Source organism: Urocitellus parryii, chromosome 5, assembly GCF_045843805.1.
Source record: "Urocitellus parryii isolate mUroPar1 chromosome 5, mUroPar1.hap1, whole genome shotgun sequence".
Lineage (NCBI taxonomy): Eukaryota > Metazoa > Chordata > Mammalia > Rodentia > Sciuridae > Urocitellus > Urocitellus parryii.
In genome coordinates, this window is record NC_135535.1 from 166,740,573 (window position 1) to 166,812,661 (window position 72,089).

At 38.5% G+C, this 72,089-nt stretch overlaps 1 pseudogene; it reads left to right on the plus strand.

The window, feature by feature from the left end:
* Window positions 1-17,058: 17,058 nt before the first annotated feature.
* Window positions 17,059-47,195, plus strand: LOC144255079 (neurofilament light polypeptide pseudogene; annotated as a pseudogene).
* The last annotated feature ends 24,894 nt before the right edge of the window (window positions 47,196-72,089 follow it).

Here is a 72,089-nt window from a genome sequence, read left to right on the forward strand (position 1 = left end):
GGCTTGGGTGGGGCCGAGTCCGCTGTCCTTGGGCCCCTGTTCCAGGCGGGCTGTGTCAGTCAGGGGCGGTTCCTCAAGGGCGTGTCTGGGGTGAGTTGTATTAATAGATGCTGCTCCAGAGTTCCTTGCTTTACCCCTGAGCACGCCTGAGGAGTAGAGTTCCACATGGCTTCCAAGGGTGAGTTTCTTTGGGGAGGACTGAGATGTGTCTTTCTGTGGCAGCCTGTGGGCTGGGTGCACTAGGTTTGGTAGTGGGGCTATTGGAGCCTTCATCTCTTGCAGGCTCAGGTTTGGGGGCCAGCGACAGCCCCTGTCACCGATGGAACTGTTTATGGCTGCTGCACAATGCAATTGGGGACCAGGGCTTTTCCAAAGGCTCTTATATTTAAAAGTAAGCCCGTGGTTACACGCAAAGAGATTCCTTATATTTTAGAGCTATAGGGAGATATTTTCAGGCCAAACCATATGTCTGACTTTCCAATGTGAGGAGGAGTATGAAGCAGCACTTCAAAAAGATGAGCCGCATGGTTGGTTGGATCCAATAAAATTGGCCAGGTACTGCTCTGGGTTGAGGTCGAGGGATAAGCTCTTTATGTTCTTGTACCTTTTCTTCTTTCCTGTGATTTAAAGAGTTTGTCAAGCTTGGTGGCCTGTGCCTGTAATACCAGCTACTCAGGAGGGAGGCTGAGACACGAGGATCAGGAGTTCAAAGCCAGCCTCAGCAAAAGCAAGGCACTAAGCAACTTGTTGAGACCCTTTCTCTAAATAAAATACAAAATAGGGTTGGGGATATGGCTCTGTGGTCCAGTGCCTCTGAGTTCAATACCAGGCATCCCCACACCCCCCCCCAAAAAAAAATAAAAAAAAAAAAACAAGAGTTAATGGGGCAGAGGCAGTAAAGGGCTGGGGGGAAAATTAAAATAAAATAAATAAAAATCAGAAGCATAGGCTTGGGTGTTGCTCAGTAGTAGAGGGCTTGGCTAGTATACCAGAGCCCCACATGTGGAAGTCAGGCATGGCCAGGACAGGCGTCCTTCATGACGCCCTGGGTCGTATCTGGCTACCTCCCCCACCAAATAAACAAAAAGGAAAGAAAGGCATGGGTATCCTTTAATGGTAGGGTACTTGCCCAGCATGCCCCATGTCCTGGAATAGATTTCTAGAATCCCAGGGTTGGGGAGGGCCAAGAAAGTATACTGGCAGAATTAAATGAGTGATCCTGGGGATTGTTTTTTGAATTCACAAGTGATGTTTATTTGTTTGTTTTTTGTATTTTTTTTTAAATTCTGTGAAGTTCAGAAGTAAACTGAAAAATTTCAAATTTTGCATGCATGATTTTTGATGAGATAGACTTGCAAGACTCTTGTTTCTGGCTGATTTATTTTTCTAGAGGAGCCCTAGTTAAGAGGAAAAGGTTGTGGGATCAGCTTCTGCTGCCTTGCAACTTATAAATGACCTTCTTCCCAACCATTTGTAGTGGACCTAGGCACATGGCCTCAGAGGCAATAATGTGCAGGAAAATTGTCCCCAAACAGTGATGGCTCAACTGCAGTCCATTTGGGAAGCAAAAAGCTCCACAAAGCTGCCATGATCTCAGGTAATCAGTTGACAGAGACCTGCTTATAACCATGGGGCTAGAATAATCCAAAGGATTTGTCTGTTTGGGTGCTGTTTTTTTTATACTGAGCTTTTATTTGAAAAACCTTACCTCTTTAGAATTTTGAAGCATGTGTATTTTCTTTTCAGAAATATTGGAAACATTTTTTTATTGAGGTATGGGGTGGGGAATGGGAGCAACAGACCAGAATCTCCCTGGAACCTTGGCTGTCCTCAGCTGGCCACCCTATTTTTGCTGTGATTTTGCTGTGAATAGAGTGCTTTATTTTTATTTATTTATTTTTTAAAGCCCCCTTTATGTGTTGTTTCCAAACATTGGGTGAAATTGCAGTCTCATGGTTAGTATCTCATGCTGCACATCTTTGACAGTTCTCTAGGACAGGAGATAGAAAAGTGATGCTGCTTATGAAATGGGGTTCTGCTATTGAAAGCACTTCTTCCTTTACTCTTCTCAGCAGCCTCTCTGAGGCAGGGAAAAGGCTCAAATGCACTCTCCAGAGCTCACTGTCATGACTAATACTATGTTAAATTTTTATGTAAATGAGATTATTATTATTGCTCCATAAGATAGAACTCACTATGCCTGTATTTTAGGGAAAATTATATTTCTCTTATTAAAAAATCAAGTCAAAAAAGATGAAAAATGATTTCAATTAGACCAATTGTTTAATGACGGGGATTGGTTCTGAGAAATGTACTAGGTGATTTTTGATGTGTGGACATCATAGTGTGAATTTACATAAACTAAGATAACTCTGATGTCACTACTAACTCTATGATATAATCTGTGGCAACACCATCATGTATCCAGTCCATCCTTGACCACAATATTGTTACTTGGTACATGACTGAGAGTAAAATAACTCTGGACTCACTCCAACTGGAATGAAGTCAATGTTGAACCCTCTGAAGTTCCTGTGTGAAAAAATTAACCCCAATGGAACAGTATTGAGAGGTGTGGTTTAAGGTCAGGCGGCTCAACTGAATTAAATCTATTTTGTGGCTATGTCATTTCTCCTGAAGTGGCTTTGTTATAAAAGTGAACTGTGTTCATCTAAAGTGTATAGATTCATGTCTTGTCTTTTGGGATAATTTCCTTGAGTTTTTATTTTATTTTATTAAACTTCATGTAAAATTTACCCTCACCACCATTTTTAAATGTGCACGTCAGTGGTATCACCTATATTACATTGTCCTCTAAGCATTACCACCAACTTTCCATAGCTCTTTTCATCTTTTAAAACTTATACTTTGTAACCATTAAAACACAATTCCCCATTCCCCATCCCCTCCTGATTTCATGGAGATATCATGTACACTTTGTCTCTATGAGTTTGACTACTCTAGGTTCCTCATGCAAGTGAAATTGGATGATAGAGTCATTGAAAATTGTGTTTTGAGAAACTGCCGTATTGTTTTCCATAGTAGCTATACCATTTTTTCTTCCCACCGACAAACAGTGCATCAGGGGTTCCAATGTCTACGCTCTTTATCTACAGTTGTATTGTTTTGGTCCTTTGGCTTTTGGATAGTAGCCACCCTAATGAGACTGAGGTGTTAACTCCCTGTGCATTTGATTTAGCTTCCTCAGTGATTCATGATGTTGAACAACTTTTCACATGCTTAATGACAATTTGTTTTTCTTGTTTGAACAAATGTCTATTTAAATTTTTTGCCCATTTTAATTTAGAGTTGTATGTGAGTTGTGGTTCTTTATGTCTTGATATCAACCCATTTACAGATATGATTTTTCAAAGAGGTTCTCCTATTCTACAGGTTTCTTTTCATTTTGTTCATATTGTCCTTTGATGCACAATTCTTTATTTGGATGTTATATAATTCTTTTTGTTGTTGTTTGTGCTTTTGGTGACCTATCTATGAAATCAATGTCAATCAATATTGAATTGCCTAATTCAATATCATAAAATTTCCCCCTTAAGTTTTCTTGCAGGAGGTTTTATACATTCTTTTAGCTTTTATTTTTCCATAATGAGTTGATTTTTGCCTATGGGTAAAGCATCCAACACTTTACTCGATTTTTCTGATTCTTTGCATGTGGATATCCAGTTTTCCCAGCACCATTTGTAAATGTTTCATTTTTGTTTTCTGTGGAAGATTTGATGGCTTACAAGTGGATTAGATCCCCCAGAGAAAAGGAGAGGACAGAAAGAGGGCAAGAGTATCAATCAAACATATTTTAATACATGTATGAGCTTGTCACCAAGAATCCCATTATTTTGTAGAATTAATAATGCACAAGTAGTGGGCAACTTGGGTGCATGCCTGTGATTGCAGTGCCTCCTTTAGCCTGAGGGAGGGGGACCTTAAGTTTGAGGCCACTTTGTAGGACCCTGTCTCAAAATGAAAAACAGCTGGGATAAAGCTCTGTGGTAAAGCCAGTGGGACAGCTGCTAGTTTTATTCCCTGCTCTTGGAAAAAATACCAAAAAACCAAGCCACTGGAGGGAGAGAGAAGGGTGAGGAGGAGAGAAGAGTGCTACTACTGCCATTTTTCTTGTTTGGTTTGTCTTACTCCTGTGTGTGTGTTTCTTCCTTCTTTGTTCTTATTGCTTTGATTTGGTTTCTTTCTTTCTTTCTTTCTTTCTTTCTTTCTTTCTTTCTTTCTTTCTTTCTTTCTTTTTGGAAGTGGCATGTTTTGACTTTTTTTCATTTCCTTTTGTGCTATTCTGTAGCTATTCTTCTTTCAGAAAAACAAATTAATGTTTAAAACATTTTATTTTAATGTTAATACTCCCTTAACTTCAATCTCATAAAATCTCTATTCCTGTACAGTTCTACCCCAACTTTATGTTTTTGTTGTTGTTGTGCTGGGGATTGAAGCCAGAGGAGCTCTACCACTAAGCTACATCAACAGCCTTTTTGCTTTTTCTATTTTGAGTGTGACCCAGTGGTAGAGGGTTTGCCTTGCATGCCTGAGGCCCTGGTCAATCATCACTACCACGAAACAACAACAAGAACAAATACCCCCCCACACACACACACACACAATCTTTGATGCTCTATGTCTAGTGTTTTAAGACTGCCATTATATTGGACAGGTGTTAGGAAAGGATCATGTAAACATGCTCCAAAAATTTCAGGGATCCTTTATTTGAATGCTATGTTTCCTGATAAGTTCACTTTGAACTTCATAGTATAGATCAAAAAACAAAGTGGCCATAATAATCAATACTTGTCTGATCCCAATGCTCCCTCCCTATTTTATTCAATCTTATTCATCCCCTACTCTTCCACCAACCATTTAAAGTGTTGGTTATCAGATAGATGTGAGATGGTTGATTTGTACTTCTTCAATTACTATCTTGGCTAGGCATTTTTTTTGGGGGGTGTCTCTTTTTATATATTTTAAATTTCTGTTAGCCTAAAATCCTTTCCTACCCTAGATATCATAATCTCCCATTTTCCTCAGATTTTTAGGATCAGCCATTAATCCATTGTTGGTTCTATTATTATGAATAAGTTGTGAGGCACATCTCCATGTTGTAAAAATCTTGGTGAACAAATAATATGTTTTTCTCTGGATGCTACTGGCAAACCTCAATCTTTTTTTTCTGTTTCTATACTTTTAGCATCTTCAGATGAAGATAGTCCTAAGGAAGTAGGAGAAACAAAACAGGAAAGAGGAAAAGGAAAACCACGGCACAAATTTACAAAACATGACTTGGAGATTCTTAATCGATCATTTGAACAGAATTCATACCCAGAATTTAGCGTCCGGCAAGAGCTGGCCAAGCAAATGAATTGCCAAATATCTGAAGTCAATGTAAGTCAAAAGTCCAAAAATTGCATGAACATATCTTTGTAGATGATACAGACAATACAAAATAAAAATTTTGAAAAAAAATTCATGTCATTTCTTCACACAGGACATTGTTGATCCTTGTTACATATTCATTTCAGTGTGGATGTGAATGTATCATTTTAGATTTATGGAAAAATTCAACTATTGTGTGGCAGGATTATTGTGAGGAGTAGGCACCAATTAAGATGCTCTGTAATTATCCAGAATAGGACCCCTGCTGGACCGTGATCATGGTGCTGGCTATGGAATTATACAGAACTAGGAAGATTGAATATTTTAAAGGTAGAACTGATAGTTTGCAGAAATGTTGGATATTCCATGAGAGGAGTTAAGGATGGCTGTGCAATTTGTCCTGATCAGTTTTTTGGCAGAGACATTAGGTGTTTTTACTTGAGATCTCTTAACTTTGGTATACCAATTAAACTGCAAAGAGGTGATCACCTAGGGTGCAGGACAAAGGACTTGGTTCAATTATGTCCCACATGTGGCACCTCACAGCATGAGTAGGTACTTTGTAGCCATTTGGTACATGAGCCAATATTTTGTTTTGGAAATTTCTGATGATTTTTGTGAATTATTGTTAAAGCTGCACAAAGTTTTGCTATATTAGGATGGCCCTGATATACACTCAAGCAGTTTTCCATATATCTTGATTCTGTAATTATCCATGTATCAATAAAAATATTAGTTGTTTGAGACTAGGAGGACATTTTCTTAGAGGAAATATGAAAGGGGGATATAAGAACAGTGTTGCAAAATAATAGAAAATTCTCTGTAAGCTAAGAAGTTATTGATTATACAAATTCCATGAACTGGAAACATTTCACAGGTTCTGCAAATCAATGATTTTATACAAATAAGTAGAAAATCTGAACAAGAAAATGACTGGGAGAGAAATTTGTTTGAAAAGCAGTGCAACTGTTTAGAATGGGCCCATGTGATGCAGAAGCAAGGATGGTCAGGGAGAGGATCCTTGGAGGTCTGGATATGAGAAAAGGACAACCTGACTTTTGAATTCATCATTTGTAACTGACCTGCTAACTGCTCTGTATCTGTTGACAAATTAAGGACACTCGCACCTTATTTCTTCATGTCTAATTATAAGAGAAAATGAGAGCATGTGTTTAGAGGTACCAGTTTTGTTATGTATAGTTACAATTTTAACCATCCTAAGTGTGTATCAAATATTCTTCTAGATATTAACCTAAATTCATTCTGAATTTGGAGATGGGTTCCAGTTCTGATCAAATATCAAAAGGCTTCCAAATATTCTTGCCTGTGCCCCTCTCCACCCCTAGATAATTGGGTTTCATTATCTGTAAAGCATTTTGTTATTTTTAAACACCCACCTCAAAGCTTTAGGGACTATGCCTGGCATTGCAATTATCCTGAATTGATGCAGGAGAAAAAGACATAAACTAGAGTTCTGTGCAATTATTAGGATCACTTGTAAAATGCACTGTGTAGTTTTCAGAGATTTTGTTTGTCCTGTTTGTGGCTTTTCAGTACAAGAAACTTAAGAATAATCTTACAGTACATGGAGTCATGAATATGTGCTGATGGGACAGCTTGGGAAAAATCAAGAAGCTTTGGGAACGTGCATAGGGCATCTGGGGTTCTACTCAGTCTAATTGAAGAGGTTGCAGAGAGGTTGCTGAGAGACTTTGAAAATCTGGGTTCACATGAAGATAATTCTGAGGACAGATGTGAGTTTGAAATTGTGCACCATTCATAACCTGTACAATAACCTCCATGATTCATCCGAGGATGGATTGTCTTTTTTTTGTCTACTTCAGATCAAGAAGCAAATCATGGATAATGCTGAAATTAAGCTTACCTATAAAATATTTGATTGAATATGATTTCTTTCTTTTTAGATTTGGTTTCAAAATAAAAGATTCAGACTAAGACGCACAAAGAAAGAAAGAATGTTTGTCACCAGGAGACATGGGTTCCCTGTCCAAGATCATCATCATGTTTTAGGTCACCAGGACTCCCAGATGCAATATGACAACAGTACCACTACACAGCGCTCTTTCTCCCATCAGGCTCCACCAGAAGAAACTGCCTATTTTCCTATGAAGACATGTGGACTTCTCAGTGAAGAGGATGGCTCATGTATCTCGGTGTTCCCAGGCATGAGAAAGAAACCAAGTTGTACTTCACTGGGTCAAGGGGCCAGAGGAAGTGAATCTTCTCCCAGCTTTGCTCCAGCCACCTATAGTCACCCTGCTTCATCTTTGCAACATTTTGAGAAGGCCACTTTCATGACAGAGGAAAGCCAACAGAGAAGGCCCTTGCCCTTGTTCAATGTTAACAGTGTGCACGGAAAGATGAAGCAGCAGCAGGACCAGCAGATCTCTGGCCTGTGTGGAGGACAGCAACAGAGTGACTGGGTGTATTATAATCCACAGCTGCAACAGCTCCAAGATGCAAGTTGGCAAAAGAATGGACAGGACTCAAGTTCTCAGATTCAGTACACATCTACTCCACAAATGGAGTTGAGTTTTTCTCCAGAGCCTTTTGGGTTAGATGGACACCAGCTTGCTAGAGAGCAGCCCAGGTCCCCAAACCAGCAGGTCTGGGGTGAGGGGTATGAACTATTTGACTTGCCTTTGCCCTGTGTCGATAGTGTGCAGGGAAAGATGCAGCAGCAGCAGGAAATGGACCTCTTTGATCTGTGGGGAGGACAGCAGGAGAGCGACTGAGTTTATTATAATCCACAGCTTCAAGAGCCCCAGAGTTACCAAGAAAAGCTGCCAGTTCAGGACCCACTTCTGTGGGAGACTAACCTTGCAAGTGACTGAGTCACATTCTCTGGCTGGGTGCTGAGGCACTCAGTCACAGAAATGTGGCAGAGATCTCCCCACCCTTCTTGGGTTTGAGGGTTGGTGTCTTGTGCATGGGTGTGTCTTGCTACAGCCCCATGGTTGAAGCAATGCTCACCTGTTCCTTTGTAATATAACCCCTTGCCCTATTTAGGATAGAATCTTCCATGAAGTGCCTTGTGTGTGTCCCCTTCTCTTACTGTGCCCTTGGGTGTGGCCTACCCAGGTGTCAGTCAACCTGCTGACAGTGGACATCATGAAGATAGGCTCAGCCCCCTGAAACTTGACCCCTTGCCTCATTTGAATAGCTTCTCCTCAATAAAAATGGTCAGTGCATGCTCTGGCTCTCTCTCTTTCTGTGACTCTTAAGGTCACAGGAGCCATCACAGTGACCACAAATGAAAAGATATTTGTGTCTCTTGTGTGGTTATTTTGCACAGCCCAGTTAGCCCAGATCAACTGGAGTGACCCCTGAGCCTTTTAGTCAAGATCAGAAACCCAGCACACTTCTAATGTCTCAGAAGCATGATGACTTAGGGCAGCAGTTGCCCTTGCTTCAACAAGAGCAGGATGCAGGTTGGCAAAAGAATGGAAAGGACTCAAGTTCTCAGATTCAGTGCACATCTCCTCCACACATAGAGATGAGCTTTGTTCCAGAGTCTTTTGTGTTATATGTACAGCAAGGTGCTAGAGAGCAGCCCAGGTCCAACCAAGCAGGAATGCGGGTTATGAAGAAGTTGATGACCTGGCCAAAATTATAAATGAAGTACTTTGCAATCAGTTTTAGAGAGTTATAGTCAGAAGTCATTCAATAATCATCCACTTAGTATCAGGGTTAAATCTCTGTTTAATCTGCACATAAAGATGTTCAGCTCAATAAAGTTTTATGAACAAAAATATTTTTTAAAAAAGATAAAACAAAAATTTTTTTAAAATACCCCCGAATCCTTCATAGATCCCCCTTCACCCCAGCTAGTGCAGAGAGAGAGACAGAGATTTCTAAAAGATCGGTGTCTTTTGGTGGAGTATCAGTACCCAACAGTGGTAGATCCCTGACTATGCATCCTCCAGTGTTCTGGAGAAAGTTTGACTTATGCAGCCACTACCACAGCAACAGGCACAAAGACAGAATTGCCAAACTTAAACCAATGTTTGCTTTAGGTAGACACTTCTTGCACAGCCCTGTCTAACAAATATCTCCGCATTGGATGTAAGATCCCCTAAGCGGCCTTTCTATGGAGGGGTCTTTAGAATGCTGCTCTCCTCCCTGGACCAGGACAGCATCTTCAGGACATCATAGCCTGCCAGGACAGCCTGGACCCTCTGAAATTTTACAGTGTCATTGGCATCACAATTGATTTTTATATATGTCAACCCTCACAAAGAAACAAAAACCAAGCTAGGACATTTTGAAGGAAACCATCTCAGCCAGGATTGCTTGACAGGAATTCACAAGATTCTGTGGGAATTCAGTCATTCAGAAGAGATTTCTGCAAGGATGTCTGCTCAGCAACTGTCTGTTTAACTTTGGGCTCACATTTCTCTTGGTGTTTTTCACAGTTTCCAGGACTTATTGTTTGGAAATATGTATTGTAGTTTTTTTTTTACTTTTACCTTTAATAATCTCCCCCAGCCCTCAACTCTCCCACTGTGCTCACAGTGAATGTACCTGGGGTGTACTGTGGTAGGCATGAGCCTGTTGCTGTGTCATTCTATTTCCAATTCACATTCTTGGCAGAATCTTTCTCTGACCATAATTTAGATCAACACCTCCATCCACCTAAAATGGCCTACCTGAGTTTTGCCACTGAAAGCCGAATTTACTGAGGTCACATCTTCAGCTACTGCAATCCTAAGGACCCTGAAGGCTTCTGCACTGAAGTGAGAGCCCCTGTTTGAGAATCCATAGTGTTCTGACAGTCACCTGGGCATGTAGATCAATGATACCAGGGAAACCTTTGGATATTGTTGATCTGAGGCTTTGAGGCAAAACTGCAAAGATGGCAATATGATGGAATCTCCCACTTTGGAACCATTTTCACAATTTTGGGCTTTAGGATATAGAACTGCTTGAAGTCTTCCAGAGAGTTTCTTGTCTCCTACAGGTCCTGCCAACACCAGCTCTGCAGGCCACATCCCTCAGACCACTAGGGGGCACCATTCATGCAGTGTCAGTGGAGGAGTGGAGGTGCTCTTCCTGAATTCCCAGTTGACTCCTGGGATGTTTCGTGCAAAAGGAGACCAAGGCTAGAGAACACTTTTTCAGCTCTTACATTTTGCTGTCATAATATTTAATCATGAAACAGTATGTACGAGTTACGGTCATTTAAGCAATACTAGGAATAGTGAAGAAATCTTGCACTTATGGTTTATTACACTTTGCCCACCCTCTTGGAACCCTTGTGATGAGTTCTCATGCTATGTTTGTCATGTGTCTCATATTTATTTAAGTGTGAAATTATGAAAAAATATTAAATTGTACAATAAAGCATGTTTTGTATGAATTTATAAGGTGTGAAATATTCAAATCTTCATTCTGTAAATATCTTTTCTCGCAAAATGAGACAGAGAACCTGTAAGGAAATAGCAACTCTTCATTAGAGGAAATGTGGTATTTGCATAATCACTTTGGACAGTCACTTGGAATGTTGATTGAAGTTGCAGATGCCTAGCAATTCTGTTACTAAATGTTTCCAAAAGAAAATGCTATGCTTTCTTACAGAACACTTAATCTCCAGACAAGAAGGCCCAGTTTCTACCACTACACCTAATACCTGTGATAAGGGTCATTTTGACTTTTTTTTTTTTTTTTTTTTGGTGGTGGTGTAAGGAGTCTGCTCAAAACAGAACTATTTTACCAGTTCCTTATTTTTGGAGACATGGTCTAACTAAGTTGCTCAAGTAGCTTTGGACTTGGGACACTCCTTCCTCAGCCTCCTAATTTTCTGGGATTATAGTTTTGGAGGATTCAGTCCTTGGTCTCTTGTCCCTGTTGCTTTATGCCTGTGGGGAGATAGCACATCATGGTAGAGTAAAACTGTCAACCACATGACCATAAAGTCAGAGGGAGAAAGAGGAGAGTGGCCAGGGCCCCATGATCCTCGTAAGAGCCTTCCTCCAATGACCTAAAGGTCTTCCACAAGGCTCCAGCTCTTAAATGACCTACCATGTCCCAGTGTGTCACCATATTGGGGACTAAACCTCTAGCACATGTAGCTTTAAAGAAAGTTTAAGATATAAGCTATTAGTATAGCACAGCTGAAAACAAGAGAATAATCATATGTTATTTTGAGAGTTTTGGAGGATACACTGTCCAGTGAAGTATCAAGTTTCTAAATTAGTTTTATAGTGTGATAATTGTGAAAATGAAATAAGTGGTGAAATGGTAATGATCTTAGATTCACATATGTGCATTCTCCCAGTACAAACACAAACACATAGACTAGATTTTTATATAGTTAATTAGAGACAGTTGAATTTGGACATAAAGGACAGTATTTATTTTTCTCCAATATTATGAGAAATTATTAACCAAGTTCTTTTTTATTTTAATTTTTTTTCTGTTTATCTTCTTTGGAGAAATACCTATTCCAATCCTTTGCCCACTTTAAGTTGGAGTTCTGTGTAAGTTGTGGTTCTCTATGTCTTGATATCAACATTTTGTCAGATGTGATTTCCAAAGGCATTTTCCTAGTCCACAGATTGTTTTACCATTTTTCATTTTGTCCTTTTATGCACAGTTCTTCCTTTGGATGTAGTCTGTTTTTATTTGTGCTTTTGGTGGCATATCTAAGAAATCATTGCCAAAGTCAATCTCATAAAACTTTCCCCCAAGTTTTCTTGCAGCAGGGTTTATGCATTTTTCTAGCTTTTTTTCAATTTCGAATTAATTTTTGCATATAGGATAAATGGTCCAACTTGATTTTTTGCATGTGGATATCCAGTTTTCCCAGTACCATTTGTTCAATCCTGCCTAATGTTTCTTTGAACTGAGAAATAAATGTTCCATTTTTTTTTCTATGGAAGAATGAATGCCTTCCATGTGGATTCATTATCCAGAGAGGAGAGGACAGAAACAGGGAGGGTGTGTGAATCAGGGATGTTTTACACATGTATGAGCTTGTTACCCAGAATCCCATTATTTTGTAAAATAATAATGCCAATGCATAGGGGTGAAGGCCTGTCATTCTAGTGACTCCAGGAGCCTGAGGCAGGAGGATCTGAAGTTTGAGGTCACTTTGTAGGACTCTGTCTCAGAATGAAAATGAGAAAGTGCTGGGATGATGCTCTTTGGTACATCCAGTGGGACAGCTACTGGGTTTATCTGCTGCCTTTCTGAAAAATACTGAAAAACCAAGCTATTGGAGGGAGAGAGAAGCAGATGAAAGAGGCAGTAGGGATACTACTGCTATTTTTGTTTGTTATATCTTACACCTGTGTTTGTATGCATGTATATGTGTGGGTGTGCATTTGTGTGCTTCTGTCTCCTTTGTTCTACTGCATTGACTTGGGTTTTTATCTTTTCTTTTTGATGGTGGCATGTTTTGACTTTCTTCTCATTTCCTTTTGTGCCAATTCTGTGCCTATTTTTCTTACTGGAAATAAAATTAAAGTTACAATATTTTATTTTCATGTTACTACTAACAACTTCAATCTCATACATATACTTTTCTTTACACTTCTATCCACAATTTTATGTTCTCATTTTTATTTATTTATTTTGTTGTGTGCTGGGGATTGAATTCAAGGGTGTTCTACCACTGAGCTATATCCCAGCCTTCTAGCTTTTTCTATTTTGAGTGTGACCCAGTGGTAGAGGGTTTACCTAGCATTCCACAGGCCCTGGCTTCAATACTCACTACAACCAAACAAACACACCCTCCATATAAACCCTTGACTCTTTTTTCCAGTGTTTTTTTATTTTATTTTACTTTTAGTTGTAGATGGACACAATACCTTTATTTTGTTTAGTTTTTTATGTGGTGCTGGAGATCAAACCCAGTGCCTTGTGCATGCTAGGCAAGCACTCTACCACTGAGCCACAATCCCAGCCCTCTGTCCAGTGTTTTAAGACTTCTATCCCATTGGAGAGGGGTTAGGAAAGAGTCATGTTACATGCTCCAAAAACTTGAAGTATCCTTTATTTAGTTGCTATTTGAAGGATAAGTTCACTTGAATGTCACTGTACAGAGCAAAACCAATGTCTTCATAATAATCAATACTTGTACCATTCCAATATTTCATCCCTATTTTATTTATTGTTATTCCTCTCCTACTCTACCCCCAATGATTTTAACTGTTGGCTATGAGATTAAGGGGAGCTGGTTTATTTGTATATTCTCAATTACTGTTATGGATGAGCATTTTTTATTTGCCTCTTTATATTTTTGAGTTTTTTTAAACTGACTATTTTTTTCTACCCTGCAGATCATAATCTCATACTTTTAAGATTGGCCTTTAACCCATTGTTTAGCATATCTCTTTGTACATGATACAGGAAATACAAAGATTCTTTTTTTTTTAAAGAGAGAGTGAGAGAGGAGAGAGAGTGAGAGAGAGAGAGAATTTTTTAATATTTATTTTCTAGTTCTCGGCGGACACAACATCTTTGTTGGTATGTGGTGCTGAGGATCGAACCCGGGCCGCACGCATGCCAGGAGAGCGCACTACCACTTGAGCCACATCCCCAGCCCTACAAAGATTCTTTGAAAAAGTTTTATGCCATTTCTTCACATAGGACAATTTTGATATTGTCATGAATTCATTTTAGTGTGTGTGTGTGGCATTTCTGTATCCTCCTCCCTTCTGCTAGTAATGGTATAAATTTGGGGGCCAACAGAGGTGAGGCAAAGAACCTCAGCCCCCACTGGTGCATAGACCTATCTACAAGTATGGCTGTATGCTGGACCAGTAGTCAGTGACGGGTATGATTCAATTGCAGTGGTATCAACCTAAGACAGCAGGCTGACGCCTAGAGGTCAGTTCATCCCAAGACTGGTAAGAACCATATGTTGAATTGGACAACCTACCAGGCACAGTTCCTAGGCCACATTGCTTGTTGTTTAATTAATCAGAAGGGGGGAGATGCTGAGAGCCATAGCTAAATAGGAATGATGCATGGCAATTTTCTTGTCAGCCTACCCCATGTTGCTTTGAGAAAGGACTCTCCATTGTGGAAATGGGCTTGCCTTGGACCCAGGTCATTTGCAGTGACATTGCATGAATGTTTTGTGAAAGGTGACCCTTCTCAAGGACCAGGGTGGATCCGAGTTTAGGGAGGATCCTGCTGGATTAGGGTGAGTCCAGGTTTAGGGTGTATCCTACTGGGAATAGGGAGTATCCCGCTCCTTGGGTTTAGGGCGGTTCTAGGTTTAAGGTGGACCCTGCTGGGAATAGGGTGTATCCTGCTGCCTCAGGTGCCCACCTGCTCCTTGAGTTCCCATTGAGTTCTCGTGAGATTCAGACAGTATTTTGGATGCAGAGCCCAGTGGAAGTGTGGTATTTTCCCCAGAATGTGTGTGTAGAGTGCCAGTGAGGGTTCGGGAATAAAGAATTGCTGTTTGAATCTACAAGGCTATGAGTGGCTCGTGATTTTGTGCCCAGCCAGACTGCGGCAGTATCCTATGCTTTTTTATGGAAAAATCAACTATTGTGAGGCAAGTTTGAGAATAGGCACCAATTAAAATGCTCTTGCAAATATTCAGGATAGGAATTGTGCAGTCTTTGATTAGCTACTGAATTCTACAAAAGTAGAAAGATTGAATATTTTGAAGGTGGACCTGATAGTTTGCAGAGGTGTTGGGTATTCAGTGAGGAAAGTTAAAGATGGCTGTACAATTTTTGTCCTGAGCAGTTGTATGCCAGAGACATTAGCAGTTTTTACTTTAGATATATGAAGTTTGGTATGCCAGTCAAACTCCAAGAGATGATGGCCTAAATGCAGAGGAAAGGGCTTGGTTCGATTATGTCCCATATATGGCATTAGTAGGTACATTTTAGCCCTTTGTTACATAAGCCAATATTTTGTCTTAGAAATTTCTGGTGTAGTTATTTTCATAAATTATTTTTAAAGCTGCCCCCAAATTTTAATACATTAGGATTGCCCTAATATACACTGAAGAGGGTTTCTCTATATTTCTATTCTGTCATTATCCATGGGTCAGTAAGTATGTTGGTTGTTTCACACTAGGAGGACATTTTGAAGAAAATAAAAAAGGGAATATAGGAAGAGCTTTGGAAAATACAGGAATCACAAAATCAATGAAGTTATTGAGATATAAAAATTCTGTGAAGTGGAAGCATTTCAAATGTCTTGCAAATCAATGATGTTTTACAAATAAGTAAAAAATAACTGAACAAGGTAATGACTTGGAAAGAAATTTGGATTGAAATGAGTTACATGTGCTTAGAGAATGAACATGTGATCAGAAGTCAGCTTGATCAGAGAGAGGATCCTAAGAGGTTTGGTTGTGAGAAAAGGAGCACCTGCATTTTGTTTAATTTTTTTGTAACCTACCTGCTCAAAGCTCTGTAACTGCTGACAAATTATGGTCTCAAGCACCACATCTTTCTGTTTATAATGATGTTGAAAAGAGAAAATGAGAGTGAGTTTTTAGAGGTACCAGTTTTGTTATGTACTTTGACAATTTTAACAATCCTAAGATCCTTCCAGCTCTAAACCTAAATCTATATCTAAACCTAAAGATAAATATTAAAAGGCTTCCACTCTTGCCTGTTCCCCTCTACAACCCTAGCTAATTGGATTGTGTAGTATAAAAAGCATTTTCTCATTTCCATATACCCACTTCAAAGCCTTGGGGACTATGGCTGGCACTGCAGTTATCCTCAATTGATGCAGGAGAACAACATGAAGACCAGAGTTGTTCAGTGCAGTTGTTAGAATCACATGTACAATGCACTGCCCAGCTGTGACAAATTTTGTTTGTTCTGTATGTGCCTTTCAAATACAACAAATTTTAAAATGTTCTTACAATACACTGAGTCATGACTGTACCTTGATGGAGTGACTTGAAAAAATACACAAGTTGTGGGAATGTGTGGAGGGCAGCTAGGGTTCTGATCATTCTCAAACAGAGGTTGCAGAGAGGTTGCTGGGTGACTTTGAAAAGTCTGGGTTCTCATGGACAGAAGGGCTGCTGCAGACTGTGGAGACAGTTTGGAATTTGGAATTGGGCACCATTCACAACCTCCATTATATGGAGAACCTGGAAGGATTGCCTTTTTGTGTCTACTCAAGGTCAAGAACCACATCAGTGATAATGGTGAAATTAAGCTTAAGTATAAAATATTTGATTAAAAACAATTTCTCTTTATTTTTAGAATTGATTAAAAAAAATCCACACTACAACATAAAGCAAAGCAGAGAATGTTTGATGCCAGGAGACAGCATGAGTTCCATGATCAAGGTCATCCTGTTTTAGGTCATCAGGATGCCCAGATGCAATGTGACAATAGAACTACTGCACAGCCCCCTCCACCCCCAGCCGGCTCCACTGAAAGAAACTGGCTACTTTCCTATGGAGACATGATGACTTCCCCCTGAAGAGTATAGCTCATGTGTCTCCATGTTCCCAGGCATGAGAAAGGAGGCAAGTTGTACTTCGTTGGGTCAAGGGGCCAGAGGAAGTGGACCTTCTCCCAGCTTAATTCCAGCCACCTATAGTCATCCTGCTTCATCTTTGCAGCATTTTGAGAGCGCCACGTTCATGACAGAGTAAAGCCAGCACAGAAGCCCTTGCCTTTGCCCAATGGTAACATTGTGCAGGGAAAGATGCAGCAGCAGGAGGAGCAGGAGCTCTCTGTTCTGTGTAAAAGGCAGCAGCACAGTGACTGGGGATATTATAATCCACAGCTGCAACAACCCCAGAATTACCAAGAGAAGCTTCCATTTCAGGACCCACTTCTAATGTCCCAGAAGCATGGGAAATTAAGACATCAGGTGCCCTCCCTTTACAACATCAGGATGCACGTTGTCAAAGGAATGGAAAGACCCTGATCTCTGAGATGCAGTTTACATCTCCTCCACAAATGGAGATCAGTTCTCTTCAGTGCTGTTAGGGCAAGATGGACAGCAGCGTGCTGCAGAGCAGCCCAGGTTCCCAACCCAGCAGCTCTGGAATGTGGGGTCTGAAGAGGGTTATGGCTGGACTTTAATTATAAATGAAGAACATGGCATTCAATTTTAGAGAGCTATCATCCTAGGACATTCTGTGTTCAACCACAAAGGCTCAGAGAAAAGGACTATCTTGAATTTGTACATATGGATGCTAAGTTCAGGGGGCTGTGGCTGGGGCTCAATGGTAGAATGCTGGCCTAAACTATGTGAGGCACTGGGTCCAATCCTCAGTATCATATAATAAATAAATAAATGAAATAAAGATATTATATCCATCTACAAATAAAAATATTTTTTAAAAAATAAAAGATGGTGAGTTCATAAAAAATACCAAAAAACAAAACAAAACAAAAAAACCATAAAATACAAACAAAGAACCTCCAAAAACAACAAAAACAAAAATAAACAGACAAAAATTTGAAAAAACCCAAACTCCCCAAATCTTTCATGTAATCCCCAGGCCCCAACACACACACACACACACACACACACACACACACACACACACACAGCTTTCTAAATTGTCAGTGTCTGTGATGGGACAGCAGTATCGACCAGTGGTAGATCTCTGATTGTTCATCTTCTAGTACCCTGGAGAAAGTTGGACTTATGCAGGCACTTCTAAACCAACAAGCAAGAAGACAGCACTTGCCACATTCAAACAAGTGTGTGCTTTAGGTAGACACATTTGACACAGCCCTGCCTCACATGTTATCTCACCCTTGGAAATAACATCCTCTAGTGTATGTTGTATGGTGGGGTCCAAAGGCTGTTGCTCTCCTGGACCAGGACAGAATCTTCAGGACACAGCATAGCCTTCCAGGACAGCCTGGACTCTCTGAAAGTAGTCATCATCATTGGTATGAAAATGGATATGTTTATGTATCAATCAAAAAAAATCTAGCATGTTATCACGGAAGCCATCCCACCTGGTATTGCCTGATAAGAATTCTCAAGATTCTGCCAGAATTCAGCCTTCTATGAACAGGCTTCTGTAAGGATGTCTGCCCAGACATTGTCTTATGAACTCTTCTTATGAACCATTATTGCCAAGACTTATTACTAGGAAATATCTGTTTTACTTCTTTTTTACTTTTGCCTTAAAAAATCTCCCCCAGCCCTAAACTCTCCCACTGTGCTCATAGTGAATGTGCCTGGAGTGTACTGTGGCAGGCATGTTCCTGTTGAAGTGTCATTCCATTTCCAATTCCCATTATTGGCAGAATCTTTCTCTAACTGTTATTTAGATGGACACTTCCATCCACCTAAAAGACATAATGCTACCTGAGTTTTCCACACTGAAGGCAGGGCTTCCACTGAAATCACAGCTCCAGCTTCTGCAATCACAAGAACCCCTTAGGCACTTGCACTGGCCTGAGAACACCTCTTTGGGAATCCAGAATGTTCTGACAGTCACCTGGGCATGTGTGGCAAAAATACCTGAAGGGTGCCCAGTTGACTATTTGGGTACTTTTTGTCTGAGTTTTTGATACAAGACTTCAAAGTGGGAGGTATCTGGGAAACTCCCACATTTGAAAACATTTTCATAATTTTGGGCTTTAAGACTTAGAACATTTAAAGCATTCCAGAGAGTTTCCCATCTCTCCCACAGCTCCTTCCAACACAGCTCTGCAGGATACATCTCTCAGGCCACTGGGGGCACCATTCACACAGTGCCAGTGGAAGAGAGGAGCAACTCCTCCTGAATTCCCAGTTGATTTCTGGGGTGTTTGTGTACAAGCAGAACAAGGCTAGAGCTCTCTTGGGTATCCCTTTCCATTTTTCTCTGACAATATTTAATTACAAAACAGTGTATACAGTTTATCATCATTTAACCAACACCTGGAGTAGTGAAGAAAGCTTGCACTTGTGGTTCTTGCACTTTGCCCACCCTGTTGGAACCACTGTGAAGACTCTCATATGCTATGTTTGTCATGTGTCTCCTATTTTTTCTGACTGTGAGATCATGAAATACTAATTATATTGCACAGTAAAGCATGTTTTCCATGAATTTCCAAGGTGTGTAACATACAAATTTTGTAAATATCTTTCTTCCTATAATGAGACTGAGAACAGGTGGGGAAACAGCAACTCTCTAATATGAAAAATGAAAAAAGTTTGCACAATCACTTTGGCAATCTGTGGTAATGTTTATTGAACTTGAAGATGCCTAGCGATTCTACTACTAGATGTTTACAAGAAATCTTTTTATCTCTTCTTGCAGAACACTGAATCCCCAGATAAGAAGGCTCATGAAGTAATCAAGCTCTCTGTTTTGGTCAACTGTCCAGAACTATAATTAATACCTGAGAGAAGGCTTATCTTTCTTTTCTTTCTTTCTTTCTTTCTTCTTTCTATTCTTTCTTTCTTTCTTTCTCTTTCTTTCTTTCTTTCTTTCTTTCTTTCTTTCTTTCTTTCTTTCTTTCTTTCTTTCTTTCTTTCTTTTTTGTTGTCTAGGGGTTGAATCCAGGAGTCCTCTCCACTGAGCTACTTTATCAGCCCTTTTTATTTTCTGAGACACGTTTTCACTAAGTTGCTCAAGTAGGCATTGAATTTGTGACTCTCCTGCCTTGGCCTCCTGAGTTGCTGGGATTATAGGTGTTGTCCACCACTTCAGGCTTGGTATATGTATTTGGAGGTTTCAGTTCCTAGTAAGTTGTCCCCTTGCTTTGGGCCCAAGGGGAGACAGCACATCAAGGTAGATTAAAACTGTCAGCCACATGACCAGGAAGTTGGGGGAAGAAAAAAGGAGGGGGCAGGGCCCCACAATCCCTTTGAAGGCCTATCTGCAATGGCCTAAAGTTCTCCCACTAGGCCCAACCTTTTAAATATCCCACCATGTCCAAGTATCATTACAGTAGAGACTAAACCTTTGCCCCATGTAGCTTTAAGGGACATTTATGATCTAAGCTACAAGCAGAGCATAGTTAAAAATAATATACTAGTACTACATTATTATGAGGGTGTTCTATGTGACACTATGTAATGAAATATGGTGTTTCCAAACCAGTTTTATAGTATGATGACTGTAAAAATGAAATAGGGGTTGAAACTGTAATGATTATACTGGATTCACATATATGCATTCATCCGGTAAAAATACAAAAACATGGACTGGATTTCTCTACACTAAATTAGTGAAACTTACATTTGGACATGTAGGAAAGAATTTTTTTTTCTCTAATATTGTGATAGCAGAAGCAAATGTGACTACATTTTGTTTTATGACTTCATCCTGTAAAACCATGTCAAGTAGAAGAGTCATGACTAGAACAAGATGTTCTTTTCCTTTTGCTAAATAAAGCTTTAAGAACATGAAACTACCTAATGGGTCATTGTTTCTGTAACTAGGGTAACGGGGCTCTGTTTCTGTAACTGGGTGACTGGGCTAACTGTGATTGGTTAGGCTTCCCTCTGCTTGACTGCACTGTCCCGCTTCTGTAACCTGGCTTGCTTGCATTGGCTAGACCCCCTAAACATCCCTTTTGTGGTTTTCAGGCTTATAAGGAGTGCCCTTGCAATTGTTCTGGGCTGATCAGGGGAACAGCTTTATGTTCTGGTCTGCCACCACCGGTGTGCTTCAATAAAGGCTTGATTCGATTATACATGTGTTGTCTGGAAGTCAGTTTATGAAACCCTGGGACAAAGCTTTAACTATAACAATATTATGAGAAATTCTTAGCTGAATTTCTTTATACCTTCCCTCCCTATAGATTTTAAATTTTAAAACACAGTTTTCATTGATTGCAAGAATATAACCTATTCACATACTGATTTGCAGAGATTTTTCTTACAGATCATAGTGTTCTTGGAGAAACCCAGGTAGGTCATGATACATGTATCCTATTTATGTGTTGCTAGGTAAAGGTCCTTAATATTTCTATTAAAATTTTTGCACCTATTTCAGGAATTACCTCAAACTCAGGTTTTTGCTGGCACTATGTTCAGGGATTTGGGTCATGCTAACTTAGCCTAGGCATGAATCAGGTATGTTGCCTTTCTTAGTATTTTCTAAAATCTTGTGCAAAATGACATGTTCACCACTATTAAAGTTTTGGATTTTCCAATGACTGAGTCTGACCTTCACAGGACGATTTTTTTTACTACTGATTTCATATTTTTTAATGATTATACCTGTTTTTTTTTGAGCCATTTTGAGGAAGTTGAATTTTTTCAAGAATATATTTGTAAAAAATGTCAAATCTACTGTGATAAAGTTGTTCCAAATAACCTGGTAATTTCCCTACCTAGAAAATATGTAATGGTGTGTTATTTTCATGTTATATGTTTGTAACATGCATGTTCTTTTGCACAGGTTGGTTTCTCAGGCCGGCATCTGTGACAGGCCCTGGGATTCTGTTGGGAAGGGGTTCCTGAGGCAGGGCCAGTGCTAAGGCTCAGGGCCGGTTTCCATCAGGGGATCTCTGTGTGTCAAGGTGGGGATTTGTCAAAAGTATCTTGAACTAAAGGGAGGCAGCTCTGGACTTGGCCTTAGGTGTCCTAGCTGGAAGCGATTGGTGGCCAGCATGGCCCACATTGGTGTCCAGGGTTTTTCGTGTCTCTGCAAAGTCATCCTCCCACAATAGGGGTTACTAAGTGACCCCATGATATGTTCCCTGTTACTACTTCTGACTGAGAACTTAGGAGATAACGTAGGAAAACTCAGAAATCTTGTGTTGGCCCAGTTCTGCCCCAGAGATGAGCCTCGGTTGTTTGATTGATGCTTCTGCTAAATGAAGAAGAGCTTGCTGATCCCAGGTGGGCTTCCTGCTTCCACTCTTTGTGCTTACATTTTCTGCTTCCCTAACTGGGAACTCACTTGAATCCCCTTTTTGCTTACAAAGTTTACTTTTCATGGTAGAGAGTAATAAAATTTTATAACTTATTGAATTACAAAATATTAAATGACATAATTAAACATCTAATTAATTTGTTATTTGTATGTAAGTCTGTAAGAAAGCACTGTTGTAGGAAACTTTAGATTGGAGACATCAGCTTAGCAGAATGTTCTTACCAATCTTATCTCTTAAAGACATATACTTGGGAAATAAAAACTTATTTAGTAAATGTAGAAGTCAATCAAAGTATCACAATTGCACTTATGTTTTTATATTAACTAAGTTTAGCTTTTAAAGAAAAATTTGTGTAAGCACAAAGAGTCTTTCAGTGGATTCCCAGTAAGGACAAAGAATGGAGGCAGGAAGCCAACCTGGGATCAAAAAGCTCTTTATTCAGCAAGGAGTCAATCAAACACCCAAAGCTCATCTTCTGGGCAGAAAAAAAAAAAAAAAAAAAAAACTGCCACAAGACAAGGGTCTGAATGTTACAGACCTCATTAAGGGTGAGGCAGAAATGTAATTCCTGGGGTTTATCATGGTCAGCTAATCCATTAGGGTGGGACAGAAGGTCAGATAGGGAAGTTACTAAGGTTTACTAAGCTTTGGGATCAGCAGATCCATTAGGGTAGGGAGTGAAGGGCCAGTCAGGTGCAAGTTCTTTTGTGTTCTAGAATTTTTCTTTTCTCCCTTCCCTCAGGCTTAACAAAAGCTCCAATTACCATAAACAAGGCCAGTGGGGAAACAGCTATAGATTAGAGAAATGTCCTGAGGCCTATTTTCCATATCCTCCAATTTGAAATCTGGAATGTAATGAGATACTTTAAAATAACAGTTACTGTTTAACCAAGATTGTACAAACCTTAATTCCTTCAAGACTAGTATTTTTGTGTGTTTTTAATGAAACTTAATAGACACTAAAAACTATTTTATTAGAATTCGAGTATATTATTGTTTTAGCATTTCTCTATTCTCTCATTTTTAAAAGCCCCAATTAACAGGGGCCTAAGAAAAGAGCTTATCTATACATGTAAAAAAGCCTTAGCACAAAACCAAACTTGTCTTTTTAAAAGAGGGAAGAGGGGGATCCAACATGGCGGCCGGCGAGCAGGCAGCATTTTCTATACCTCCGCAGTAACGGGATCAGAGAGACACATAAATACACTTGCATGGGACCTGCTGAGGAACCTCTAACAATATTCCACTGAAAGGAGACCTGCCGATAACTAGTAAGTCTGTGTGAGGGGTCAGTTTGTCCCAGGCGAGTGAATCTCGGCAACGCGGATCAGGGACACAATCCCACTGCGGCGGCCAGACTGGGCCCCACAGGACTGAGTCTGTGAACTGCCTCTGGTGGTTCAGCACTACGATCCACACTCCTACCACCCCACCCCCCCCAGCCGGTTTGGAGCAACGCGGAGCAGGAACATAATCCCGCCGGCCGCCGCTGAACTACAGCGAACATATGAACCTACTGGGACCCGCAGGCCTGAGTCTGTGAACTGACTCTAGCGGCTTCGCTCTAGGAACAGCACTCCCACCACCCCACCCCACCCCCAGCCGGTTCGTAGCAACGCGGATCAGGGACACAATCCCGCCGGCCACGGAGGCAGCTGGACTGGGCCCCGCAGGCCTGAGTCTGTGAACTGCCTCTAGAGGTTTGGCACTAAGACATTGGCAGCGCTTAGTGCTGAGTTCCAGCTTTGAGACAGAGGAGAGAAGCGGTCCAGTTTGGTTCCAGACACCGGTAGGACCACAGAGGAGGACAGCAGCCGCCATTTCGGAGAGATGATGTAATCACCCCCATGTTCTACTGATCTCAGCTCATTCAGCTACGGAACAGGTGATTTCAGGCTGGTTTTTGACTGCGTCTAGCAGTCAGATTTCTTGCTCAGGCTTGGGACTGGGTATCTTGTGGAGAATACTCCTAGAGACTCGTGCCTGGCAAGGCGTGCGCCGGGCACTGAGCAGCTGGATTCTGGTTACCGGGGCTAACCTGGCCCAGGTCTGAGGAAACTGCGGAGACTGCCGGTGGAGGCCATCTCCAAGTGGAGGGTGCGCTGAGCTTGGGGCGACTGGGTTCTGACTCCTGGAACAGTTTTGGCCTGGGGCTGGGGAACTCGTGGGGGTCGCTCGCTGGAGCCAGCTCCCAGCGGAGAGTGTATCGGGATCCGAGAGGCGGGGTTCTGGCTACCGAAGCTGCTTTGGCCCAAGGCTAGGGAACCAGCGGTGACTACTTCTCAGTCAGGCTATTGCTGGGTGCTGTGGGGCAGAGTGGAGCTTCCACCTGCGCCCAGAGCAGGCCAAGTGACCCGCCGGCGTGGTACCATGACACACCAAACCCAGCTGGGGCTGAAGAGAGTAGCCGCCCACGCCTAGAATAGGACCAGCGACACCGCAGCGCGGTAGCCAAGTAACCTCATTTGGAGTAGTGGCTGTGCAGAGCTGCCATCTGAGCAAGCAGGGCAGGCAGACCTGAGGCCCACTGGCAAGACAGGCCAGGTAGCTTGCCAGCGTGCTGGACACATAACACTGAGGCAGTCGCGTCACACTAGTTGGAGTGGGGGCAGAGCAGGGTTGCCGCCCGAGTCTGGAGGGAGCCCAGTGACCCGTTGGAGAGGTAATCAGGTACCCCCATTGGGAGTGGGGTCTGTGAAGAACTGCAACCCACCAGCCTAGAGGCCTGCCAGCGTGGTAGACACGTCACACCAATTGGAGTGGGGACCCAGCAGAGCCGCCACCCACATCCAGATCAGGACCAACGACCCCAGGGCGTGGTAGTTATGTTACCACAATTGGAGTGGGGGCAGAGCAGAGCCGCCACCCATGCCCGCAGGGGGGGCAGACCTGCTACCGATCAGCGTGGTAGACAGACCACCCTAATTAGAGGAGGAGCACAGCCACTACCCGCCCTGCAAGGAAGGCTTCCCAACTATACAAGAGCAATATAAATAAATAGGGGGTAAATTTCAAAAACACAACAGTTGCACCAAGCAGAAAGAAACGCAAGCAGTATGAAAAGACAAGGAAAGAAAGGATCACAAGCAATGCAGGTCAACTCAACTTTAGAAGACGTAATAGCTGCAACAGATGGAATGTCAGATAAAGAGTTCAGGATATATATGCTTCAGATGATCTGGAGTCTCAAGGAAGACATGAGACAGCAAAATCAGACAATGAAAGATCACATTGACAAACAAATCCAGGAAGTAAAAGATCAATTTCACAGGGAGATAGAGGTAATAAAAAACAAACAAATAGAAATCCTAGAAATGCAGGAAACAATAAACCAACTTAAAAACTCAATTGAGAATACTACCAGCAGAGTAGATCACTTAGAAGAGAGAACATCAGACAATGAAGACAAAGTATTTCAACTGGAAAAGAACATAGACAGCTCAGCAAGTCTGCTAAGAAACCATGAGCAGAACATCCAAGAATTATGGGACAATATCAAAAGACCAAATTTAAGAGTCATTGGGATACAGGAAGGCACAGAGCTCGAAACCAAAGGAATAAATAGTCTATTCAGTGAAATAATACGAGAAAACTTCCCAGACTTGAAGAATGAGACAGAATCCCAAATCCTAGAAGCCTACAGGACGCCGAATGTGCAAAATCATAAGAGATCCACACCTAGACACATTATAATGAAGATGTCCAACATACAGAATAAGGAGAGAATTTTAAAAGCTGCAAGAGAAAGAAAGCAGATTACATTAAGGGGTAAACCAATCAGGATAACAGCTGATCTCTCAACACAGACTCTGAAAGCTAGAAGATCCTGGAATAACATATTTCAAACACTGAAAGAAAATGGGTTCCAACCAAGAATCGTGTATCCGGCGAAATTAAGCTTCAGGATAGAAGATGAAATTAAAACATTCCACGATAAACAAAAGTTAAAAGAATTCGCAGCTAGAAAACCATCTCTTCAAAAAATCCTTGGCAAAACATTACAGGAAGAGGAAATGGAAAATAACATTGATAACCAACAATGGGAGGTAGGACAGTAAAGGGGGGAAAGTAGTCAAAGAGGATAACAAATCAGGTTTAGTAACATCAATAAACAAATATGGCTAGAAGAACAAACCATATCTCAATAATAACCCTAAATGTTAATGGCTTAAACTCACCAATTAAGAGACACAGGCTAGTAGAATGGATCACAAAACAAGACCCAACAATATGCTGCCTACAGGAGACGCATCTGATAGGAAAAGATATTCATAGACTGAAGGTGAAAGGTTGGGAAAAATCATACCACTCATATGGACTGCGGAAACAAGCAGGAGTGGCCATACTCATATCTAATAAAATAGATTTCAAGCCAAAGTTAATCAAAAGGGATAAAGAAGGACACTTCATACTGCTCAAGGGAACCATACACCAACAAGACATAACAATCATAAATATATATGCCCCAAACAATGGTGCTGCTATGTTCATCAAGCAAACTCTTCTCAAGTTCAAGAGTCTAATAGACCACCATACAATAATCATGGGAGACTTCAATACACCTCTCTCACCACTGGACAGATCTTCCAAACAAAAGTTAAATAAGGAAACTATAGAACTCAATAACACAATTAATAACCTAGACTTAATTGACATATATAGACTATACCACCCAACATCAAGTAGCTACACTTTTTTTCTCAGCAGCACATGGAACCTTCTCAAAAATAGACCATATATTATGTCACAGGGCAACTCTTAGACAATATAAAGGGGTAGAGATAATACCATGCATCTTATCTGATCATAATGGAATGAAACTGAAAATCAATGATAAAAGAAGAAAGGAAAAATCAAGCATCACCTGGAGAATGAACAATAGGTTGCTAAATGATCAATGGGTTTTAGAAGACATTAAGGAGGAAATTAAAAACTTCCTGGAGTTAAATGAAAACACAGACACAACATATCGGAATCTATGGGACACATTGAAAGCAGTTCTAAGAGGAAAATTCATTGCTTGGAGTTCATTCCTCAAAAAAAGAAAAAAGCAACAAATAAATGATCTCATACTTCATCTCAAAATCCTAGAAAAAGAAGAGCAAAACATCAGCAAAAGAAGTAGAAGGCAAGGAATAATTAAATTCAGAGTTGAAATTAATGAAATTGAAACAAAAGAAACAATTATAAAAATCGACAAAACTAAAAGTTGGTTCTTTGAAAAAATAAATAAAATTGACAGACCCTTAGCCATGCTAACAAAGAGAAGAAGAGAGAAAACCCAAATTACTAGCATACGGGATGAAAGAGGCAATATCACAACAGACACTTCAGAAATACAGATGATAATCAGAAATTATTTTGAATCCTTATACTCCAATAAAATAGAAGATAGTGAAGGCATAGATAAATTCCTTAAGTCTTATGATCTGCCCAGATTGAGTCAGGAGAATATAGACAACCTAAACAGACCAATAACAATTGAGGAAATAGAAGAAACCATCAAAAGATTACCAACTAAGAAAAGCCCAGGAACGGATGGGTATACAGCAGAGTTTTACAAAACCTTTAAAGAGGAAATAACACCAATACTTTTCAAGCTATTTCAGGAAATAGAAAAAGAGGGAGAACTTCCAAATTCATTCTAAGAGGCCAACATCACCCTGATTCTGAAACCAGACAAAGACACTTCAAAGAAAGAAAACTACAGACCAATATCTCTAATGAACCTTGACGCAAAATCCTCAATAAAATTCTGGTGAATCGGATTCAAATACATATCAAAAAAATTATACACCATAATCAAGTAGGATTCATCCCTGGAATGCAAGGCTGGTTCAATATACTGAAATCAATAAATGTTATTCACCACATCAATAGACTTAAAAATAAGAACCATATGATCATCTCAATAGATGCAGAAAAAGCATTCGACAAAGTACAGCATCCCTTTGTGTTCAAAACCCTAGAAAAATTAGGGATAACTGGATCATACCTCAACATTGAAAAGCAATCTATGATAAGCCACAGGCCAGCATCATTCTGAATGGAGAAAAATTGAAGGCATTCCCACTAAGATCTGGTACAAGACAGGGATGCCCTCTCTCACCACTTCTGTTCAACATAGTCCTCGAAACACTGGCCAGAGCAATTAGACAGACAAAAGAAATTAAAGGCATAAAAATAGGAAAAGAAGAACTTAAATTATCACTGTTTGCAGATGATATGATTCTATACCTAGCAGACCCAAAAGGGTCTACAAAGAAGCTATTAGAGCTAATAAATGAATTCAGCAAAGTGGCAGGATATAAGATCAACACGCATAAATCAAAGGCATTCCTGTATATCAGCGACAAATCCTCTGAAATGGAAATGAGGACAACTACTCCATTCACAATATCCCCCCCAAAAATAAAATACTTGGGAATCAACCTAACAAAAGAGGTGAAAGATTTATACCATGAAAATTACAGAACCCTAAAGAAAGATATAGAAGAAGACCTTAGAAGATGGAAAAATATACCCTGTTCATGGATAGGCAGAACTAACATCATCAAAATGGCGATATTACCAAAAGTTCTCTATAAGTTCAATGCAATGCCACTCAAAATCCCAATAGCATTTCTTGTAGAAATAGATAAGAGAATCATGAAATTCATATGGAATAATAAAAGACCCAGAATAGCAAAAACAATGCTAAGCAGGAAGTGTGAATCAGGCGGTATAGTGATACCAGACCTCAAACTATACTACAGAGCTATAGTAACAAAAACAGCAAGGTACTGGTACCAAAACAGGTGGGTGGACCAATGGTACAGAATAGAGGACACAGTAACCAATCCACAAAACTACAACTATCTAATATTTGATAAAGGGTCTAAAAGCATGAAATGGAGGAAGGATAGCATCTTCAACAAATGGTGCTGGGAAAACTGGAAATCCATTTGCATCAAAATGAATCTGAATCCCTATCTCTCGCCATGCACAAAAGTTAACTCAAAATGGATCAAGGAGCTTGATATTAAAGCAGAGACACGGCATCTGATAGAAGAAAAAGTTGGTTATGATCTACATACTGTGGGATTGGGCTCCAAATTCCTCAATAGGACACCCATAGCGCAAGAGTTAACAACTAGAATCAACAAATGGGACTTACTCAAACTAAAAAGTTTTTTCTCAGCAAAAGAAACAATAAGAGAGATAAACAGGGAGCCTACATCCTGGGAACAAATCTTTACTCCACACACTTCAGATAGAGCCCTAATAACCAGAATATACAAAGAACTCAAAAAATTAGACAATAAGACAACAAATAACCCAATCAATAAATGGGCCAAGGACCTGAACAGACACTTCTCAGAGGAGGACATACAATCAATCAATAAGTACATGAAAAAATGCTCACCATCATGAGCAGTCAGAGAAATGCAAATCAAAACCACCCTAAGATACCATCTCACTCCAGTAAGATTGGCAGCCATTAGGAAGTCAAACAACAATAAGTGCTGGAGAGGATGCGGGGAAAAGGGCACTCTTGTTCATTGCTGGTGGGACTGCAAATTGGTGCAGCCAATTTGGAAAGCAGTATGGAGATTTCTTGGAAAGCTGGGAATGGAACCACCATTTGACCCAGCTATTCCCCATCTAGGTCTATTCCCAAAAGACCTAAAAAAGCATGCTACAGGGACACTGCTACATCAATGTTCATAGCAGCACAATTCACGATAGCAAGATTGTGGAATCAGCCTAGATGCCCTTCAATAGATGAATGGATTAAAAAAAGTGGCATTTATACACAATGGAGTATTACTCTGCATTAAAAAATGACAAAATCATAGAATTTGGAGGGAAATGGATGGCATTAGAGCAGATTATGCTAAGTGAAGCTAGTCAATCTTTAAAAAACAAATACCAAATTACCCCTTTGATATAAGGGGAATATACAAGGACAGGGTAGGGACGAAGAGCTTGAGAAGAAGATTTACATTAAACAGGGATGAGAGGTGGGAGGGAAAGGGAGTGAGAAGGGAAATTGCATGGAAATGGAAGGTGATCTCAGGGTTATACAAAATGACATATAAGAGGAAAGGAGGGGTAAGACAAGATAATACAAATGGAAGAAATGATTTACAGTAGAAGGGGTAGAGAGAGAAAAGGGGAGGGGAGGGAAGGGGAGGGGGGATAGTAGAGAATAGGACAGACAGCAGAATACATCAGACATGAGAAAGGCAATATGTCAATCAATGGAAGGGTAACTGATGTGATACAGCAATCTGTATACGGGGCAAAATTGGGAGTTCATAACCCACTTGAATCAAACTGCGAAATATGATATATTAAGAACTATGTAATGTTTTGAACGACCAACAATTAAAAAAAAAGAGGGAAGAGGTTTAAACAAGTTTAGCTATTAGTGCTAATTATTTATAAGCAATATAATTACATGCAAACTGTTTGAAATTTGTTTTGTTCCAATTTTGTTTTAATTTACCCAGACATTCACAGTGTTTTACTTTACCAGTAGAAAAATTTCTTAGACCCTTATCTATAAATCACACCTGACAGAAGCTGAACTCCTAGCAAGTCCTTTATCAGTGAAAACCTAAGGAACAAAAGAATTTTAGACCATTTTATATTAACAAAATTATACACATTGTAACATTTAAATATCTTTTAGTTAAGATTGCTTGATATTTCTATATTTAATAGATGATATTTAGCACTTTAACTTCATAAATTAATAAGAATCTTCTTTAATAAAGACATGTAAAATTAATCCCATTTATCTTAAATTTATCTTATTATTAAAAAGTAAAAGCCAAGACATCAAACAAATGTAGATAATAATATTCAACATCTCTTTTCTGTTGAAGAAAATTGTTAGATGCAATGTATAGTATATTTTAGACATTTCACATTAATCAGCAGTTTATTAATTAACTGACTACCTAGAAAAACTTGTGAGTCAGTAATGTTGAAGCCATCTTTACATTTATCTGTTTATCCAGGTTAAACGGAAATTATTTGTAAGTTACTTGAATTAATTAAAATATATTTGGACACATTTTAATTTTAATTTTAATTTTAATTTATGACAACTCATTTATCTATATGCCAATTTTTAATTTCATATACATAAAAACATAGCACAAATACAAGATAGTGTGTTCATGCATACACAAATTAGACAAATAAACAAAAAATTATAACTTTTTCAGGTAGAGCTCTATAGGTTGGAAGTAATGGTATAGATTTTTATCAATGCTTTTCTTTGCTCTAGCAATTAAAATAAAGCCAATAAGATTTTTACATTATGACTTTAAATTAGAATTAAATTTTATAGATGGAAATATCAGGTTTGAAATCTGGCAACCATGTGAACACTGAAATAAAAGATTTCAGGTTTGCCAGCTTTATCCCTACGACTGCCAGACACACTCTTGGCATCACCCACTCTTGAAATTTGCCTTTAAACAAAGAGAGTACAAAACTCCTCCATAGTTAGATAAAATAAGACTGATTAGAAAAATACAATAATTTTAAAAGACCAGACATTTAAAGAATACAAATAAACAAAAAAATATAAAAATTTTTGTTAAAAAAAACTTGTACTTTTAGAATCTTTCCATTTCTCTCTCCTGAAGCTATTGAAATAGAGAAGGCCTTATTAACAAACCAGCATGGTTGTCAATTCTGCAGGATCAATTCAGAAGCTCTGGTTGCTTTTTGTTGTTGCTGTTGTTGATGATGATGATAATGATGAACCTTTATTTTATATATTTGTATGTGGTGCTGAGAATCAAACCTAGGGCCTCACACATGCCAGGCAAGCACTGTACCACTGAGCCACAACCCTAGCCCTCTGGTTTGTTTTTGCAACCAGGCAGCACCCAGCAGTTTCTAGCCAAATCACCATTAAAATATTTCCTTCTGGAGAAATCTTCAGAAAGGTTGAAAATTTTTTCTAAAAACATTGCCAGAATTTTATCTTTTTCCTCTTCTTTATCCTGTCCACACTCAGAAGACAAAGACTGTTGCTGAGAAGTAGAGGGCTAGGAAAATGCCAGAGGCTGAAAAGCCTTAGCTAACTTTTTGTAGCCTTTAAAATCAGAAACTGAGATAGAAATCAAACATTGTATGCTATTACAAGATGAGTGAAGACAGTTTCTATTCCACAAGATAAATGACCACAAGATAAACTCTCCCATGTGGATTTTGTCCAGTCACATGGTAAGTGGTACCAAGTGCCTCCCAAGAATCTGCATCTACTGCTCTTTTCTTAAGGATACAAAGACAAGTTTGAAAATCAAATTCTAAAATTTGCGACAATTGTGCCTTCTTCATCCAAAGCATAAAAGAGCTTTCTTTTCTTAGTTATAGTTTCAGAAAATATTGAAAGTTTTATACCAGGCTGACTAAACAATTTACTCCACCCCTCTCTATAATTCAAAAATTATGTGGCATCCCTTTTAGGAGGAGTGGCCAAGCTCACCTAAAATTTCTCATTCTGAATGCCTCAAGGACAGATCCCTGTTCAAGCATCAAATTGTCACTGGGTCCCAAAAAAATGAGGGATCATATAACCACATGGAGGAGTGAGCTGGTTGGGAAATTAAAAATCTGAAATAATATTTAGAAACAATGACAAAATACAAGAAAAAATAATTTCACAGTGGGTGCCTGGTGAGTGGGTCAGATCTGATGAGTCCAATCTCTAAGAAGGAGTAAGGCTCTGTATGATTTATTTAAGGGGAAGCACATTAAAGGGACATATTGTCAGGAAAGGATTTTCTTTTTTTTTTTTTCTTTTTATTTATTTATTTATTTTTAATGTTGGTTGTTCAAAACATTACATAGTTCTTGATATATCATATTTCACATTTTGATTCAAGCGGGTTATGAACTCCCATTTTACCCCGTATACAGCTTGCAGAATCACATCAGTTACACTTCATTGCTTTACATATTGATATACTCATGTCTGTTGTATTCTGCTGCCTTTGTCAGGAAAGGATTTTCAAGGTAAAAAAAAAGTGGGCAGCAACAGGTGAATTGGGAATTATATATTTATGTGACATATTCTTCTTCCTCTGGACAGCTGGCACCTCAAGGTTATTGAGCTGTGCCAATATTTCTTTTACTGCAGAGCAGCAGGCATCTGAATACAAAATAATCAGACCCATAAATCCCATGCCATGCATGCAATCTGCACCATTTACAGCAGCCACCTGCAACTGGTTATGTCTTTCAGCACCATTATACTGAGAGAAACCCAAAATGGCTATGGAGTTTAAAGCAATGATTCATTGGTAGCTCCCAACAGCCCTAAGAATCAGAAGATGTACTATGAACTGTGTCTAACAACAAAATTAGGTATCTTGTGTAGAAAATAGAAGTGAGGTATACATGAAATTTATTTGGTTACAGCTTAAGTGGTTCAAAACTTTCCCACATGAACTGAAATTCAGTGTTAGCTTTCCATTATTGTAACAAAATACCTGAGTTAAGCAACTTCAAAGGAGTTCCAGGGGTTTCAGTCCATGATCTTTTGGACTCATCACTTTGGGACCTGTGTTAAGGCTGAACATCATGGTGGGAAGCATGTGGTTGTACAAAACTTCTCACATCATGGTTGCCAGGAAGCAAAAGAGACCAGAGAAGAAAGGTCAGGATCCCAACATCCCCTTCAAGGACATGTGCCCAAAAAACGTAACATGCTCCAATGAGGTTCTGCCTCATAAAGTTTCTATCACCTCCCAGTGGTACCAGAGGCTGGCAACAGGCCTGCATCACATGGCCTTTAGGGCCATATGAGATCCATAGCACTCAGCTACTGTGATGGAACTCCATGTTTATTTGGTCTATTGAATCTATGCAGGAGTCTAGGCCAAATTAATGGCTTCCCAAACATTTTATTTCAACATCCCTAAGTCAGTTTCACTACATCATGTATGCCCCTGAGCAGTGCCTTCCCATTATTCTGGATGTGGTATGGATCTAGGGTCTGACATCTTTATTTTTGAGCCTGAGAGGAGGAAAAGCCTCTTGGAACATTTCAATTAGGAAATGTTTTTTTCTTCCAGGTTACACAGAAAGCTTACTTCAGTTAAAAACAGGGTTATAAGATGCAATTATAATAAATGTATGTCTGGAAATTTGATAAATACTTTCAAAGACTCAATTGTATGATAGAATTTTAAAATATAACAGCAATTTGTAGATCCATCATTTTTGTCTAAATAGTACCATAATAGTGAATGAACTCCAGACATTACATTTCAGTTCACAAACCAACACAATTTTTATTTGTAAATAAAAAAAGGAAAAAGAAAAAAGAGTCCCAAATAGATGGTAAATTTTCCCATTATTATACATAATGTTATCTACTGATATTTCACTGGCTGATTAAAGTCACAGAAAAAAGCTTAAATTCAAAGCTGTAAAGTCTACAATTCTTGAAAGACATAGCCTGACCAGGCTGGCCCTATGAAGATAGAAAAGAAACATTTTGTCCTCATCAAAAAGATCATGGTCCATCTATTCAGTCAGGATTATAAATTTTCATTAATGTTCTGTCAGCTTCTTGTCACTATAACAGATACTTGAAATAATCAAATTATAAATAGAAAGGGTTTCTTTGGCTCACACTTATGGAGATTTCACTCCATGATCACTGGACCCCATTACTTTTGGGCCTGTAGAGAGGCAGAACTTAATAGTGAGAGCATGTGTTGAACAAAATTATTCACCTTTGAGAGTATACTCCCAATGACCCAAAGACTCTCCTCTAGGCCCCACCTCTGAAAGATTTATCTCCTCCCCAAAGCACCACACTGGGGACCAAGCCTTGAACACCTGGGCCTTTGGGGGACTCTCAAGATCCAAACTGTGGCAGTCTCTTAAGTACAAAAATTAATCTTCTGCATCTTTGTCTGGAAGAGTAGGGAAGACTATTCAAAATAGTTTGGGCTCAAATTTCTATAACACTTTCAATCTTCTTGCAAATTCACACAAACCTCTTCTTCTTCTAGATATCTAAGAACAAAATTATCAGTAAAACACTCTAGCATTATATAGTAGGAACAGAAACTGGGCCACTAAAACAAAAATAATCTATTATGGGACAAAAGTAAAGGACAGGGTAGAGCACTAATACAATACCAGGATATTGTTGGGGATATATTTTCATCATCCTTTAACTTCAGATGTGTTTTCCCCTGATCTGGTTAATTTCTCCTCCATGAGTGAGGCACCCAATCTAGATTCTTGGTTTTCCCTTATCATTCATGGTCTCATTTGTAGGAGCACTAGGGGTCATGCATGTTTTGGCATTTTGTCATCTGGGTAGGATTCTGTGGGTCCAGGGCTATTATTTCTTTATCCAAAAATATGTTCATTTAGGTCAATCCTGTTTTTTTTTGGTTTGGTTTCTTTCTCTCTGGTATTACCACATGAACCATACACAGACATAAGTAATACACTCAACAAGAGCTAATTAATGTAGCTTATTGTGTTTAGCTGTAGAAGACATTAGTCAACCCCCAAATTTTGTCTTATTTTCTCTGTCATCTTAAATATCTCAAACTTATTAGTTGTACTAAAAGCTCATACTTTTTTCATTCTAGCAGTAAAGACAAGTGAAATTATTTCTTGGTAGAAGTTTTAATCCAAACATTGCTTTAAAACAATGCTGTTTGTGCTTGCTTCAGCAGCATATCTACTAAAACAAAGGTGTGACTGCCATGTCAACTTGACACTCAAATATATCTTCTGAAGCCATACTTCAAATAAGTGCAAGTTCTTAAAATAAAGACAATAGCAAAGTCATATTTTGACATAAATTTTGTATAACTATCCTGTGTCAAACCCAAAAGCTTTCACCCAGAAAAGACAGCAAAATATGTATAAATGGTTCAACCAGAGAAACAGAATGAGTAGTGTGTGTGCATGTGTGTGCGTGTGTGTGTGTGTCTGTATGTGTGTGTTTTTGTTTGAGTATTTACTGGGGCTTGAACCCATGCTTTTATACAAGATATGCTCATGCTTCCCAATGGGCAAAATCCCTAGCCCTACATTTTCATTTGTGATGTAATCATATTTGTCTTTTCTTTTGTTCCCGTATTTTTAGTGTCAATCTTAGAGACCATGACCAAAGAATAAAGCTATCATTTCTCATAGGATTTTCATAGCTTCAGGACTTAGTTTATGTTTATTCTCTACTTCAAGTAATATTTACATATGTGTGAGGTAAGGATCTAACTTCATTCTTTCAATGTGAACAATAAGTTTTCCTATACTATTTGAAGAAGCTGTGCTTTCCGCATTGTATACTTTGACACCCTTGATGAAGACCATTTACCCATATACAAATGGGTTTATTTCTTTCTGACTGTTCTGTTTTATTGGTGTGTGTGTTGGTATTCATGCCAGTACCACACTTTTAGATACTGTGGACTTGTAAATGTTGGGGTTAGAATTTGGAAGATCTCTTAGTTCTTCCATTTCAAGATTGTTTTGGCAATTCATAATATCTTGAAATTCCATATAATTTTTTTCCTATTTATACAAAAATGAAACCGAGAGTTTGATAAGGATTGCACTGACTCTGTACAGCACTGTGAGTTATATGGAAATATTATCAATATGAAGTCTTTCAGTCTTTGAGCACAAGATACCTTATACTTATTTGTGTCTCATTCAATTACTTTCAACAATGTTCTGAAATTTTGAATATTTGAATCTTGTTATCTTCTTGTAAGTTTGTATTTTATTCTTTTTGATGCTTTTTGTAATGAGATTTATTTCTTTATTTCTCTCTTTTACTGTCTATTGGTATATGATTTTTATCCTATAATTCTGATGAAATTTTAAATTAGTTCTGATAGTTTTGTGTGGAATATTTATGTTTTTTTTTTAGCCTGTGCAATCATATCATCATAGTGAACACAGAATTTTACTACTTCTATGCTAATTTACTTGTCTGTTATTTCTTTCTCTTGCCTACTTGCTCATAGAACTTCTAGTACATGTTGAATAGAAAGGGCAATACTGGGCATCTTCGCTTCCTTTGTGATCTGAGAGGAGAGGCCTCCAGTCTTTCACTGTTGAGTTTGGCTTCAGCTGTAGCCTTTTCTTATACGGTTTTCATTATGCTCAGACTGTTTCCTTCTACTCCTTGTCTGTTAATTGTTTTTATCATGAAATAGTGTTGAATTTTTTCAAGTGCTTTTCCCTCTGGCAACAACTGAAATAATCTGTGGTTTCTGTTGTTCCTCATATGAATGTAGTACATTGTATTGATTTTTCACATGTTGAACCAGCTTTTTATTTCAAGAGTAAGTTCTGCTTGAACATGGTAAAGAATTTTTTACTTATTATTCTTTTCTTTTCGTGTGTGTGTGTGTGTGTGTGTGTGTGTGTGTGTGTGTGTCGAGGATCAAATCCAGCACCTCATGCAAGTTAGGTGAATAACCTTTTACTGAGCTATATCCCCAGACCTATAATTTTAACAGTACATTGTTGAGTTTAGTTTCTTAGAATTTTGGTGATGATATTCTTACCAGATTTTTCAAAATTTGTTGGTCTATATTTTTCTTTTCTTGTAGTGTCTGGCTCTGAGTTCTGGGTAATTTTGACCTTGTAGAGTGAGTTTGGAAGTATTCCTTCCTGTTAAATATTTTTTAAAGAGATTGAAAACAGCATATGGCATTTATACAAAAATGTATGGCAGAATGGTCCAGTGAAACACTGGACACTCAGGGATTTTCTTTCTTTGGTAGTTATTGACCATTGATAAAAATCTCTTCAAAATTTAAGGGCCTGTGCAAATTTTTTATTTCTTCACATGTTTAGTGTTTGCATGCTATGTTTCTTATAGCATATTAACTTCTGTGGTATCCATTTTATTGACATATAATTGCACGTAGTAATTTCCTTAATGTTTAGCAATTACAAATATACAGAGGTAATGCCTTGCATCCTATCAGTTCATAATGGAAAAAATAGAAATTAGTAATGAGATAAAAACAAATCATTTCAATATCTGGAGATAAATTATAAGCTTTGCATGATGAATGGGATCATAGAAGAAACCAAGGGAGAAACACAAATTCTTAGAAGGAAATGAAAATAGAGGTACAACATATCAAAATGTCTGAGAGAGACATTTTTTGAAATGGGGTGCCTACATTAAAAAATTAGAAGGATCCTAAATGAATAATATAATGTTACACCTCAAAGCCCCAGAAAAGGAAGAACAAACTAATTCCAAAATCAGTAGAAGACAGAAAATTATAAAGATCAAAGCCAAAATTAATGAAATTGAGAATGTAAAAGATACCAAAGATCAATGAAGTGCAGAGTGGGTTCTTTCAAAAGATAAATAAGATTGAGTATCCCCAACTAAAAGAGAGAGAAGACCCAAATCGACAAACTTAAAAGTGAAGAAGAAGATATCATCACAAACACTTCTGAAATTTAGAGCATCATTAGAAATTATTTTGAAAATATATACTCCAATAAACAGGAAAACCTAGAAGATATTAACAAAATTCTACACACATATGATCTATTCAAATTAAACCATGAAGATGCAGAAAACCTAAATTTACGAATATCAAGCAGTGAGATAGAAGCAGCAAGCAAAATTTTTCCAACAAAGGAAAGCTCAAGATCAGATGGATTCTCAGGTGAGACTTTCAAACTTTTAAAGATGAACTAGTGCCCCTCCACTGAAAAACAAAACACACACTGGATGCAATACTGCACATATAAAATCCCAGCAGCTTGGGAGGCTGAGGCAAGAGGATTGCAAGTCCAAAATCAACCTTGGAGCATAACAAGACTGTATGCAACTTAACAAGACCTTGTCCCAAAATAAAAGGTAAAAAAGGACCGGGAATTTGCTCAGTGGTTAAGCACACAGGCTTCAATCCCTGGCCACCCACCCACTCACCCAAAAAAGAAAAGAAATAATGCCAAACTTCCGCTAATGATTCCTTGAAATAGGAAGGGAAGAAATATTCTCAAATTTATTAGATAAAGCCAATATCATACTGATGTCAAAATATGACAAAAATACATCAAGGAAATAAACTACAGACCAATATTCATGATCACATAAGCACAAAAATCCTTAATAAAATATTAGCAAAGCATATTCAAAAACACATCAAGAAAATAATACACCATAATCAAGTGAATTTTATCACAGGAATGCAAAGTTGGTTCAACATACACAAATGGATGAATGAAATTCACCACATAAATAGAATTAAGAGCAAGAATTAAGGCAGAAAAAGCCTTTGACAAAATATAGCACTGATACATGTTAAAAACTCTGGAAGAACTAGGGATAAAAGGAATTCACCTCAACATTATAAAAGTTATATATGACAAATGCAAAGCAGCAACACCAAGCTGTATGAAAAAATTATGAAAATGTTTTCTCTAAATCAGGAACAAGACAAGGATGTCTGCTCATCACTCTTATTTAATAGAGTTCTTGAAACTCTAGTCATAGCACTGAGGCAAGTGAAGGAAATTAAAGAGATACAAATAGAAAACAGACAAGTCAAATTATCTCTGTTTGTGACATGATCCTATATCCACAAGACTCCAAAAATCCATCAGAAGCCTTTGGAGCTGATAAACAAAATTAGCAAAGCAGCGGGATACAAGATCAGCATACTGAAATCAATAGCTTTCCTATTCTTGAATAATAAACCAGATAAGAAAGAAATCAGGAAAACTATTCCATTCACAATGACCTAAAAAATTTGGGTAGGGGGGATACATGTAATCAAGATGCATGAAAGGAAAAAAAAAATTAATTGAAACCCTATTCCTCACCCTGAGCAAAACTCAACTCAAACTGGATCAAGGATTTAAGTACTAGAATAAAACCCTGTGCCTAAAAGAAGAAAAAGTAGGTGCAAATCTTCAGCATTTCAGCCTAGGAAATGACTTTCTTACCAAGATTCCTAAAGCACAAAAAGTAAAATCAAGAATCAACAAATGGGATGGATTCAAACAAAAAAGCTTCTTTGCAGCAAAGGAAACAATAACACAATGAGGGAGCCTACAGAATGGGACAAAATCTTTACCACATGAACCTCAGGTAGAGCATTCATCTCTAGAATATATAAAGAACTCAAAAAACTTAACGCCAAAAAATAACAAATAACCCAGTCAATAAATGGGCAAAGGAAATCAACTGGCACTTCACGTAAGACAAAATACAATCAATCACAAATACATGAAAAAAATGTTCAACATCTTTAGCAATTAGAGAAATGCAAATCAAAGATACTCTAATATTTCATCTCACCTCAGTCAGAATGGCAATTATCAACTATACAAGAAACAATAAACATTGGCAAGGATATGAGGAAAAAGGTACAGTCAAACATTCCTTGTGGGAATGAAAATTGGTGCAACCAATGTGGAAAGTGGTATGGAGATACCTCAGAAAATTTAGAATGGAACCATCATTTGGTCAACTTATGTCACTCCTTGTTTTATACCAAAAGACTTAAAATCAGCATATTACATTGAAACATCCACACCAATGTTTATAGCAGCTCAACTCACACCATAGCTAAACTTGGAACCAACCTAAGTGCCTTTCAACAGATGAATGGATAAAGAAAATATGGTGTGGGTTTCTATAACACGTACAACTAAAAGAATGAGAAATTATACTCCATCTATGATGATGTATTAAAGTGCATTAAATGTCACAAATAACCAATTAAAATAAAATTTTAAAAAAGTTTCTGCCCAACAAAGGAAAAAACAGAGAGCCTACAGAATGTAAGAAAATATTTGCCAGCTACTCTTCTGATAAGTGATTAATATCCAGAATATATAAATAACTCAAAAAAACTTAACACTAAAAAAACCCCCCAAATAACCTAATTAATAAATGTGCAAAATAACTAAACAGATATTTCTCAAAAGAAAAAAATACAAATGGCCAAAAAATACAAGAAAAAAAATGTTCAATATTGCTAATAATCAGGGAAATGCAAATCAAAAGTACATTGAGATTTCATCTCACTCCATTTAGAATGGCAATCATCAGGAATACAATATTAATAAATGATGAGGAGGAAGTGGGGAGAAGTGTAAACTCATATATTGTTGGTGGGTTACATATTAGTACATTTACTCTGGAAAGCACTATGGAGAATCCCCAAAAGACTAGAAATCGAACAACCACATGATCCAACTATTTCATGTCTTTATATTTATCCATAAAGAACCAAAATCAGCATTCCAATACAGGGGCCTCAATGTTTAGAGCAGTGCCATTCACAATAGTCAAGTTATGAAACCAGCCCAGGTGCCTATCAACAGATAATGAAAATGTGGTATCTAGATGCATGGAATTTACTCAGCCATTAAGAAGAATAAAATTATGGCATTTGCCAGTAAGTAGATGGAACTGGAGAACATCATGCTAAGTGAAATAAGCCAGGCTCATAAAGCTAAAGGTTGAATGTTTTCTGTCATTTCTCACAAAGAACAAAGTAAGGGGGAAAAAGAGAGAGGGGGGGACACCATGAAAATAAAAGGGAGCTAATGGAGTATAGGTACGTACTTGGGAGTAGGAGGAGAGACAGAAAAAGGGAGAAACCATGGAATGAAACTTAACAAATTATGCTCTGTACATATGTCAGTATACTTCAGTGAATTTTACTTGCATGTATACCTATAAAGCACAAGTATAATAATACAATAAATAGAAGGAAGATCAGAAGAATAGAAAAAATTGGGGGGAAGGACAGGGAATGAGGAAGTAGTGAGGACTTCATTGAAGCAAATTTTATTCCACACTGTATGATTATCTCAAAACCAACCTACTCTTATGTGCACTAATATATATAAAACATTAAAAATTTACTTTTCATTTATGCACCTAACTTAAAATTATGTCTGATTGGCACATATAACATAGAGTTTTCTTTCAAACAACTTTAAGATAATTTTAATAACTATAATGTACTCATAAAAAGAAAAAGATAATTTTAAAAATTTCATGGTCATTTGGAGGTTTATAATTTCAGTCAGTCTTAGCTGGAAGGCAAATATCTGATATTAAGTTCTAAACTTATCTGAATGTTAAAAAAGAAAAGAAAAACAAAACAAAACAAAACATAAAAGAGCTTAAAAAATACTGACTATTCTTGTCTGGAATTTTGGTCATTCTGGGTTATCTACAAGTAATTGTTAAAAGTAAATAAACTAAATAAATGTAATTGAGATATGGGTTTATAACTGTGTTCTTCATGTACAGTCTAAGTTATGTGACAAATATAAAACATGAGTTATTTCTAAGAAAGTTTAAATACTGAAATATTAGTAGCTAAATAGTGGGTATTTTTTAAAAAAATTATTTGTTCATTTTTACATACATGACAGTAGAATGTATTTTGACATTTTATACATATGTGGAGTATAACTTCCCATTAACTTATGGCTTCTTAAATCCTATAGAGAACATATATTTGAGTCTATTAATAAAATGTGTTCTCATCAGTTGTTGGTGTGGGGAAGAATATGGGTTTTCATTAATAAACAAAGTGACTTAAACAAAATATCTGGGGATTAAGGACCATAGGGAGCTATACTTTGGTTTTATAACTTCTGAACTAAACACGTTGGTGGAAAGAGTAGGTAGAGCTCACAATCTAAGGATCTTATTGTTAGTCTATCATGCACACATCAAGAATCCAGATATCATATAAGATTTTTAGTTAGATGTGAGCAGTTTATGGCAATCCATGAAGAATCCACAGTCAAACGGATTTTCAGAAGGGCTTCCCCTCTTCATCCAACTTGCCTTTCACATGGGACATGGTACTTGAATTCTGAACTTCAAGACATCTGTACTGTTGTCCCCTCTGGGCTTACCTCTGGACACTTTCTCTATTCTGGATGGCTTGATGACCTAAACAGGGAAAACAAGAACTGTTTATTTTCTCCCATAAGATTGGACTATGGGGCTGGGGTTGTGGCTCAGTGGTAGAGCACTTGTCTAACACGGGCGGTACCCGGGTTGGATCCTCAGCATCACATTTTTAAAAATAAATAAATAAAGGCATTTGCTGGTAGCAGGCCTGCCTTGGCCCCTGGGGACTCAACCCCCAGTCCTTTGTTCTGCATGTCAATGTGGCCAGCTCACAAGGCCGTGACACGGGCTTGTGGTTTCCTGTTTATCTGCCTCGAGCACATGTGTCTCACGGGAACATCTTGACCTGTTCAGAGCCTCCTGATAGGGGACGGTGGCGGTAACCCAAGGACGGCAGTTATTACTCTTCCCTCCTCACTTTTGAGTGATTTCCCGCAGCTGTTACAAAAGATATATAAGGGGAACAAATTTGGCAATAAAGGGCTTCCTCCTGGATGAAGAACCTTGGTGTCCTGTGTGTTTCTTAACCCTGCCGTCCCTCACCAGACTTGGCTTGTGTTGAAGAAATGAATATGAAATTCAGTGAATGAAGATGAGGGTGGAAAAGCAGGAAGGGTTCTGATCATAAATGGCACTGGGTATCAACCTGTGGTGATCCTACAGCCAAGGGAAGTTAGGGAAGGTTTTTTGTTTGATCATTTTACATCACGGAATTGTTAAAAAGTCAAACTGAGTTCTATAAAGCCTAATCAGATACATAGAAAGAGAACAACAATAAAATATAAAGTTTTTCCAAAAGGTTATTAATTTACTTACACACATGAGAAATACATCTATCCATCTATCACCTATCTTCTTCATCCATTCATCTATAAATAAATACTTGAATGGTGGATTGGGCTGCCCCTCAGGACCACACTGACATCCATGGAATTTTGTCTTTTTTTCATGGAAGATGGACTCAGCTGTAAAAGAACACATCTGCTCTCAATAGACAGTACTTGAAAGAAAAATGAAGTGAAGGGTGTGTTACCCCTGTAAAAATGGCAAATTAAGCTGGGAATAATAAACCAAAATGGCCTGCCTTCTGCAGAGTGCCATGATGTCCCATGATTGTGACTGAGCATCATCGAATTGTTTTTGGTTCACAAACAATTTGAGGTTGGCCTTGCAGTCTGTTGTCCAAATTTTGTTGAAAGTGATGGGTTGCTCTCAAAGTTTGATTTGCAGAAAAGACCCAGGTGCTGCATCATGGCTCTGACTTGGGTTTAGTGAAGCCCCCCTACTGAGCAGGGGCTAACACCCTTCTTTTAGTGTGCATGCAGGAGCACTCTAGTTCATTATGTTGACTTGTGGAATGTGAGTCCCTGCCCTTCTTTTCCCCATCAAGTAAAATTCCAATGAATAATTTGGTATGAAAGAAGTGACAATGCCCTTTCCCTAAATGGATGCCTGAATGAGGTGGAAGAACATCTTAGATGAGATTAATTCAAAATGAGTTTATTTAAAAAACTAACAAAAATGATTTGTAAATCAGGTAGCCTTCAGAATCAGAACAGAATCTAAGAACAGTGGACAATAACATAATTAGCCAGCATTTATAGGAAACAGAAGTGAGGTAAAAAGACAATTTAATTGTTTACAGCTGAAGTGATTTAAAAGTTTCCACATGAACTGAAACTCAGTGCTAACTTCCCATTGCTGTGACAAAATACTTGACTTAACCAACTTCAAAGGAGTTTCAGAGGTTTCAGTCCATGATCCCTTGTTCTCATCCATTTGGCTCTGTGGTAAATCTGAACATCATGGTGAGCAAGTGGTTGAATAAAACTTCTCACATCATGGTAGCCAGGAAGCAAAAAGAGACCAGAGAAGAAAGGTCAGGATCCCAACATTCCCTTTAAGCACATAATCCCAAAGAACTAATGCTCTCCTGATGTTTCTCCCACCTCTCTGTGGTACCACAGCCTGGCAACCCAACCTGCAGCCCATGGCTTTTAGGGCCATTTGAGATCCATAGCACTCAGCTGCTGAGATGGGACTCCATGCTGATTTGGTCTGTTTATTCTATTTCAAAGCCTAGGCAAAACCAATGGCTTCCCCCATGTTTTATTTCACAACCCTAAATCAGTTTCTGCACATGATGTAAGCACCAGAGTAAATGCCTTTCCATGATCCTGGATGTGGTGTGGATCTTGGGTTCTACCTCTTCATTTTTGAGCCTGATAAGAGAACAAGCCTCTTGAAACATTTCAATAAGGAAATGGGTTTTCCTTTAAGTTTTACAAAAAGTATATTTCAATTGACAAATGGGAACTCTCCCATTACATGAGTAACATGAGTAACATGAGTAACAGGCTGAGGTGAACAGCAGGAGTCCAATTTCCATATGAAATGTAAAGCTTAACATAATCATATCATCTCAATGGCTAGCTGGCAGTCACCTAAACCAAAAGTGCCATGTATCATAATACTTTTGCTGTGGCTCCTAGCAAAAAGGATTCTCAGATGCAATTATAATAAATGTATATCTAGAAATTTAATAAACATTTTTCAAAGACTCAATTGGATGATACAGTTTTAAAATACAACAGAAGTTTTGTAGATTGGTCATTTTTGTCTAAATAGTGCCATGGTAATAAATAACTGCAAACATTACATTAAATTCATAAATGCAATAAAATGGTTATTCATAAATTTAAAAAGAATAAATTGCCTAATAGATGATAAATCTTTCTCATTATTACACACATTACAATCTACTTATATTTTATTGGTTGATGAAAGTCACAAGACAAACTTAAATTCAAAGCTCTAAAGTCTACTATTCTTGAAAGACATAGCCTGGCCAGCCAGGTCCAATGAAGATATGCAAAGAACATTTTGCCCTCATAAAAGAAACCATGGCAAACCTATTTGGTCCAGGAGAAAGGCTGCACTTCATGGTGACAGCATGTATTGAAACAAAACCACTCACCTTAGTCCTGGGTTGTGGATCAGTGGTAGCACATGCCTAGCATATGTGCAAGAGGCACTAGTTGGATTCTCAGTACCGCATTTACATAAATGAATAAAATAAAACCCAAAATCACTTGCCTCTGAGAGCACACCCCCAATGACCCAACAATTTTCCCCTAGGCCCCATGTCTGAACATTCATCATTTCCCAAGAGCACCACCCAGGGGAACAATTCTTGAACAATTCTTGGGGGACTCTCAAGTCCAACTATGGCAATCTCTTAAGTAAAAAATAAATAAATAAAAATTTAAAAAAAAATAATAATAGGCACACAGCCATCCATCCTTCCCTTTCCCTTTCTCCCCCGTCCTTCCTCCTCTCCAGGCCCCCATCTCCGCCATTGGCCCAGCCGCCAGCTTGAGTTCCTTTAGCTATGAGCCTAGACTTCTTACAAGCGGCGCTATGTGGTGACTCCCTGGGTGCACATCTCCAGCGCACGCAGCGGCTACAGCACCGCGCGCTCCACTTACTCCAACTACTTGGCCCCTGTGTCCTCCTGGCTCTCGGTGCGCCGCAGCTACTAGTCCAGTTCCGGCTCCTTGATGACAGCCTGGAGAACCTAGACCTGAGCCAGGTAGCCGCCATTAGCAACGACCTCAAGTCCATCCGCACTCAGGAGGGAGAAGGTGCAGCTCCAGAACCTCAAAGACCGCTTTGCCAGCTTCATCGAGCGCGTGCACGAGCTGGAGCAGCAGAACAAGCTGCTGGAAGCCGAGCTGCTGGTGCTGTGCCAGAAGCATTGGGAGCCGTCCCGCTTCCGGTTGCTGTAGGAGCAGGAGATTAGCCACCTGCGCCTGGCGGGGTACGCTACCAAGGAGAAGCAGGTGCTCCAGGGCGAGCGCGAAGGGCTGGAGGAGACTCTACGCAACCTGCAAGCATGCTAGGAAGAGGAGGTGCTGAGCCGCGAGGACGCCAATGGCCGCCTGATGGAGACGCGCGAAGGCACAGAGGAGGCGGCGCTGGCCCGGGCTGAGCTCCAAAAGCATATCCACAGCCTGATGGACGAAATCGCTTTTCTAAATCTCCAAAGCCTCATTCTGTCTCAGCCTTTCCTTCTCTCTTTTTAGGCTTCCCTTCTCCTTTAGAACTTGTTCTTATCTTCATTTCTCCACCCTTCTCTACCTCTATTTTCTCTCTCTCTCTCTCTCTCTCTCTCTCTCTCTCTCTCTCTCTCTCCCCCCCCTCGCCCTCTGTCTATCATTCCTATCTTGCCATCCCTGGTCTCCCTGGGTACCCTGCCAGCGCCCCCAGTCCCACCCACCTGCCAAGGCGCCGGTGGCGCAGAGCAGGGCGAGCCCAGCCTGTGCGCAGAACAGGAGCCCCAAGGTGCTGGCCTGGCAAATCTCAGCGCCCTGTTTGCTGGCGGATGCCCTCCCCAGGATAGCGCCAGGCCAGCCCAGGAGGAAATGCTCCAAAACTGAGCCAAAATTCCTGAGCGGCTTGGGGCTTTCTGGCTCCAAAACACTCTTCCCCTCCAGAGGCCCCGCGGCACCTGGCGGATCTCAGAGACCCCAAAGACCTAATCTCTAGGTTCTAGCCAGGGCGCCACCCCAGGAAGGAAGGGTGTTCTTGCACAGGAAGGGCTTTGGGGAAGACATGTAGCCCTAGGAGGCTGCCCTGGGGGTCCAGAGGTTCCTTATGAGCCCATTTCTCTGAGAGAAGTGCTTTCCTCTTTGTCACCTCAGGTTGTTGGCACAGGACCCGAAGCCAAACTCCTAGGGAGCTTTTCTGTCTACCCAAGGACAAGATATTAACGCTAATGTTGTCCAACTCCACCTGACACTGAGAGGGAGATTCAGGCAAGGTGTCTGCCCTCCACAGAAATCCACTGCTTTGGTAAAGAAGTAGCAGCAATATTAAAAGACACCTTTCAAAAGACAATAAATTCATGGCTGTCATGCAGATAGAAAATGAGCATTTGCCAAAGATTTTATTTAGCTCATTGTTAATAAGGGAACAAGTAGATGTTACAAGCAGTCCTAGGAAGGGACTTAGATTAGGAAAAGCAGCTTGCACATGCAAAAAGAATTGAACTCTTGCACTCCAGGAGGTATGGGAACCACTACAACCTGTAGCAGACAGAATTGCAGATCTGTAGACTACCTGTATCTATCTTTATCTATATCTGTTTTTTTTTTGGGGGGGGGGGACTGAAGGCACAGCTCAGTGGTCCTGTGCTGGCCCAGCATGTGAAAGAACCTGGGCTCAATCACTGGTAGTGGCCCTCTACTAGTATTAGGTAGACTGTAGGGAAAGAGGAAAGGGAAATCACATATTCACACATTGTGTCTAACCTTTAAGGAGTTCATGCTCTAGTAATTGTTGTGGTACTAATCAACAGCTGCTGTGGTTTGATTGATTGACTTCTACTCTTTGCCACTTCTGATCTTTCCTTAAATGTCATTTAAAGCAAGTCATTGTCCATTATGCAAATCAAGAAACAGAGGTTCAAAGAGGTCAAGAACCTTGCAGATAACTTGCAGATAAGTCACACAACTGGCACAAAGAGGGATCAGGACTAGAATCTAACTTGTCTGCCTCTGCACAACCTGGTTCTTAGATAATAACACACTACATCCTGTTGTGTTTATGGTAAGAAAACTGGGGGGGAGGTTCTTCATTCCAAAAGCTGGGTGAGTTTTTTCCTGATCTTCTAATCATCCCCCACCTTCCTCCAGTTTAGAACACAGAAACTGAGACAAATGCAAAAAATAATGGTTTTAGTGAAAATACAAATAAAGGTACAGCCCTAACACATCTGAGAGCTCTGAGTACTTGGAGTACCTTACTTGCATCACATGGAACACTTTCATTGCCAAGCCTGGGAGAATGAATTGTCCATCAAGAGTCTCCATCAGGTTTATTTGGAGGAGCCCCTGCAGGCCAGGTCTGCCTCTCTGCCTTTTCTGTTCCTGGCTTAGTGCAATTGTCACACATAATTACCTAATCAATAATCTTCACAACCCATCTCCTCCTGAACAGTAAGACAACAGCCTCAGGCACAGACATTCTGATTCTGAGTCATCAGATCTGTCACCAAGACTAATATTTAATTTAAAAAAAATATATATATGTGTGTGTGTGTGTGTGTGTGTGTATATATATATATATATATATATATATATATATATATATATATATATAAATTGTACACAACACACTAATTTCTTTATTTATTTTTATGTGATGCTGAGTATTGAAGTAACCATACTGCACATGCTAGGTAAGCACTCCACCATTGAGCAACAACCCCAGCCCCTTGGATCTAATTTTTAAAAAGCTTACATGGGGATTATGATGCCCAGATGAGCTGGGCTAGAAGGAAGGGTTTATTTAAAGAATGCATTGAATTTCTCATACTTGGTTGGACATTCCACAGTAGTTTAGCTCAGTGGGAAATTATCAAAGAATACTTAAATCCACAAAAATTCTTATAGCTCAAATTTAGGGATTGGTTGCCTAATATTATGAATTTAAGATTAGAAACACACACACACACACACACACACACTTTGATTTCTTGTTATATTAGAGCACAAAGTAATAAAGTATAAAATGCAAAACATCAAACTCCTCCCTGTCACTAATTTCCTCTACCCAATAATTCCAGTTCAGTTCCCACAGCATGGTGGACACTTCCTATTTCCTCTCTACATATTCCCTGTATTCTTAGTATGTATGGAGAAAAAATATAAAGATGGTATCAAATAATAAATATTTTGCTTTTAAATTCATGTCTACCTCAGTCCTAGCATCAAATCCTGGGAGATCACCAAGTGGTCGTGTGCTGGCCCAGCATGTGAAAGAACCTGGGTTCAATCCCTGGTAGTGGCCTTCTACTAGTGTTAGGTCGACTGTAGGGAAAAGTTTATGAAAGTGAGTACACATAAATGTACTTTATTCCATGTAGGAGCTGCAAAGTATCCTGTGGATGGGTATACCATTATTTATCAAGACAGTGCCCTATTTATGGACAAAGGGACTGTTTCTTTTTTCCCCAATATAAAACATGCTTCAAGAACATACTTGTGTATATACCATTTTAACAGTTTCATGTATTTATTTATTTAGAGATATTTCATCACTGAGCTATATCCCCAGTCCTTTTTAAGTTTTTATTTTGAGACAGGGTCTAACTAAGTTGCAGATTTGTCTGCCCCTGAACTTGCAATTCCTTGCCCCAACCTCTGGATTACCAGAGATTAGTGAGATTACCAGCATGTGGCACAGTGTCTTGCCTCCTATATTTTAACAGCAGATTCATAAAAGCAGCCCAGTAGATGGACATTATTAAAAATCTGCAACCAGCATGTGGGACAACTCAGAAAGGCATAGTGAGTGAAATCCACCCTATGATCAAAATTCTATAAACGACATTTAGTGGCTGTCAGTAAGAAGTAAACTTAGTTTTCAAAAAATCTAAATGCTGCCATGGTCAAAAAAGAAAAAAAAAAGCAGACCTTTATAATCATTATACAGATGAATCGCCAAAAGTTGTTCACTGAAACATTTTGATCTGCATTCCTGCTTTGCATACTTAACATTTATATAAAAAACTCACACACAAATGAAAATGGAAAAGCTGCCAATACCTGATTCCTCTTCCCTAGTTTTCTACTTATAATCATCCACTGAGGCATCTTTTGACACCACGGGGACAAAGGGGATGTTTAACATCAGACCTACCAAGAGTGGTTTGGTTTGTTGTTTTTGAGATGCTGTGGATCAAACCCAGGGCCTCGTGCATGGGTGGCTTTCACACAGCTACATATACACACAGCCCCATAGTAGGTTCTTACATAAGTTCTCAATGTGTCAGAGTGCTATTTGGAGGCCATTTGGCATAACTACTACACGTTTGCCATGGAGCCCACAGATCTTATTTGTGTCTTCTAAAAAGCCAACCAGAGAGTCTTCATTTGCTTCCCACAAAGCAGGATACCTGCCCTCTGGAATCACAAATCTGTTTTTAAATCAGAGCAGTTTCTCACACCTGACCCTGGAAGAGGAGTTAATGAATCTGAAACTTAGTGGACTAACTAGAAATCAGAGCACCACAACACTGGGCCTGGAACTCTGAGTTTTCTTCACCTCTACACTAGAGGGCGCTCCTTACAAGCGATTTTTGTAGCCAAGGACTAGGGCGTTTACTACTTGTGGATTTGGGAGTAGTGGGCTTTGGTGGAGGACTCCTTTTGAGACCTTCTTGCTCCCTTCTACTGGAGGTCAGAGCACTTGAGGAAGTGCAGGCATTAGAGGGGGATGGTGGCTGTATATACCATGTTTCTTTTCTTTTTTTTTCTTCCTCTCTTTTTTTCCCTTTCTTTCTCCCTCTCTTCTTCCTTCCTTCCTTCCTTCCTTCCTTCCTTCCTTCCTTCCTTCCTTCCTTCCTTCTTTCCTTCCTTCCTTCCTTCCTTCCTTTCCTTCCTTCCTTTCTCCCTCCTTTCTTTCTTTCTTTCTTTCTTTCTTTCTTTCTTTCTTTCTTTCTTTCTTTCTTTCTTTCTTTCTTTCTCTTTCCCCTGGGCTGGGGATTGAACCCAGGGCCTGCATGGGCTAGGCAAGTGCTCAACCACTGAACCACATTCCAAGTCCCTATATTCATATATTCTGGAAAGGCTATATTCCTGGCAGGGCAATCACAGAATGAGAGAACCTTTATGTTTTGTCCATAAGGCAAACACTGCCCCCAACTCTCACTAAACCACAGATGAGCCAGTGCACTCCCAACTATGACATCACTGCATTGGAATAGTGCTGGAGGAGGTGTCATTTATATAAAGTACTTCTGGAGGGGCAGGACCTGAAGTCACAGAACCAGGTGTCCAGGGTAGATCCCCAACATCTATTTTTTTTTTTTTAATAAAACCATTCTAAGGTACAAAATGGTATCTTCTTGTTGGTTTTATTTAGTTGCTGCTATTTAGAAGAGAGATTAGTTTGCATTTACCTACTCAAATACTTTTCCTTTCTATTTTCCCCCTTTTCTTTGTATATTCTGATTATTAATGTAAATGCCTTTTATTGGTGCTGACAATGTTTTCCCTAGACCTCCCTTTAACTATCTTTTTTGGTGTCTTTGCTCGGGAATTTCAGATATTAGGTAGCCAAATTTCTCAAGATTTTTCTTTATGACTTCTAGAGTTTACAATTTGCTTATGATTCCACACTTCAAAATTATAAATTTTTTCTATTATTTTCTCCAAGTACTTTTAAAGGTTATTAAAGATATAATCTCTATTCCATAACAATTTTTTTCTGTGGTTTTGAAGAAAGAAAAATATTTTGAACTTAATTTTTTTCTGCAAATGGACATCTAAATATCCTTCTGCTCTATTGTATAATCTCTCCTTTAGCTGCTAGTTTTCTTTCCTACTTTCTTTTTGTATTAGGGATTTAAGACAAGGGTAATTTACCAATGAGCCACATCCCCACATCCCTGAGACTTTGCTGTGGAGAATGGGGAATGCAAGAACTTTCTAGACAAAAGACATGGAAAAAGGCTGGAGTCATGGAGTGCTTGAGGAATTGAAAGAAATCCTGTTTGATTTAGTACACTCAGCAATAAGAAGGCAGAAATCAAATCAGAAAGAAAAGCAGAGACTCAATCCTTGCAACATAAATTACCCTTAAATTTTAACTTAAGGGCAATAATAAACATATATTAAGTGATCTTATTCTTTTAAATCATTTCAGAAGATAAAAGTGTATAATTGAGAAAAAAAAAAGAAAGAAAAGAGGGGAATAATAGACCCAGCCTGATTTTCTCTTAAAATTGGAAGCCATCTTGCCACAAAGCCATGAAAAGCTAATTTCAGCTTCACTATAAATTACTGCAAATTCTGAACCTGCTTGGAATGCCTGCCCTGCCTTGAACTCACCCATGCCTGGCTCTCTCTGAGCAGATAGCAGCCCTCTCTGAAACTTTAATGATGCCTCACAAATCCTGGCCTTCACTGGTCAGATAATGACCCTCTTTGAGACTCTAATGACTTTCATAAATTCTGATGTTAGGGCCAGCAAAAATGTAAACTAACATTTGTGTTATGCTCGTCAGAGTTTTGTTATCTGTAACCCCCACTTTGTATAACTTTCTGGGTTATAAAGCTGGGCTGCAAGAAACCTGTGGCTACTGTTTTGTTCCTATGGTTTTTGCTGGGAGAGGCAGCCTGGCTGGTGAAAAGAATAAACTTGCTTTAATTTGATTTTAACTAGAGTCAGTGGTCTTTTCTTGCATCCTGGTCTAACAATTGCCTCCAAGTTGCTGAGGCTGGTTTTGAGCTCAATTTCTCTTGTTTCAGCCTTCCAAACTGCTGGGATTACAGGTGTGTGCCACCACCTCCAGAAAGTGCATTCAATTCGGAAAATGTCTTTGTTATTTCAATATAAAGTTTTTGCAAAATATTCATCTCTTGGTCTAAATCTCTTGCAACCCTCATTTCAACTCAGGAGTTACTAAGCCTCATTAAAAAAAAAAAAAATAGAACAATTCTGAACAAGCCCACCAGGCTTCTTCTTCCAGACCATATTGCATATGCATGATGATGACCCTTTCATGACTGACAACATCTTTAACCCAGGAGGTGAAGGGTTTACTGTCACCCCACCTACCTAGGAGCACATGGAAGGGAGTGAAGTGACCTGCCCAAGGGTTACCCCCTGCAGAGAGAGAGTAGGACTGCAGAGATGTTGGGGGTTGATCCAGCTAGCCATCTTTCCTTCTAGAATTCTCCACCTAGTTAATGCCCTCCAGGGATTTCCCACCAAGGTTAAGGGTGAGAATTAAACTCTAAAATCTAAGGCTTGCCTTGTTTGTAATTAACATTTACCCTATGCATTGTTTGAAAACATATTTTTTAAAGGTCAAATCATGACCTTAAAACAGATATAAAATGAACACTTGCTAGGGATTTTCACTTAATCAATGAGAAAACTAGGCAGATTATAACTGACTCAAAGGAGAAGTCAAAAAGCACAGACTTATATAAAGCAAAGGAAAGTTAAAGCAGAATCCCAGATGGAGCTCAAATAAGCTTCTTCAATGGTCAGAGAGGAAACTTAGCTGAACCTGTTTGCTACAGCAGAATATACCTGTGTAGAGATGAGGGTTATTTTCCCTTGCTATTAGATATCTATATTTTGTAGAATTGCAAAATAGCTTCCATGAAATCAAAACCAGATGAGGTGGAAAGATATGCTATAGACAATGCTTCTTTTGACTTCAATGTGGAAAGAAACATTGAGACAAAACCTCGTTTATTCACAAACAATTCATCAGTAATCCTATCAAAGAGGCCTAATGTTTCTGACACCTGTTTTTAGAAGGTAGAGTCACAAAGTTTTTGAGTGTTTTCAATGGGCTTTCTTGATGAGCTCAGCTATCATTAGTTTTATTCCACACCCTTTTTTCTTTGTTGATACTGGGGATATAACCCAAGGACACTGAACCAACTAATCTACATCTTCAGCCCTTTTTTATAGTTTACTTAGAGACAGGGTCTCACTAAATTGCTTACAGCCTCTCTAAATTGCTGAGATTGGCTTTGAATTTGCTATCCTCCTGCCTTAGTCTCTGGAGCTTGGGATTACAGGCATGCACCAGCATACCAAGCCTTTTATTCCACCTTTAGGACTGATTTGAGGAAGGTGAAAATCCAAAGTTGTTCAGTGTGAACTCTTAATTTAGAGCCATGGTGCTTGAAAAATAACACTTGTTTTCCTCTTTCAAGGGGACATTTAAGAAGAAACCTAGAAAGTGACAGGAAGTGTAAAGAAGTTTAGCTCTCTCCTCAGTGAGAAATTTTATTTTATTAAATAATCAAAGACATAATAAAATCAATGTAAAAGTTAGAAAATTATTCTGGTGAAACAAACCCAGAATATTTCAGCATAGATAAGTCACATTGAAAAAAAAACCTTCATATCATAGCTGAAGATGGCAAACAGCAAATCAAGGAAATGAGGCCATCAAAATTACAAAATTTTCTAAGATTTCTAAAGTATTTTGTAGTGTAAAAAATTTATGATACATTTTTAAAGACTTTTTTCTTGTTTTAAGTTGTAGATGAGCAAAATACCTTTATTTTATTTATTAATGTGGTGCTGAGGATTGAACCTAGTGCCCCCTGCATGTGAGATAAGAGCTCTACCATTGAGTCACAACCCCAGGCCTGTATGATACATTTTGGTTATTTATTTGGTACTAGGGATTGAACCCAGGGGCACTTTACCACTGAGATAAACCCCATTCTTTTTATTTATTTATTATTTTTTTTAAATTTTGAGACAGGCCTCACTACATTGCTGAGGCTGGCCTCCAACTTGTGAACTTCTTGCCTCAGGCTCTCCAGTAGCAATTATTATAGGCATGTACCACCTGGAGTGGTTTTGCATATGATACATTTTATAAGCATTACATGTTACCTGTTATAAATATTATTATATATGGTGTTAATTTTGTATGATAAAATTCATAGTGTGATAAAAGCAACTTATCATAATATTTTTAACATTTCTCATCATATTTAACCCATTTCAGACTCAGGACTCAACTATTATAAACAAATCAAATCAAATTTATTTTATTAAATTAAATTTTTCCTGGGCTGGTGATTGAACCCTTGGCCTTGCTCTTGCTGCGTAAGTGCTCTCCTACTGAGCCCTATTTCTGGCCCTACGACTCATTTTAAATTCTTCATTATGCTTTTTCATATTCTATAACAAAATGATTCTTTCCTTAGGATTAATTTCATTCTTTTTACAATTCCTTTTTATGGTAGTAGAATTGAACCAATGGAGATGTAGTTCGAGTGAGAGCTTGGTGAAAGTCTCCTTTTGGGTGAGGTTAATGTGTTCTACCTTGCCTGAAGAGGTGGGATGATACAGGGTGTGTTGATTCCAGGGAATGTGGAGAGCGCCAGCAATGCATTGTGTGATTTGAGAAGCAGAAGGAAGTCAAGTTTGAGGCCAACTTTGTTGGACCCTGTCTCAAAATAAAAAATAAGAAAGGGTTAAATGAAGTTCTATGGTAAAGGCAGTGGAACAGCTATTAGGTTTATCTGTTATCCTTCTGAAAAATACTGAAAACCCAAGCCACTGGAGAGAGAAAGAAGTGTGATAAAAAATTTGGGGCTACTACTGCCATTTTTCTTCTTTGGTATGCTTCACACCTGTGTTTGTGTGTGTGTGTGTTTGTGTGTGTGTGTTTGTGTGTGTGTGTGTGTGTGTTTGTGTGTCTCTGCTTTGTTCTTACAGCTTTAACTTGGGTTTTTTTCTTTCCTTTTGATAATGGCATATTTTGACTCTCCTCATTTTCTTTCAGGTCAATTCTGTGTGTATTTTTCTTGTGGAAAAGACAATAAATGTTACAATATATTATTTTCATCTTATTAATAACTATAGTCTCATAAAATCTCTATTCCCCATTTTAGACTCTCATTTTTCTTTATTTCTATTTTTTTTTGTTTGTTTATGTGCTGGGGATTGAACCCACAGTGCTCTACCACTGATCTACATGCCCAGCCTTTTAGCTTTTTCTATTTTGAGTGTGATCAGTGGAAGAGTGCTTGCCTAGCAAGCCTGAGGCCCTGGCTTCAATTCTCAGTACCACCAAACGAACAAAGCCCCCATACAAACACTTGGAGAGCCCTTGGCACCAGTGTTTTAAGACTACCATCCTGTTGGAGAAGGGTTAGACAAAGGTCATGTAAACATCCTGCAAAAATATCAGTATCCTTTATTTGATTGCTATGTTGGACAGCAAGCTCAGTTTGAACTTCATATTATAGAGCAAAAACTGAAGTTGGTCATAAAACATCAATACTTATATCATCTGAATGCTTACACCCTATTTTATTTCATCTTATTCCTCCTCTAATCTACTGCCAACCACTTAAATTTTGGGGTGTGAGATTGATGTGAGCTGATTTATTTGTACTTTCTCAGTTACTATTCTAGCTGAGCATTTTGCATTAGTTTCTTTCTTTACATTTTTGAATTTTGTTAGAGCAAAATCCTTTCCTAGCCTGCAGATCAGAATATCATGGTATCCTCATATTTTAAAAGGTAGGTCCTTAATCCATTTTTATTATTATTATGAATAAGGTGTGAGGCAGAGCTCCACCTTTAAAAAATCTTAGTCAACAAATAAACTTTTCTTTCTCTGGATGCCTCTAGTATTCCTAAAATCTGTTCTTTATGTTTCCATCATTTTCAGTTGAAGATAGTCATGACGAAGAAGGAGGAAAAAACTGCCACACAAGTTTGCAAAACATCATTTAGAGATTCTTAGTCGATCACTAGAACACAATCTGTACCCAATTTTGGGATCTGGGAGGAGCAGGCCAAGCAAATGCAGTGACAAATATGTGAAATCAATATAAGTCAAAAAGGCCAAAAATTACACGAACATATCTTTTTGTAGGTGACATAGAAAATAGAATTTTTGGAAAACTTTTATGTTATTTCTCCACATAGGACAGCATGATACTTTGTCATGTATCACTTCACTGAGTTTGTGAACCTGTCAAATGACTTTCATAGAAAAATTAACTCTTGTGAGGCAAGTTTGGGAGTAGGCATCAAGTAAGGCACTCGTGTAATTACCCAACATAGAGCCTGTGCAGTTTTGATCAGGGTGCTAAGTGATCAAAGACCTAGGAAGATTAAATATTTTGAAGGTGGAACTGATAATTTTTAGAGATGTTGAGTATTCAGTGAGAGGATTTAAGAATGGCTGTACAATTTTGGCCTGATCCATTTTATGCCAGGGACATGAGGAGTTTTTCTTTAGATATGTGAGGTTTGGTATGTCAATCAAACCTTCAAGAGGTGATGGCCTAGGGTGCAGGAGAATGGGCTTGGTTGGATTATGTCCCTCACATGGCATTTCACAGCATTAGTAGGTTCTTTTAGGAATTTGTTACATGAGCCAATATTTTCTTTTGGAAATTTACAATGTAGTTACTTTTGTAAAATAGCTATAAAATAACAAAATAATTGTTAAAGCTGCATAAAATTTTACCATCTCAGGATTGCCATAATATACATTGAAGAGGGATTTTCATATATCTCTATTCTGTCATTATCCATGGTTCAGGAAATATGTTGTTTGACCCAAGGAGGACAATTTTGGAGGAAATAAGAAAGGGAATATAAGAACAGCTTTGGAAGATACAGGAATAGCAAATATTATGTAAGCAATGAAGTTACTGTGTTAAAAAAATTCGATAAAATGAAGCATTTCAAAGATCCTGCAAATCAATAATGTTAGAGAAACAAGTAGAAAATCTGAACAAGGTAATGACAGGGAAAAATTTTGAATTGAAATGAGATACACATGCTTAGAGAATGCTCATGTTATCAGAAGGCAGGATAGTCAGGGAGAGGATCATAGGTGGTCTGGATGTGAGAACAGGAGCACCTGCTTTTTGGCTTAATTTTTGTAACCTACTTGCTAACTTCTCTGTCACCGCTGACAAATTATGGAATCTTGCACCTCATCTTTCTGTTATAATTATGTTGGAAAGAGAAAATGAGAGCTTTGGAAAGAGAAAATGAGAGGTCCCAGTTGTTATGTATAGTGACAATTTTAACAATCTTAAGCATGTATGGAAGATAACTTCCAGCTCGGAACCTAAAGCTATTCTGAACTTAGGAACAGGTTCCAGGTGTGATCAAATATCAAAAGGCTTACAGACATTCTTGCCTGTGCCCCTCTACAACCCTAGCTCATTGGGTTGCATAGTCAAAAAGCATTTTCTCATCTCCATACACCCACCTCTAAACTCTGGGGACTACTGCTGGCATTGAGGTTATCCTCAGTTGATGCAAGAGAAAAACATGAAGACTAGAGTTGGTCAGTGCGGTTGTTCAAATCACATGTACAATGCACTGCCCAGTTATGACAAATGGTTGCTTAATCTGAATGTGTAATTTAAATACAATAAATTTAAGAATATTCTTACAATACACTGAGTCATGACTGTACCTTGATGGGGCAGCTTGAGAAAAATTAAAAAGTTGTGGCACTGTGTTTATGGCAACTTGGGATCTGTTAATTCTAAATACAGAGGTTACAGAGAGGTTGCTGGGAGACTTTGAAAAGCCTGAGTTCTCATGGACAGAAGGGCTGCTTCAGACTGTGGGGACAGTTTGGAATTTGGAATCGGGCACCATTCACAACCTCCATTATATGGATGGCCCAGGAAGGATTTTCTTCTTTGTGTCTACTCCAAGTCAAGAAGCAAGTCAGTGATAATGCTGAAACTAAGATTACCTAAAAAAATATTTGAGTGAAAATAATTTGTCATTCTTTTTAGAATTGGTAACAAAACAAAAGATCCAGACTACCAGCTAGAGAGAAACAGAGGATATTTGCTGCCAGGAAACAACAGGAGTCCCTTGTCCAAGGTTATCCAGTTTTCTACCACCAGGATGCCCAGAGGCAATCTGACAGCATCACTGCACAGCCCTCTTGCCCCCAGCAGGCTCCAAAGGAAAGACCCAGCTACTTTACTTTGGAGACACAGAAGGTCCTAGTGAAGAGGATGGTTCATGTGACTGGGTATTCCCAAGCATGGGAAAGAAACCAAGTTGTGTTTCTCTGGGTTAAGGGGCCAGAGAAAGGGGACCTTCTTCTAGTATCAGTACAGCCATCTATAAGGCCATGTTCATGATAGAAGAAAGCCAGCAGAGCAGGCTTTTGCATTTGCCCTTTGTTGATAGTGTGTAGGGTAAGATACAACAAGAGCAGGACAAGGAGCTCTCTGGTCTCCCTAAAGGACAGCAGATGAATGACTAGAGGTATTCTATTTTACAGCAGCAACAGTGCCAAAACTACCAAGAGAAGCTGCTAATTCAGGACCCATTATTAATTTCCCCGAAGCATGGGGACTTAGAACATCAGGTGCCTCCCCTTCTACAAGAGCAAGATGCAGGTTGTCAAACAAATGGACAAGATTCAGTTGCTCAGATGCAGTTTGTATCTCCTCCACAAATGGAGGTCAGTTCTGTGCCAGCACTTTTAGGACAAGATGGAAAGCAAGGTGATACAGAGCAGCCCAGATCCACAACCCAGAATCTTTGAGATGAGTGGTCTAAAGAGAGCTTTGACTGGACCAAAATTATAATTGAAAATCATAACATTAAAATTTAGAAAGCTATAGTCATAATCATACTGGAATCATCCACAGCAGCTCAGGGCAAAGGACTGTCTCAAATCTGCATAGAAACACGTTGAGTTCAGGATCTCTATGAAAACAACAACAAACACCACAGAAAAAAAACTTGAAAAAAAGAAAACAAAACAAAACCTTAACCTTCATACAACCCTCATACCACCCCAATGAACACACACACACACACACACACACACACACACACACACATACACTCAGATTTCTGATCTGTCATTGTCTTCTGTTGGGTCAGCAGTACCAAGCACTAGTCAATCCCTTAAAGGGCATCTTCTAGTGCTCTGAAGAAAGTTGGACTTATGCAGGCCCTCCACAGCAACAGAAACAAAGAGAGCACTTGCCAAATTTAAATGAGCATGTGCTTTTGGTAGACACTTCTTGCACAGCCCTGCCTCAGACATTTTCTTCCACTTGGAGATGAGATCCTCTAAGGTGCCAGTGTATGGAGGGTTTTGCAGCTGCTCCTATTCTCCATGGACCAGCACAGTATCTTCAGGACACAGAATAGCTTTCCTTGACAGCCTGGACTCTCAAAAAGCTGTCAGCATCATTGATATCAAAATGAATTTGTTTCTGTGATAAATCTAATAACAACAACAACAAAGAACAACAGATAGACAAGTTAGGATATTATGAAGGAAGCTTTGTCACTAAGGATTTCCTGACAAAAGTCCACAACATTTTGCCAGAATGCAGCCTTTTAGGAACAGACTTCTGCAAGCAGGTCTGTCCATCAACTATCTATTTAGCTTTGAACTCACATAATCCTTGTGATTAACCATTGTTGCCTAGAATTGTTGTTTTGAAATTTCTTTTGTACTTCTTTTTAATTTCGCTTTTAACAATTTTCCCCAGCCCTAAGCTCTCCCACTGTGCTCATAGTGAATATACTCAGGCATATGTGGCCGGTATATGCCTGCCTACTATACTGTGGCAGGCATGTGCCTATTACAGTGTCATTCCATTTTCAATTCCTATTCTCAGAAGCATCTTTCTCTGTTATTTAAATAGACACCTCCATCCACCTACAAACAGCAGTACCTGAGTTTTCCCCACAAGAGGTAGGGCTTCCACTGAAGCTGCAGCTCCAACTACTGAAATCTCAAGAACCCCTGGAACCTCCCGCACTGGGATAAGAGTCCTTGTTGGAATTCCATTGTATTTTGACAGTCACCTGGGCATGTGGGTCTATGATATTTGAGTGTGCCCAGGTGAGCATTCAGATATTGCCAATCTGAGTTTTTGAGACAAATATTCAACGTGGGTGGTAACTAGGAACCTCCCATTTGGAACAATTTTCATCATTTTAGTCCTTAGGACTCAGAACATTTTAAAGTATTTCAGAGAGTTTCCTGTTCCTTCCACAGCTTCTGCAAAAAAGAGCTCTGCAGGCTACATCCCTCAAACCACTAGGGGGCACCATTCACACAATGCCAATGGAAAAGAGGAACAACAACTTTTGAATTTCCAGTTGACTCCTGGAGTGTTTTATGTAGAAGCAGTCCAAGGCTAGAGTTCTCTTTGGTAGCACTTCCCATTTTATTCTAACAATATTTAATTACAAAATGGTGTAAACTCGTTACGATCATTTTGTAACACTCGGACTTTTAGAGAAAGCATGTACTTATGTTTATTATACTTTGCCCACCCCCTGATAACCATTGTGAATAATCTGATATGCTATGTTTGTCATGTGTCTCATATTTATTAGATTGTGCAAGTTCAAAATACTATATTTATTAAGGTATACTATAAAGCACATTTTGTATGAATTTCCAAAGTGTGTAACATAAAAATCTCATTTTGAAAAATATCTTCCTTCCTATAATGAGATTGAGAACAGATGGGGAAACAGCAACTCTCCAACAAGGAAATCTGTTATTTAAAACACAATCATTTTAGGTAGTCACTTGGCATGTTTATTGAAGTTGCAGATGTCTATCAAGTGTGCTATTGGATGTTTCCATAGGAAAATGATGGTCCTTTCTTACAGAACACAGAACCCCAGATAGGAATTTTAATATAAAGTAATCTAGCCAGCTGTGTTAGCTCTCCACCACTATAATTAATATCTGTGGCAAGGCTTGTTTTGACTTTTTTTTTTTAAGTTGTCTCAATTAAATCCAGGGTTTTTTGGACACTGAGCTACTTTTCCAGGTATTTTTATTCTTTGAGACATGTTCTCACTAAGTTGCTAAGGCTGGCCTTGAACTTGTGGTATTCCTGCCTCAGACTTGTGGGTTGCTTGGATTATGGGTGTGGTTTACCAGGCTAGGCTTGGTTCATGGTTTTGGAAGTTTCAGTTCATGGTAAGTTGGGCCTGAAAAGAGAAAGTGCATCAGGGTAGAGTAAAACTGTCTACCACCAGGAAGACATAAGGAGAAAGAGGGAGGAGCAAGAGCCATAATCCCTTTGAACATCTGCCTCCAATGACCTACAGTTCTCCCCATAAAACTCACCTCTGAAATGTCCCAATAGGTCTCAGTAGCAGCACAGTGGGAACAAAAACTTTACCACTTGTAGCTTTAAGGGATGTTTAAGATCTAAGGAATTAGCACAGCACAGTTAAAAATAACAGAGTAGTGCTGTTATTTTGAGAATGTTCTAGGATATAATGTCCAGGGAAATATCAAAGTTTCAAAATTAACTTTATAATATGACAATTCTGAAAATGAAAGAAGAGCTGAAAGAGTAATGATTATTCTTGAATTTACACATAGTAAAAACACAAAAACATGGACTAGATTTATATGCCATAAATATTTTTAAATATCTATTTTTTTTAGTTGTAGTTGGATTCAATGTTTTTATTTTACTTATATGTGGTGCTGAGGATAGAACCCAGTTTATCACTTGTGGTACACAAACACTCTACCTCTGAGCCATAACCACAGCCTCTGCCCTAAATTTTTGAAAGTTGCATTTGGATTTGGGCAAAGCATTTTTTTCTCCAATATTATTAGAAAACTCCACTGGGTTTGTGTTTAACTAACTGGCTAACTAATTTATTTATTTATTTTTAAATGTTTTTTGATTGTCAACTGAACTTTATTTTAGTGATTTATATGCAGTGCTGAGAATCAAACACAGTGCTTCTTTCATGCTAGGCAAGCACTCTCCCACTGAACCTCAACCCCAGTCATTAACTGAATTTATTTATGCCTTCCCTTTCTGTAGATTTTGAATTTTCAAATGCTGTTTTCATTGATGGCAAGATTATAACACAGTAGTATAGTAATCTGCATAGATTTTTCTTAAAGAAAAATCCTTTTCTTTGACAAAGCCTAGTAGATCATCATACATGTATCCTATTTATGTGTTTCTACTTTAAGGTCCCTAATACTTCAATTAAATTTTTTGCACCTATTTTCAGGAATTTTCTGATACACAGGTTTTTGCCAGCACTATCTTTAAATGTTTGGGACATAAGATAGCTTTAGTATGAATTAGGTATGTAATCTCTCTTGCTCTTCTCTAAAATCTTGTGCAAATTTACATGTATAACTTTATGAAATGTTTGGATTTTTCAGTGACTGAGTCTGACCTTTCCTTTACAGGAAGATTTTTCTATGACTGATTCTGTATTTTTCAGTGATTCCCAGTGGTTCTCCTTGTGTCATTTTTGAGAAGTTAAATTTTTCCAAGAATATATTTATGAAAGGTATCAAATGTACTCTCATAGAGTTGTTCCAAATAGGCTGGTAACTTTCAAGGCTATAGCAAGTGTAGTAGTGTGTTATTTTCATGTTATATGTTTGTAATGTGTATGTTCTAATGCACAGGTTGGTTTTGCAGGCCAGCACCTGTGACAGCCTCTGGGGTCTGCTGGGGTGGGTTCCATATGTTGGGGGCCTTGCTAAACTGAGACCTGGTATCCATCAGCAGATCTCTGTGGGTCCAGGTGGGGTTTCATCAAAAGGCATCTGCAAGCTCTCAAGCAGGCTCACTCTGGACTCAGCCTTTTTGTCCAAGCTGGAAGAGGTTTCTGGATGAGATTCCGGGTGGAAATGTGGGTTTCAGGGCTTCTGCAAAGTCATCCACCTACAATGGGGATTAGTTTGGTGACCCCATGAGGGATTCCATCCCACCTCTTGAGCCTGAAAACTGAGATGGCTGAAGTGCCCAGTACCAGGTCACCTTTCTTGCCTGTAAAGTCCTAGGTTTTTTTTTTGTTGTTGTTGTTTGTTTGTTTGTTTCTTGTTTTTTTGGATACCAGGCACTGTCTGATCACCTCCTCTAAAACAGGGAGAAAGACTTAATTTGAAGAACCTGGCACTGTTCTGCTTCTGGAGGAAAAATAAGGCTTCAGCCCAGAAAGGTGCAATGAGATATCCCTTGACAGCTCTCAAGTGGGATTCCCCCACTGCCAAGCAAAGGCCAAACAGGGTTTCTGGCTGGAGCTAGGGACTGAATCCCTAGCAGGGCACTTGATACTCCCCACAGGACAGGAGTCAAGAGTTTGTGTCTGGTTACAAACAAAAGATGCTTACACTACCTGGTGTCTCTGAGGGGCTTCATCCAAGTCTACCAGGGGACCAAGGTTCACAGATATAAGGAAGCCATAAAACCAGGCAGACCTGATACATCAGGATCCTGACAAGGGCACTCTGCTATTTCCTGGTCACCCCAGACCTCTCCTTAAATGTGTTTGTGTGCTCCAGGTGGCAGGGACCATTCTAATATCTCCCCCATGTAAGAGAAACCCAGGTGCGTGTATGTAGAATTTTCAGGTGAATAAAGGATTCAGTCTTTGAAGTGTGTCATTGTTTGGGTCATATAAGGTGTGTTCAAAACAAATTCCCATATAAAATTTCACAGGTATTCCCATCAATTTGCAGTGTCTCTATGTACATTTTGGTTTATTTTACTTTATTTATTTATTTATTTTTGGTAAATGGGGTTCTTTGTAAATTTTTTAAAAATTTATTTATTTATTTATCCCAATTAGGTATAAATAATAGCAAAATACATTTTGATTTACTGTCCAGAAATAAAACACAATTTTTCATCTCCTGGTCATATTCTGTGTAGCTTTGCACCAGATGTGCAGTCATACATGTACAGAGGGTAATGATGTGCTTCTCATTTTATCATCTTTCCTGCCCCCAAGCCTCTTACCTTTCCATCCCTCCCTTTTGCCTAATCAAAGTTCTTCAATTCTTCTCATTCCCCCTTCTCCATTATGGATCAGCATCCACTTATCAAGGAGAACATTTTAGTTTGAATCCATCCCACTTATTGATTCTTGGCTTTAATTCTTGCAGTATAGGAGTCTTATTAATGAAGTTGGGGCCTAATCTGACATTATGGAGATATGAGTGTAATTCAGGCTGAATTCCTAGGTCCTCAATCTACTTAGAGTTGATTTTTGTGCATGGTGAGACATAGAGTTTGTTTTTTTTTTTTGTGTGTGTGTGTGTGTGTGTGTGTGTGTGAGAGAGAGAGAGAGAGAGAGAGAGAGAGAGAGAGAGAGAGAGAGAGAGAGAGAATTTTAAATATTTATTTTTTTTAGTTTTCGGTGGACACAACATCTTTGTATGTGATGCTGAGGTCGAACCCAGGCCACAAGCATGCCAGGGGAGCATGCTACCACTTGAGCCACATCCCCAGCCTGAGAGACAGAGGTTTAATTTCATTTTGTTACTTATGGATTTTCACTTTTCCCAGCACTGTTTGTTGAAGAGGCTCTCTTTTCTCCAATGTACATTTCTGGCACCTTTGTCTAATACTAGATAAGTGTATTTACCTGGGTTAATCTCTGTTTCATATATTCTGTACCATGGTGTACAGGTCTGTATTGGTGCCAATAACATGCTGTTTTTGTTATTATTGCTCTGTAGTATAGTTTAAGGTCTTGAATAGTAAAGCCACCAGGTTCACTCTTCTTGCTAAGGATTGCTTTGGCTATTCTGGGTCTCTTTTTTTTTTTTCCAGATAAATTTCACAATTGCTTTTTTTATTTCTATGAGAAATGTCTTTAGGATTTTGATTGGGATTGCATTGAATCTGTATAGTGCTTTTGTAGTATGGTCACTTTGACAATATTAATTCTGCCTATCCAAGAACAAGGTAGATCTTTCCATCTTCTAAGGTTTTCTTTTATTTTTTAAATTTTTATTTATTTATTTATTTATTTATTTATTTATTTATTTATTTATTTATTTATTTTAGCATGCTGTAGTTTTTATTGTAGGTCTTTTGCCTTTTTCATTAAGTTTATTCCCAAGTATTTTATTTTTTAGTGGATATTGTAAATGGGTGGTTTTCCTAGTTTCTCTATCTCAGGATTTGTCACTGATGTGCAGAAATGTCTTTGATATAAGTGTTGATTTTATATCCAGCTACTTTACTGAATTCATTTGTTAGTTCTAAAAAAATTTTGGTGGAATGTTTGGGGCCTTCTAGTTATAGAGACATATTGTCTGTGAATAGTGATATTTTGGGTTCTTCTTATTTATATTTCTTTAATTTTTTTTTCTGTCTGATTGCTGTGGCTAGAATTTCAAAAATTATGTTAAATTGAAGTGGTGAAACAGGGCATCCTTGTCTTGTTCCAGTTTATGGGGGAATGCTTGCAATTTTTCTGCATTTAGAATGATGTTGGCCTGGGACTTAGCATAGATAGCCTTTACAAGGTTGAGGTATATTCCTGATATCCCTATTTTTCTATTGTTTTGAATATGAAAGAATGATGTATTTTGTCAAATGTCTTCTCTGCATCTATTGAGATGATCATATGATTTTTCTCTCTGTGTCAATTAATGTGATGAACTATATTTAATGCTTTCCATATGTTGAATCAGCTGTGAATCCCTGGGATGAACCCTACTTGATCATGTACTATCTTTTGGTTGTGTTTTTGTATTTGATTTGCCAGAATTTTATTCAGAATTTTCGCATCTATATTTATTCAAGATATTCATCTGAAGTTTTCTTTCTTTGATGTGTCTGTCTGGTTTTGAAATCAGGGTGATATTGACCTTACAGAATGTGTTCAGAAGTGTTCCCTGTTTCTATTTCATGAAATAGTTTGAGAATTATTAGTGTTAGTCCTTCTGTAAAGGTCCTACAGAACTCAGCTTTGTATCAATTTGGTCCTGGTCTTTTCTTGGTTGGTATGCTTCTAATGGCATCCTCTATTTAATATTAAGGCCATTTTGATGATATTAATTATTCCTGTCTGAGAACATGAGAGATCTTTCCATTACCTAATGACTGAGCCACATTTCCAAAAACGTATTTTTTTGTTGCTTGATCATTTTTTTTTTGAGAGAGAGATTCTTGCAATAATTCTGGGAGCCTTTTTAAGTTGATGAAGCAGACTTTGAATTTGCAATTCTCCAGAGTTTCTGGTATTACAATCATGCACCACTGGGCCCAGCTTCATACAAATTTTATATCTTCCTTCAATTCATGGTAGGTAGGTTACCACAACAATGGTTAAAATGCAATCATAGGAAAAGCCAGATCCACATTTCAAAGGCATACCATAACAAGGTGTCTCATGAGGGAGTTTGTCCATTTATAGGTCCATTATGAAGTTTTGAAAAAAGTCAAACTGGGTTTTATATATCTTGACAGATATATGGAATGAGAGAACAGAGGGTCCAAACAAATGTGGTTTGAGCAAAAGTTCATTCATTACTTCAGACACATGCAAGGTCAATGTATCTGACATCTATTTTCTTTATATATTTATCTGTCAAGGACCACTTGCATGGTAGATAGGGCTGCCCAATAGGACCACACCTGCCATTCTTAGAATGTTGTTTTGTTCATAATAAATGGACTCACACTACATCTGCTCTCAATAAAAGGTACTTGAAAGAAAAAATGATTTGGGGAATGTGTGATCCCTTTACAAATTGCAAAGGGTAAGCTGAGAATGAGAAATCAAAATTCCCTTTTTTTTTTTTTTTTTTGCAGTGTGCCAATATGCCCATGATTGTGACTGAGCACCATGGAATTGTGGTTAACTTCCTGAGCAGGACTGTAAAATCTGCTGATAAAGCTTCATTGAAAGTGATGGGCTGCTCACAAAAGACTAGTTTGCAGAAAAGACACAGGTGCTAAACAATGTCTTTGACTTGGCTTTAGTGAAGCCTCCCTAATGAGCAGGGCTGCCACTCCTCACTTGGTGTGTGTGCAGGAGCACTGTAGTTCATTATTGTTGATGTCTGGATTGTGAGTCCCTGCCCTCCTCTTCTTCATGAAGTAAAATTCCAAGTGACATTGCCCTTTCCCTAAATGGATGCCTGAATAAGCTAGAAAAATATCTCATATGAGATTAATTCAAAATGAGTTTATTTAAGAAACTAATAAAAATGACTTGTAAATCAGGTAGCTTTCAGAATCAGAACAGATTTAAAGAACTGTGGGCAATAATGTAATTATGCAGCATTGATACAAAACAGAAGTGATGTATACAGATAATTTAGTTGCTTACAGCTGATGTGATTTAAATGTTTCCACATGAACCAAAACTCAATGTTAGCTTCCCATTGCTCTGACAAAATACCTGACTTAAGCAACTTCAAAGGAGTCTCTGAGGTTTCAGTCCATGATCCCTTGGTCTCATTCCTTTGGCCCTCTGATAAAGCTGAACATCATGGTGGGAAGCATGTGGTTGACCAAAACTTCTCATGTCATGGTACCAGGAAGCAAAAAGAGAACAGAGAAGAAAGGTCAGGATCCCAACATTCCCTTCAAGTACATGAACCCAAAGACATAATTCCTTCCAATGTGTTTCTACCTGAAGTTGCCCTCTGATGTTTCTCCCACCTCCCAGTGGTACCAAAACCTGACAACCCAACCTGCAGCACATGGCTTCTAGAACAATTTGAGATCCATAGCACTCAGCTACTTGGATGGAACTCCATGTTGATTTGGTCTATTTATTCTATTTTGGAGCTTAGGTAAAACCAATGACTTCCACATGTTTTATTTTACAACCCTAAATCAGTTACTGCACATGATGTAAGCACCAGAGCAAATGCCTTTCCATGATCCTAGATGTGGTGTGGACGTTAGGTTGTACCACTTCATTTTTGAGCCTGAAAAGAGAACAATCCTCTTGAAACATTTCAATAAGGAAATGGGTTTTCCTCTAAGTTTTACAGAAAGTACATTTCAATTGACAAAAGGATTCTCAGATGCAATTATAATAAATGTATCTGGAAATTCAATAAATATTTTCAAAGACTCAATTGTATGATAGGGTTTTAAAATACAACAGAAGTTTTGTAAATAAGTCATTTTTGTCTAAATAGTGCCATGGTAATAAATAACAGCAAATATTTCATTAGATTCATAAATAAAATAAAATTGTCATTTGTAAATTAAAAAAGAAAAAAATATGCCTAATAGATGATAAATCTTTCTCATTATTACACACATTACAATCTACTTATATTTTATTGGTTGATGAAAGTCACAAGACTAAATTGAATTCAAAGCTCTAAAGTCAACTTTTCATAAAAGACATCCTGGCAAGGCGTCCAATGAAGATATGCAAACAACATTTTGCCTTCATAAGAGAGATTATGGTTCAACTATTCAATCAGGATTATTAGTTTTCATTCTTGTGTCTGTCACCTTTCTTTCAGTATAGCAAATACCTTAGATAATCAAATTGTAAAGAAGTAGGGTTCTTTTGTATCAGTTTTGGAGATTTCACTCCAATGTCAATTTGGCTCACTGCTTTTGTGCCTGGAGAAAGGCTGCACTTCATAGTGAGAGCATGTGTTGAAAAAAAAAAAAAAAACTGCTCACTTTAGTCCTGGGTTGTGGATCAATGATAGCTCTTGCCTAACATGTGTGCAAGAGGCACTGGTTGGATTCTCTGTCCTGCATATAAATAAATGAATAAAATAAAACCAAAAATCACTTGACTTTGAGAGCACACCCCCAAATACCCAACACTTTTCCTCTAGGCCCTACTTCTGAACATTCATCATTTCCCAAGAGCACCATGCTGGGGACAAATCCTTAAACATCTCAGCTTTTTGGGGACTCTCAAGTTCCAAACTCTGGCAGTCTCTTAAGTACAAGAAAGAATCTTCTGCTTCTTTGTCTGGAAGAGTAGAAAAGACACTCTAAGTAGTTTGGGCTCAAATTTCTATTACACGTTTATGCTTATGGCAAATTCACATAAATTTTTCTTCCTAGTAAATATCGAAAAACAAAATCATCATTAAAACACACTAGCATTATGTAGAAGAAACAGTATCTAGGCCACTAAAATAAAAATTATCATTTATGACACCATAGGAAATGTAAGATACAGCCAATGTATTACCAAGATGTTCCTGGACAGAAGTTTTGAGCATCCTTTTGCTTCAGATGTGTTTTCCCCTGATTAGGTTAATTTCTGCTCCCTGAATGGGGCACCCAGTCTATGTCCTCATTTTCCCCTTACCATTCATGGTCTCATTTTTAGGGATAGTAGAGGTCATGGCTCTCTTAGTATTTTGTCATCTGTTTAAAATTCTGAGTCCAGAGAGAGTATCATTTCTTTATTCAAAATGTGGTTTATTTTAGTTCAATCTTTTTTTTTCTCCTGGTACTAACAGACATGGTCCATACACAGACACGTGGGACACACTCAGTAAGGGCTAACGTAGCTAATTGTGTTTAGCTCCTAGATTACATTAGTCATCCCCTAATATATTGTCTATTATTCTCTTTCATCTTAAATATCTTAAACTTATTTAAAAAATTACACGTTGGTCTGGAGATGTGACTCAAGCGGTAGTGCGCTTGCCTGGCATGCACTCTAAGCTGGGTTTGATCCTCACCACCACATACAAATGAATAAATAAGAAGTTGTGTCTGCCGAAAACTAAAAAATAAATATTAAAATAATTCTCTCTCTCTCTCTCTCTCTCTCTCTCTCTCTCTCTCTCTCTCTCTTAAAATATTTTACACATTGTTTATCTTGTAGCAATATGGAAAACTGAAATTATTTCTCAGTAGAATTTCCAGAATAATCATTGTTTCAAACCAAAGGAGTAATAGGCATGTCAACCTGGCACCCATACAAATCTTTTAAAGCCATATTGCAAATGAGCCCTAGTTTTTCAAATAAGAACAGTAGGAAAGTGACACTTCCACCTAAACTTGTATAACTTATAAGGGGGAGAATAACAAGTATAAATCACGGTTCAACCAGAAGGACCGAATCAGTAGTATGTGTGTGTATGTGTGTGTTTCTCTGTGTGTGTGTGTGTATTTGCTGGAGCTTTAAACCAGGCTCTTATACATTTCTCTCTTATACATTATATTTTATTTATTACATTATATTTTCTCTTATACATTACACCCTATTTCATTCTTTTTGTTGCTTAAGTAATAAGATTTATTTCTTCAATTCTTTTTTGGATGGCTCAATTGTATCACATAAGAACATAAGATATTTTTATTCTATAATTTGATGAATTTTTAAGTCATCTCTGAAAGTTGTTTGAGGAACATTTAGGCTGTTTTTTTCTGATATCCAAGAACAGAAAACTTTACCTCTTCTTTCTAATTTGGAAGTCTGGTATTTCTTTTTCTGGCCTACTTGCTCATAGAGCTCCTAGTACTCTGTTGCATACAAGTGGTAAGACTGGGCATCCTTGCTTCCTTTCTGATCTTAGAGCAGAGGCTTCCAGTCTTTTGCTGTTATGTATGGTGTCAGCTGTGGACTTTTCTTATATAGATTTTATGATGCTGAGACTGATGTCTTCTACTCTTGGTTTATTAATTGTTTCTATCATGAATGAGTGTTGA